The sequence below is a fragment of the Pristis pectinata genome, chromosome 2 (genome assembly GCF_009764475.1).
Source record: "Pristis pectinata isolate sPriPec2 chromosome 2, sPriPec2.1.pri, whole genome shotgun sequence".
In the NCBI taxonomy this organism is placed as follows: Eukaryota; Metazoa; Chordata; class Chondrichthyes; order Rhinopristiformes; family Pristidae; genus Pristis; species Pristis pectinata.
In genome coordinates this window covers 24,359,434-24,417,288 of record NC_067406.1, presented here as the reverse complement: position 1 = coordinate 24,417,288, position 57,855 = coordinate 24,359,434, and the positions used below count along the sequence as shown (strand labels likewise).

Here is a 57,855-nt window from a genome sequence, read left to right as displayed (position 1 = left end):
CTGTGTTGACATGGCCACCGATCAGAAGAAACGTTAGACAATGCTAATGAGTTAGTTGGTGCTACTTACTCAGCAACCACTTGGCATTTAACCGGGGATGCCTAGATTCTTCAGACCTAAAATAGTACGTGAATTTCCCAGATTCACTTGCTAGTCACTGGAGAGATCTTCACTCTTCACATTTCTTGCTATGGCAGTATTCCATTTCCAATTCTGAAATGGCAGGTGTTGGAGCCAGAGCGAAGCCACTGATTTGGTAAATTTGAAGAAACAGTTGGGGGAAGAGAATGAGAGTGAAGAAAGATAAAATGACTTACACAAAGGTGGGCAGGGTCTCAAGATCAGGAAATTAAGGATGTATGGGAAGAATGGAATTCTTCCATTGACTAGAAATTTGGGACTTGGGAGAGGAATGGGATAGGTCAGGACTAAGAGGGAGATCAGGCATTGGCATTCAAGGAGGATTAGAGATCAGATGAGAAAAGACTGAGAAGTACTGGTAGGTGTGGAACCCAACATTTTCTGCAAAGCAATACGATGAGTTCAAAGGGAAAAGACAAATTGTCAACAGAGCCATACAAATCAGAAGTTGTTGCCCACTCGCATAGCCTCTCCATATCCCCTTGAAGCATCACTCATTGAGCTTGTCTATTGCCCTTTTAATTTCTTTGGTTATAGCTTTCAACTTTCAAACTAATATTGAAAGTTAAAGCACGAAAACAACATGTTTGTTTTTGCAATTGATGACTTGTTGTGGAGCTGTGGGTATGCTATGTTGGTGCTGGAAGAGTTGCGACATCTGCGGGCTGCCTCCAGCACATTCTCAGTAATGCATAAAGACACATTTCACTGTGTGTTTCAATGTACATGTGGCTAATAAATATGTTATCTTGTTACTAAAATTCTATAAATCCAAAATATTTGAAAATTGAATTTCATCTGTGAACAGCTAATTTTGGAGAACATTAATAAATTTTCTGTTTTCAAAAATATTACCTTTGACATTATAGATTAGTTAATGATAGCTTGAGTAACTGCTAAAATTATCAGAATTTGATGAATTTATTAGAGACATTGAAAATGAAGCATGACATCAAGTCAAACAAGATGAAATCTAAGGCTATAGTATACATTCTCATAGCTTCCAGCTACTTCACAAAGGTTAAGAGCTTTGATGCTTTTTGTAATCTTACATATAATCACCCATCATGAAGAGTTGATTAAACATAACCAGCTATGAGGAGAGAACGGGTAGGCTGGGTTTGTTGTCCTTGGAATGGAAAAGGCTCAGTGTGGATCTTGTTCAGGTGTACAAAATTATGAGGTGCATAAATAATGAAAAACTGTCCCTCTTAGCGGAGGTGCCTATAACAGAGGTCATGGGTTTAAGATAAAGGGTAGACGTAGAGGTGACTTTGAAATAGCCAACCATGAAAAGCAACACCTAATGTAAATTACTGTTCCTGTCACTGTTCTCAAATGTTATTACAATTATTTCTCTTTCATATCATCACGGTGGTTTTTAGGATACTGGGAGCATAAATGTTCTCCCTTTTAATATGGACATTCATTAAGTTCTACATTTACTCCTCACAGATCAGTCTACATGGCAAAAGTTCACTAGATGCCAATGTTGTCATTGTCATCAACAACATGAACTTCTAATTATATTTGGATTGTCCAGCAATTTATTCTGAGTAATTTCAATTTAAGTATAATAATTTTGGTTTTAATTGCATATGGTGCTTCCATGTCACTCATTTGAAAGCTGATGTCATTATTATACAGAACTTCATAGGAGCACTTAAATTGGTATTGGTTTATTATTGTCACTTGAACCGAGGTACAGTAAAAAGCTTGTCTTACAAACCGATCGTACAGGTCAATTCATTACACAGTGCAGTTACATTGAGTTAGTACAGAGTGCATTGATGTAGTACAGGTAAAAAACAATAACAGTATAGAGTAAAGTGTCACAGCTACAAAGAAAGTGTAGTGCAATAAGGTGCAAGGTCACAACAAGGTAGATCATGAGGTCATAGTCCACCTCATTGTATAAGGGAACCGTTCAATAGTCTTATCATAGTAGGGTAGAAGCTGTCCTTAAGTCTGGTGGTACATGCCCTTAGGCTCCTGCATCTTCTACCCGATGGAAGAGAAGAGAGAATGTCCCAGGTGGGTGGGGTCTTTGATTATGCTGGCTGCTACACCAAGACAACAAGAGGTAAAGACAGAGTCCAAAGAGGGGAGGCTGGTGTCCGTGATGTGCTGGACTGTGTCCACAACTCTCTGCAGCTTCTTGCAGTCTTGGGCAGAGCAGTTGCCGTACCAAGCTGTGATACATCCAGATAGGATGCTTTCTATGGTGCATCTGTAAAAGTTGGTGAGAGTCAAAGGGGACAAACCAAATTTCTTTAGCCTCCTGAGGAAGTAGAAAACTGAACTGTTTTCTGAAGGATACTATGAAGGTGCTAGAGGGTCAGTTTGAAAGTAAAAACTAAAGAACAACTTTATCCAATGAACTTAAAAATATGTTTTGCATTCTCAGATCCTTCACATTTAGTAATTGGCCCACAAAGCTTTGGTTTGCCTTTGTCCTTATTTTGGGGATTGTCTTCTGTAGAACGGTGAAGCATCATAACTATAATTTACCATTTTTGTTTTTACAGATGGTATGTTTCTTGATGTGTCAACAGTCACCTGGATCCCAAATTTTATAATTCTCTCCCTAAACTTCTCATCCTGTAAGATGTTTCTTGCCCTAGTCCTTCAGTCACCAGCTCTACTCATAGAGTGATACAGCATAGAAACAGGGCATTCCACCCACCATGTGCATTACATCGATCAAGGACCCAACTATACTAATCTTACTTTCTGCCACTCTGCCCACATCCTTCTATGCCATGGTGTTTCAAGTGTTCATCAAATACTTACATGTTTAGAAAGTACGTGCCTTCACCACCTCTTCAGGAGTGAGTTCAAGACTTTAATCAGCTTCGATGTGAAAATATTCTTCCTGAAGTCCCCTATACATCTCCTGCCCTTTATCTTATAAATATGCCCTCTGGTTATAAACACCTCTGCTAAGGGGGAAAGTTTCTCACTATCTACCCTTTCTATGTCCCTCATAGTTTTGTATACCTCAATCAGATCAACCCTCAGCCTTCTCTGCTCCAAGGAAAATTAATTCATCTTATTCAGTCTCTCCTCATACTTGAACCCTATATCTTATGGTCTTATGGAAACATTTCATCCCAGGCAACATTGTAGAAAACCTCCTCTCCAAGGAAATCACACCTTCCTTACAGCACAGCAACCAGAATTGCAGAGTACTCCAGTTCTGATCTAACTCATGTTTTATATAGTTGTACCATAATCTCGTTGCTCTTATGATCAATGCCCCAGATGATGAAGCAAGTATCCCAGGAGTCCTGATGCATGGTTTCAACCCGAAACATCGACAATTCCTGTCCTCCCACAGATGCTGCTCAACCCGCTGAGTTCCTCCAGCAGATTGTTTGTGCTCCAGATTCTAGCATCTGTAGTCCCTTGTGTCTCCATGATTCAATATGCTTTTTTATACAACTTAAGTACCAATGCAACATCTTTAGGAATCATTGGACACATACATCAAGGTCCTTCTTTTCCTCAGTACTTCCCAAGGTCCTATCAATTATCATTCATACCCTAGCCTAATTAGTCACCCCAAATTAATTCACCCCATTTTTCAGGATTAAATTCCACGTGCCACTGCTGCGTCCATTTTTCCAAATGATCAATATCATTCTGTAGCCTAATTCTACCCTCCTCACTATTATCAACACCACCAATTTTCATGTTATCTGCAAGCTTACCAATCATACATCCTACATACACATCCAGATCTTTAACCTATATAACACTAATGATCCCTGCATGGTATTAATTACATATAATAGTGCTTCCATCTCATTCATTTGACAGCTGATGTCCTTATTGCACAGAATTTTAAAGAGGCACTCAAAAATCAATTGTTTTCTGAAGGATACTAATAAAGGTGCCAGTCAGTTTGACAGCAAATAGAAAAACAAGAACCTTATCCAATGAACAAAAATAATTTTGCATTCCTGGGTCCTTCAAGATAAGATCTTTATCAGTCACATGTACATCGAAACACACAGTGAAATACATCTTTTGCGTAGTGATTTTGGGGAGCAGCCTGCAAGTGTCACCATGCTTCTGGCGCCAACATAGCATGCCCACAACTTCCTAACCTGTACGTCTTTGGAATGTGGGAGGAAACTGGAGCACCTGGAGGAAACCCACACAGACACGGGGAGAACGTACAAACTCCTTACAGATAGTGGCCGGATTTGAACCCGGGTCGCTGGCACCCCCACAAAGCTTTGGTTTGTCTTTATCCTTTTTTTGGCAATTGGTCACGCACTTTCAAGTTCATGTTCAAGTTACTTTATTGTCATTCACCCATATGCTATAAAAACACATGGAGGAACGAAATGTCATTTCCCCAGTCTCACACAACAGAGGACATACATAAAACAGAAGACATACAATAAACGCAAACAAAACATTTGTGCAAGTACAAATAGTGCAAAAAAGGGTATATACAGAATACAATTTAGTGCAGAGTTAGTGCAAAACCGAGTTAGATGAAGAAAATACAGAACTCAGTGTGTTACACTAATTGTATAAACATGTTCAGCAGCAGCCAAAGTTCTTATACGCCGTTGTGCAAATCAGGGCTTTTGACGTGGCATTTGTCTGAAACTGTCTCCAGGGTATTCAGGAGCAAAAACAGTTCTCAATCATCACCCCTATCACCAAGGCAATTTTGGGTGCAATTTTCCGAACTGCCCTAGATCCTATGGATCTTACCTTTTGGATCAGTATCCTACAAGGGACCTTGTCAAAGACCTTGCTGAAGTCCACAAAGACTACATCAATAACACTACTTGTGTTCATACTTGGGTACCTCATCAAACAACTCAGTCAATTTAGTCAAGTAGGGTTTAACAAAGCCACGCTGATAATTAATCCCTGCCTCTTCAAGTGCAGATTAATTTTTGTCCCTCGGAAATTTCTTCAGGAAAATTCCCTACCATTCGAGTGTCGGTGAAAGGCTTGAGATAAACGCGTTGCTGTCGATGGGCAGATAAGGTGCCAGGTTGGACGGGGGGCAAAAAGTGTTCCATTCTCAACCTCAACACTTTGATGACCTTTATCAGATGGATGGTCATTGTTCGTGACATTGTAACGCCGGACAGTCATCACCACAGTCCCTCCTTTGTATTCACCGCAGGGAGTGGAAGCAGCCGAGTCTCAGCACCTGACACCCGGGCCAGCCCCGCGCCCCCGCGTCGACGGACGAAGAGACCTGTCTGGCGGGCACGCGCTCCACTAACAGCACCCGACCTCTCCTCCCTCGCGCGCGCTCGAGGACCTAACCGCCCCACCGGCCCCGCGCACGCTCGAGGATCCGACCGCCCCACCGGCCGCGCGCGCGCTCGGGGACCCGACCGCCCCACCGGCCGTGCGCGCGCTCGAGCAACGAGACTCTCCCTCGCGCGCCGCGCGTACGTGAAGCGCGCGCGCCCTCCCTGTCACGCGCGCGCCGGCGGAGAACGTGACTTCCCGCCGCGCAGTGCATAATGGGACGAGCCGAAAGATGGCGGATTTTGACGAGCTGAGGGTGAGTGGCTGAGGGAGGCGAGAGGGAAAATGCCGGGAGCGGCGGCCGCCCGCTCGGAAAAGGCGCGCAAACGGTGGGGGTGATGGAGAACTAGGTAGAGAGAGGAGGGAGAGAGGCGCAAAGAGGGGCTGTCGGGATCGGCGAGGCGCCTCTGGTGAAACACCGAAATTCGGTATTTTATATGAAAATACTTCACGCGGTTTACATTTGATTGAAATGTTTTCTCTCGGAGTTGGGCTTCCGGGCCGCTTGGTCTACAGCTGACGATCCCCTGTCTGTCTAGCCTGCTGCTTTGTCGGTGTTTATTAATGTCGGCTAACAAATTTACTTCCCAATCCAAGGCAATATATTTTTAACAAAAATCTCAATCTCAGATTTTTTTTATACGGAGAAAGTAAATTTTGGTGAAGTTTTTCTCGGGAGAGCCGACTGTCTGCGCGCTGTCGTGAGGAGTGGTAGAGATTTGGTATTGGCAATGACTTTGACGCTTTACTCTGAATGTGTTCTTTCCTGCAATAATATTTTGTAATATGTATTTCAGTGGAGCATTCTGCTACCTTATGTTTCAATGCAGGTTTTCTTAAAAATCGTGTATTAGGACAGATAATAAAATGTTAAGGGAAAAGCACAAACTGCAGTTGCTGGAAATCGGAAGTAAAAGCAGAAAATTAAATTTTCACTAGACCAGGCAGCACAGAAGCAGAGTTAACGTTTCAGGATAATGACCTTCCATCAACTAGGAAAATTAGAACATTTGAACATTTCCTGGTTCTGACAAAAATTCATCAACCTGCAATGTCTTTCTTCTCCTTACAAGCATTTTCTGTTTTATGTCAAGAAAAAAAAGAAAATTGTTCTGGCTTCAGATCTGACATCTGCCTGCAGATCCTTTGCTTCTTAAACTGACTTGTTAGGCCTGGCAATTTAAAAAAAATCTGGCCCTACAAGAGTTTTACAGTTGAATAGTCATACAAGCATTAACAAAACAGGAACGGGAGTAGGCTACACAATTGCCTTAAAGTTGCTTTGACTGTGGCTGAAATGATCTTGGTCCCATTTACACTCAGATTTCAAACGTCATATCTCATTGGATATTTTGAATCCAAATAGTGTCCTCTGCTAGATCAAGTTAACTGAATTAAAAAAGATTGAAGCAGCTGTGTGCAACATAAATGTGGCCACAGTAATACCATTTTTCCCCTTGAAAGACAAGGATGCCAGGAAAACTAAAAGTACCTAAGAATATAGTAGTAGTCCATTCCTTCAATATTTCTGTTGCAAGATATTTAAAAGCGAGCAGATGGAGGAAGGGGAAGGGAGTTCACAGTGGAATTAGACAGCAATTCATGATGTTTTACCAAAATTTACCAAGATGAATTTTAATTCACATTAAAAGAACAGTATTATGATAAACTGGATCATGTAACTTGATTTTCAGTGAGATGTATTTGTGGGTGTGTGAAATCAAGCTAACCTGGTGGTCAGTAGTTATTGGTAGTGGTGGGTGTGTTCGAAGTAATTTATTTGTATTGCCGATTAATTAAAAGTCTTGGTTAGGAGTATACTCACTGCAAAAAGCAAATTGTTCCTGAAGTTGTTTTGGATTGGAGAGGTGATTTAGGCTGAAACCTTCAAAATTTAACATGTTAATTAGGTTTGGGAGCATGCAGTTACTTGACTTGCTGTAAAGTGATATATGCACGGTGACAATGAAAGGTGCACTTTTATCACAATAGATTTGATACTTACAGGTAATCGAATCATAAAGCTTTTAAGTTTGTTTGTAAGTAAATCTTTTTTTAACAGCTGGTGAGTTACACTAAGTGTTGTCATTGCCCAAATGGAAATAGAGTTTTTATGATGTAGAAACAGCCTTCCCACTTTTAATAATCCAGTTATACCCAGAGAATGTCCTTAATTTCTTGACCCCACACCATTGTCTTTTATTTATCCCTGACCTTTTACTAGTTCTCATTCCCACGTTGTCCTTGAACTACATCACCTGAAGACACAAGCTTGTTCATCAACAACGAAGATGACGAGTTTTACCTTACCGTCACCTCACTCAAGGCTTTTGTTTTCAGACTACTTTTCTGATATAAGATAAGATGTTTATTTATTAGTCACATGTACATCGAAACATACAGAGAAATGCTTTCTTTTTGCGTTACTGAGAATGTGCTGGGGTTAGCCCACAAGTGTCGCCATGCTTCCGGCACCAGTGTAGTGTGCCCACAGCTCCTAATCCATACATCTTTGGAATGTGGGAGGAAACCAGAACACCCGGAGGAAACCCATGCAGACACACGGGGAGAACATACAAACTCCTTACAGACAGCGGCGGGAATTGAACCCGGGTCGCTGGTGCTGTAATAGCGTTATGCTAACTGCTAAGCTACCGTACCACTGATATTCAGACCTAAATGAGCTGCACTTTTTTCATTTAAACAAGGGGATGACAGAATGTTATTTTTGACCCTCATGACAAACACCATTACCTCTCCACCAATTCCATTTTCCTCCGTAGACAATGTTCGATTTAGGAACTAACAACCTTGGCAATTTACTTGACCCTGTATTTCCAACTCTTGTATCCTCTTCATAAAGACTGCTACCTGTATTATTTCATCCATTTCCCTTCCTGCCTCATCTCATCCCATCCCTTGCTCCAGTGTTGCCTCCAGACTCGACTACGGCCTTGCACTCATGGTCAAAGTCGAGTTTATTGTCATATGTGCAAGTACATATATGCACAGGTGACTTGCAGCAGCATCACATGCACATAGCATCATATAAGCAGCATTCACAAGGTAAACATAAATTATACACAATTTTTCCAAGAGAAACACAAAAAAAACAAAGTCCATTTTATTGCAAAGTGATCAGAGTGGTCATAGTGGAATGGTGTCATGACAACAACCTTGCCCTCAATGTCAACAAAACAAAAGAGCTGGTCATTGACTTCAGGAAAGGGGGCGGTGTACATGCACCTGTCTACATCAATGGTGCTGAGGTCGAGAGGGTTGAGAGCTTCAAGTTCCTGGGAGTGAACATTACCAACAGCCTGTCCTGGTCAAATCACGTAGATGCCACGGCCAAGAAAGCTCACCAGCGCCTCTACTTCCTCAGGAGGCTAAAGAAATTTGGTTTGTCCCCTTTGACTCTCACCAGCTTTTACCGATGCACCATAGAAAGCATCCTATCTGGATGTATCATGGCTTGGTACGGCAACTACTCTGCCCAGGACTGCAAGAAGACCAGCCTCCCCTCCTTGGACTCTGTCTTTACCTCTCATTGTCTTGGTGTAGCAGCCAGCCTGATCAAAGACCCCATCCACCCGGGACATTCTCTCTTCTCTCCTCTTCCATCGGGTAGAAGATACAGGAGCCTGAGGGCATGTACCACCAGACTTAAGGACAGCTTCTACCCCACTGTGATAAGACTATTGAATGGTTCCCTTGTACAATGAGATGGACTCTGACCTCATGATCTATCTTGTTGTGACCTTGCACCTTATTGCATTGGACTTTCTCTGTAGCTGTGACACTTTACTCTGTACTGTTATTGTTTTTACCTGTACTACCTCAATGCACTCTGTACTAACTCAATGTAACTGCACTGTGTAATGAATTGACCTGTACGATTGGTTTGTAAGACAAGCTTTTCACTGTACCTCGGTACAAGTGACAATAATAAACCCATACCAATACCAAAACTGTAGTGGTGATTTGGGTTTTGCAGGTTGGTTCAAGAACTGAATGGTTCAAGGGAAGTAGTTCTTGAACCTGGTGGTGTCTGACTTTGATGGAGATGGCATAGCACTCTCCATTAGAGGGAGTTTATCCAAAACTCTGCTGTCAATATCCTTGCTGACTTGCACTGATTCCTGATTCACCAATTCAAACTTAAAATTCTCATCCTTGTGTTTAATTATTTTTCAAGACCTTAGCTGTCCTTATTTCTGCACTCCTTTAGCCCCACTATTCTTAAAGAAATGTGTTTTCCTCCAACTTTGGCCCCTTCACTTCCTTTGCCCCGCCATTGAAGCACATGCTTTTAACTGCTAAGATCCTAAATTCTGGAATCCCATCCTGAACCTTTCTGCCTTATTCCTTCTTTAAAGTGCTCTTAACTTATTTCTGACTAATCTGTTAGTCATCCACCCCGTTTCATGTTTTTTTGTTGGGATTACAAAGTTGTGAAGTGCTTTAGGATGTTTTATTATGTTAAAAATATATAAATGTGGCTTTTTTTGTAGCAGTTGCTTATTTATTTCTGAACCTGACTTGCAGAAGTACTTATTTATAGCGTGATCTGCAGATGGATTCTCTGTTATTGGGTATTATAAGTTTGAGGTCTACAGTTTGAGATCATTACCATTGCCTGTCATTTTTAGTGAAGTGGAAATATTTTGCCAATAGACAAACATTGGTTTCTGAGTGCATCCTAAATATATATATCTTCCTTGCATACTGGTTTTAGTGCACTTCTGTAAGATGTATACTGTTTCTGCAGCCATGCTGTGAGAATGGGAATGCTATGGTAGTGTAATGAAAATGCTAGAACACTAATAATGCTGAGATTGAGAGTAATTCGTATCATAAATTTAAGAAATTGAATTAACTTTAAAATCCATAAATGTGCCCATGAAGTTGTTAGGCTCTTGTAAACTACAGCTGGTTCACTAATGTTCTTTGGGAAAGAAAACCAGATATCTTTGCCCAGTCTGTCCTCGAGTTCCATTTCCACACTAATGTGATTACTCCTCAACCATCCTTTGAAGTATCAGACTGCTGCCAGCAGTTTTAGGTGAAAGCCCAACACATTAAATACTGGCCTTGCCAAAGATGCCCATGTCATAAGATTGAATAAAAATGATATTGCATTGGAATTACTTATGACTGATGAAATAGAATTTTGCTGCTTTAGTTTCTAGTTGATGTTTGGATTAAAAGCTCTGTCTGAAAAAAGGACACACTGTACCCCTTGATGTTGAGAAATTAACTAAGGTTAACCATGTCCACTTATATGATTGGATTTATTCAGTATAACTTCAACACAACAGCTGGGAATAGCTAAGTACTGTTACAATTTGCACCCTGTTCATTGTAAGACTTCCTGTGATATTCACTGATATGTGAAAATAGGTTTTTAGCATCTGCGGAGTGGAAACAGCTTACAACTTGGGTTGCTGACCTTTCATCAGAACTGAGAAATGTTAGAAATGAAACAAGCTTCATCTTGAAAATTCAGGTTATTACCAGGCCACAAATGCATGTACTCTACCAATGGCTTTACCGGAGATTTCAGCAAATGATAATTTTGGTGATGAATTTAGCATTAACGGTCGTGTTCCAAGTTATACAGCACAAATGTTCAGAATAGTTTGTTTCTCTGTCTGCTGAGAGGAGTAATTTGTGTATCATGATTTTAAAAATTAAACACTTTTCACATTGTAGTTGGTTCCAATGTGCTAAATCAGCTGTGACAGCACTAGATAATGTATTTTTGATTGGTGTTGAGGAGGAGTCTGCAAATACCATGTATTTTTACTTCCTGTCAGTCCCTGTACATGGTGCTGCAGCCGCAAACATCTACCTAAATAGTCTTAAGAATTTTTTAAAAATTGTATTACATGTTGAGAAATAGGTTTTCTTGTAGTGGTATAGTTTAAGTCTGGCATTGACTTGATGGGTCACCTTGTGTCACAATGATTCTATGAAGCTGAATTAGCTTAGCAAATGGGAAATAGTGCAAATTAGAAGTTGGGAAACATTCTATCTTTTTATTGTGTCCATGTTATATGAAGCTTGTTAAAATACCACCTTTGAATCTTCCTATGCCCCTTGGCTCTTTTTGTAACAATTTGGTAGGTGTACCCATTTTTCTTGTATAGCATATTCACATTATCAAATTATTCTGAGTTAAGGAAGCATGGAATCATTATAGCATGGATGGAGGCTATTTGGCCCATTGAGTCTGTACTACTGCAATGTAAGAGCAATCCAGTTGGTCCCACTCCCCCACCTTCTTCCTGTAGCCCACAAATTCTTTCAAATATTTATCTAGTTCCCTCTTAAATGCTAGTGTCCACTGTCAAGCCTGGCAAAGTATTGATTCTTAACCAGTCACCGTGTATTGATTCTTAACCAGTCACCGTGTAAAAAGATTTTTCTTCATTCCTGTCTAAGTGAATTAACTTCTCAATTACAATTACTTATCCTGTTTGGTACTGACAGGAAGCTTGACCAAATTGCAGTGAGCTTTTAAATATGTTGCTAAAAGTTTAAAAATAGATGAGGTCCTTAGGGCATTCTGATTCTAATTTAGTGCTTCCCTACTTCTTCGACAAGACAAGCGTTGGCTGCTTCCTACCTCTACCTTTTTCTTATCCATTCCCAAAGTTTTTCTTGGAAGTCTACCATCTTAGCCTTTAAAAGCACATAGAATTTTTATCAAGCTACCATATTGTAGAACAAAATCAAAACACTGCAAATGCTGGAAATCTTAAATTGAAAACAAAAATACTGGAAATATTAAAAATATAAGAATCAGAAGAATAAGAATCAGATTTACTGTCACTGACATATGACGTGTCTTTTTTTGTTTTGTGGTCATAGTACAGTGCAAAAACAAAAAAATCTATAAATTACAAAAATAAATAGTGCAAAAAAAAGAATAAGGTAGTGTCATGGATAGTTCAGAAATCTGATAGAACATAGAACATTACAGCACAGTACAGGCCCTTCGGCCCACAATATTATGCTGACATTTTATCCTGCTCTAAGATCTATCCAACCCTTCCCTCCCACATATCCCCCCCATTTCTCTATCATTCATGTGTCTATCTAAGAGTCTCTTAAATGTCCCTAATGTATCTAGCCCCACAACCCCTGCAGGCAGTGCATTCCACACACCCACCACTCTCTGTGTCAAAGAAAAACATACCCCTGACATCTCCCTTATACCTTCCTCCAATCACCTTAAAATTATGCCCCTCATGTTAGCCATTGTTGCCCTGGGAAAAAGTCTGACTGTCCACTCGATCTATGCCTCTTATCATCTTGTGCACCTCTATCAAGTCACCTCTCATCCTCCTTCTCTCCAAAGAGAAAAGTCCTAATTCACTCAACCTATCCTCATAAGACATGCTCTCCAATCCAGGCAGCATCCTGGTAAATCTCCTCTGCACTCTCTCTAAAGCTTCCACATCCTTCCTATAATGAGGCAACCAGAACTGAACACAATACTTCAAGTGTGGTCTAACCAGAGTTCTTTAGAACTGTAACATTACCTCTTGGCTCTTGAACTCAATACCCCAACTAATGAAGGCTAACACACTGTATGCCTTCTTAACAATCCCATCAACCTGCGTGGCAACCTTGAGGGATCTATGGACGTGGACCCCAAGATCCCTCTGTTCCTCCACACTGCTAAGAGTCCTGCCATTAACCATGTATTCTGCCTTCAAATTTGATTTCCCAAAGTGTATCACTTCACAATTTTCTGGATTGAACTCCATCTGCCACTTTTCAGCCCAGGTCTACATTCTATCATATCCTGTTGTAATCTACAGCAAGCTTCTACGCTATCCACAACACCACCAACCTTTGTGTCATCAGCAAACTTACTCGCCCACCCTTCCACATCCTCATCCAAATCATTTATAAAAATTGCAAAGAGCAGGGTTCTCAGAACAGATCCCTGTGGAACACCACTGGTCATCGACCTCCAGGCAGAATACCCTCCATCTACAACCACCCACTGTCTTCTATGGGCAAGCCAATTCTGAATCCATACAGCCAAGTTTCCCTGGATCCCATGACTTCTGACTCTCTGAATGAGCCTTCCATGAGGAACCTTATCAAATGCCTTACTAATTTCCATGTACACCACATCCACTCCTCTACCTTCATCAGTGTGCTTTGTCACATCCTCAAAGAATTAATTTAGGCTCATGAGGCATGACCTGCCCCTCACAAAGCCATGCTGACTGTCCCTAATCAGCCTATGCTTCTCCAAATGCCCATAAATCCTATCTCTAAGAATCTTCTCCAGTAATTTGCCCACCACTGAAGTAAGACTCACTGGCCTGTAATTCCCAGGGTTATCCCTACTCCCTTTCTTAAACAAAGGAACATAGACATGCCCTAGTATATCAGCCTGTTGTACACCATCCTCTCAAGCGTCAAGGTCTCTCTGGTCAGTACTGAAGCAAAGTATTCATTAAAGATCTCCCCTACCTCTTCAGATTCTAGGCACATGTTTCCTCTTTTATCCCTGATTGGTCCTACCCTCACTCTAGTCATCCTCCTATTCTTCACATATGTGTAGAACGCCTTGAGTTTTCCATAATCCTACTTGCCAAGGTCTTCTCATGCTCCCTTCAATCTCTCCTAAGTCCATTCTTAAGCTCCTTTCTGGCAACCTTGTAACTCTCCAGAGCCCTGTCTGATCCTTGCTTTCTAAACCTTAGGTAAGCTTTCTTCCTCTTGACAAGATCACAAGACAAAGGAGCAGAAGTAGGCCATTCGGCCCATCGAGTCTGCTTCGCTACCTCACCATGAGCTAAACTATTCCCATCTAGCCTCAATTCCCGGCTTTTCCCTGTATCCCTTGATACCTTGACAAATTAGATACCTATCAATCTCCTCTTTAAACACCCCCAATGATTGGGCCTCCACAGCTGTATGTGGCAATGAATTCCATAAATCCACGACCCTCTGGCTAAAGAAATTTCTTCTCATTTCTGTTCTAAATGGGTACTCTCTAATTCTAAGACTGTGCCCTCTAGTCCTGGACTCGCCCATCTACTGTCCAGTCCTTTCAACGTTCGAAATGTTTCTATGAGGTCCCCTCTCATTCTTCTGTACTCCGAGTAGAGTCCAAGAACCGACAATTGCTCATCGTATGTAAGCCCTTTCATTCCGGGAATCACCCTCGTAAATCTTCTGAACCCTCTCCAACATCAGTACATCCTTCCTAAGATAAGGGGCCCAAAACTGCACACAGTATTCCAAATGAGATCTCACCAATGCCCCATAGAGCCTCATCAACACATACGTTATACCTCTCGAAATGAATGCCAACATCGCATTCACTTTTCTTACTGCCAATCCAACCTGATGGTTAACCTTTAGGATAGCCTGCATAAGGACCCCCCAAGTCCCTTTGCACTTCTGTATTTTGAATTTTCTCCTCATCTAGATAATAATCTGCCCATTTATTTCTTCTTCCAAAGTGTACAACTGCACATTTCTCAACATTGAATCTCATCTGCCATTTCTTTGCCCATGCTCCTTAACTGTCTAAGTCTCTCTGCAACCTTCCTGTTTCTTCAATACTCCCTACTCCTCCACCTATCTTGGTGTCATCTGCAAACTTAGCCACAAAACCATTTACCCTAATCTAAATCATCGATATACAGTGTAAAAAGAAGCGGCCCTTGTGGAACACCACTGGTAACTGGCAGCCAACCAGAACAGGATCCCTTTATTCCCACACTTTGCTTTCTGCCTATCACCCAATGTTCCACCCATTCTGATATCCTTCCTGTAATTCCATGGGCTCCCATCTTATTAAGCAGCCTCTTGTGCGGCACCTTGAAAGGCCTTTTGAAAATCCAAATACACAACATCCACAGCCTCTCCCTTATCCATCCTACTTGAGATTTCCTCAAAAAACTCCAATAGGTTGGTCAGGCAGGATCCTCCCTTCATGAAACCATGCTGGCTTGGATCTATCTTGTCATGCACCTCTAGGTATTCCATAACCTCGTCCTTGAGGATCGACTCCAATAACTTTCCAACCACCGATATCAGACTAATAGGTCTGTAATTTCCCTTATGCTGCCTCCCACCTTTCTTGTACAGCGGAATTACATTTGCAACCTCCCAGTCCTCTGGAGCCATGCCAAAGTCTATTGATGCCTGGAAAATTATCACCAATGCCTCCACAATCTCTAAAGCCACCTCCTTCAGAACCCAAGGGTGCACTTCATCCGGTCCGGGAGACTTATCTGTCCTTAGTCCATTTAGCTTCCTGAGCACCTTCTCTCTAGTAATCTTGACTGAACTCAGTTCTATCCCCTGAGAACCCTGACTATCAGGTATATTGCTCATGTCTTCCACAGTGAAGACTGATGCAAAATACTCATTTAGTTCCTCTGCTGTCTCTGTTATCCATTATAATCTCGCCCGCACAGTTTTCAATTGGTTGTATATCTACCTGCTGGTCATTGACTTCAGGAAAGGGGGCGGTGTACATGCACCTGTCTACATCAATGGTGCTGAGGTCGAGAGGGTTGAGAGCTTCAAGTTTCTGGGAGTGAACATCACCAACAGCCTGTCCTGGTCAAATCACGTAGAAACCACGGCCAAGAAAGCGCACCAGCGCCTCTCCTTCCTCAGGAGGCTAAAGAAATTTGGTTTGTCCACTTTGACCCTCACCAACTTTTACAGATGCACCATAGAAAGCATCCTATCTCGATGTATCACGGCTTGGTATGGCAACTGCTCTGCCCGGGACTGCAAGAAACTGCAGAGAGTTGTGGACACAGCCCAGTGCATTACGGACACCAGCCTCCCCTCCTTGGACTCTGTCTTTACCTCTCACTGTCTTGGTGAAGCAGCTAGCATAATCAAAGACCCCACCCACCCGGGACATTCTCTCTTCTCTCCTTTTCCATCGGGTAGAAGATACAGGAGCCTGAAGGCATGTACCACCAGACTTAAGGACAGATTCTACCCCGCTGTGATAAGACTATTGAACAGTTCCCTTATACGGTGAGATGGACTTTGACCTCACGATCTACCTTGTTGTGACCTTGCACCTTATTGCACTGCTCTTTCTCTGTAGCTGTGACACTTTACTCTGCACTGTTACTGTTTTTACCTATACTACATCAATGCACTCTGCACTGACTCAATGTAACTGCACTGTGTAATAAATTGACCTGTACGATCGGTTTGTGAGACAAGCTTTTCACTGTACCTCGGTACAAGTGACAATAATATACCAATACCCGTGTCTCTCTTTTACTCTTCATATATTTAAAAAAAACTCTTAGTATCCTTTTGTATATTATCTGCCAACTTCCTTTCATAATTCATCTTTTCTTTCCTCATGACCTTCTTAGTTTCTTTCTGTAAGTTTTTAAAAGTTTCCCAGTCTTCTGTTTTCCCACTAATTTTTGCTTCCTTGTATGCCCTCCCTTTTGCTTTTATTTTAGCCTTAACCCCTCTCGTTATCCATATTTGTACCATTTTTCCATTCATAACCTTTTTTTTTTGGAATATATCTGTCCTGCACTTTCCTTATTTCTTGTAGAAATTTCATACATTTCTGCTCTGCCGTCCCTCCAACTAGCTTACATTTCCAAGTAATTTGGGCCAGTTCCTCTCTCATGCCTCTGTAATTTCCTTTGTTCCACTGAAATATTGATACACCTGATATCAGCTTCTCCTTTTCAAATTTGAAACTGAACTCAATCATATTGTGATCACTACTTCCTAATGGTTCCTTTACCTTTAGTTTCCTAATCACCTCAGGTTCATAACACAGCACCCAATCCAAAACAGCCAATCCCTTGGTGGGCTCATCAACAAGCTGCTCCAAAAAGCCATCCTGTAGACATTCCACAAAATCTCTCTCCTGAGATCCACTACCTTCCTGGCTTTCCCAATCCACCTTCACGTTAAAATCCCCCATAATTATCTTGACATTCTCCCTGACACACTTTTTCTATTTCCAACTGTAACTTGTAGTCCACATCCTGGCTGCTGTTAGGGGGCCTATATATAACTGTTATTAGGGTCCATTTACCCTTGCCATTTCTTAACTCAACCCATAAGGATTCTACTTCTGATCCTATGTCCCTTCTTTCTATTGATTTTATATCATTGCTACCCATTCAGGGCCACACCACCCCCTCTGCCTACCTGTCTATCTTTCCTGTACACTGTGTACCCTTGGACATTCAGCTCCCAATCACATCCATCATTAAGCCATGGCTCGGTGATTGCCACAATGTCATATTTTTTTAATCTGTAGCTGTACTGCTAGGTCATTCACTTTATTTCTAATGCTACATGCATTTAAATACAGTACATTTAGACCAGCATCTGCTACTGATTTCACTGTATTTCTACTGCTCAGCAAATTATCCTGTCTTTTCACCTGCCTGTCCCTCTTACCATCTTTGCTGCACACTATCTTGGGAGTTGTTTCTATATACCGCTTCCTCTATCCTAACATCCTAGTTTCCTCCCCCTTGCCAAATTAGTTTAAACCCTCCCTTTTAAACCCTCCCTAACAGCTATATTAAACATTCCCGCCAGGATATTGGTCCCCTTTCAGTTCAGGTGTAACCCATCCTTTTTGAATAGGTCATACCTCCCCAAAATAGGTCCCAATGATCCAAGAATTTGGACCCCCTGCACCAGTTACTCAGCCACGGATTCATCTACCTGATCCTGCTATTCTTACTTTCATTAGCACGTAGCACAGGCAGTAATCCTGAGATTACTACCCTGGAGGTCTTGCTTCTCAATCTTTCCTAACTCCCTGTAATCTTCCTTCAGGACCTCCTCTCTTTTTCTATCTATGCCATTGGTACCAACGTATCTCTTGTCAAAGATATTCTACATCACTTGTCAGCCATAATTCCTTCACTCTACCATCCTTACCCTGCCTCACTGGGACACACCTATCCGGAACCCCATGCAAGTACTCTATAAACAACCTCCACATTTCCGTTGTGCACTTTCCCAAGAACATCTTTTCCCAATTTATGCTCCCAAGTTTCTGCCTAATAGCATCATAATTCCCCCTCCACCAGTTAAATACTTTCCCATATCGTTTGCTCCTATCCCTCTCCAAGGCTATGGTAAAGGTCAAGGAGTTATGGTCACTATCTCCAAAATGCTCTCCCACCGAGTGATCTGACACCTGATAAGGCTCATTAGCTAGTACCAGGTCCAGAATGGCCTCTCCTGTAGTCGGCCTGTCCACATACTGTGTCAGGAATCCTTCCTGGACACTCTAAACAAACTCTGCTCCATCTGTCCCCTTTACACTAAGGAGGTGCCAATCAATATTAGGGAAGTTGAAATCATCCATGACAACAACCTGTGATAGAACTAGCTGAGTCCATCACTCTCTGCAGCCTCTTGCATTCCCGTGCATTGAAGTTTCCATACCAGGCCGTGATGCAACCAGTCAGAATGCTTTTCACTGTACATCTGTAGACGTTTGTCAGCGTCTTCAATGACATGCCATATCTCCTTAAACTTGGAAGAAAGTAGAGATGCTGATGTGCTGCATTCGTGGTTGCATCTAAGTTCTGTGCCCAGGATAGGTCCTCTGAGATGTTGACACTCAGGACTTTGAAGCTATTTGCCCTTTCCACCACAGACCCTTCAGTGAGGACTGGTGCACGTTTGCCTGACCTCCTAAAGTCCACAATCAGGTCCTTGGTCTTGCTGACATTGAGCGCAAGGTTGTTGTTACAACGCCACTCAACCGGCTGAATGAGTAAGAGTAGTTATCTGAAGTTATTAAAATCATTATTCAGCCCCAAAGGCTGCAACTTTCTCTCTCCAAGGGTGTGGCTATTTGTCTGTTTCAATTTGTTTCTTTTTTTCTATCTCCAGCAACCAGTTTTCTTGGCAACCCTATCACAGACATTCCCAATATTTAAAAAAAAGTTGTGCTGGTGAATTAGTGAGTTCTGTACTGATTATATTGTTTTATGTAAGCCAAGATCATATAGACAAAGATTTTATTGAAAAGCGGAGCAGGTTTGAGGGGCCATAACACTCCTGCTTCAACTTTTGTTCTTTTATTATTTTTATTATTAATCTTCTGATTAATTTATTAATAAACTTGAAATAATATTTGTCATGCACTTTGTAATCTAGTGTAATATTACATCAGTAATGTACCCTTAAGGTTCTTTTTTGCAATTCTTAGAACTGCTGTTGATATTGATTTTATTCACTCCTGTAAATGGTCTTCAGCACACGATGCTAAACAATAAGATCTTGTCTTCTTGACAAGTGTGCATAGTTAATTTGTGTAACAAAAACCCTTTATGATTTCAACATGATGTCATATCTTTTGCTGTTGGCATGGACTTTCCTAATTAAATCTGAAGGCAAAGTGAGACTTTCAGTGAGCTAAATCCAGGTCGGAATCACGGGCAAAAACCACACATCTTGCAGCTCCTTCCCGTGCAACCACAAAAAATGCCACACCTGACCTTTTTTTCTTCTCTCTCCTCATTGTGCAGGGACCCAAGCGCTCCTTCCAGGTGAAGCCAAAATTTACTACTACTATCACCAACAATTTGGTATACTGCATTTGATGCTCATGATGTAGGTTCCTCACTATCAGGGAAGCTAAATGAAGATGGTGTAGGTGCTGTGTGGAAAACCTACTTTCAGTCAGCAAGTGTGACCTTGAGCTTTCCAGTTGCCTATCACTTTAATTTTCCATCTTCTACTTACATCCACTTACACTGTTCTCAGGAAGCTCATTGTAAACTCAGCTGAACACAACTTCTGACTTGGCACACTTTGGCCTTCAGTACTTGATTGAAGTTGACTGAAGTTCAGCAATTTTAGTTTATTACTCTTTCCAGTCTTCAGTCTTACAGCTCCACAGTTAGATATTTTTCTTTTCTACTCTTATTTCTTTCCACTCTTTCTATTTGTACTTCCTCCAGACAAATCTTTACACCCTCTTTTAAACCAGTATCATTTATGATCTCTCTGCTCTGTCCCCTAGGAAAGCCTCGTCCTTTTGTACTCCCCAATCCAACCCCTCCTTTCTCCACAACTTAAAACTTGTTTCTTTTCCAGCTATTCCAGTAATGCTGAAAGATTGACAACCTGTTTCACTCTCCACAGATACTCCCTAACCTGTTGAATATTTCCAGCATTTTTATTTCCAGCATCTACTACATTCTGTTTCCAGAAAGGCATTACTGAATTGCTTTAGTTTACTAATAGGCAATGATAAAGCAAGTTTTATTTGCTTGATCTTGGTTCCATCCTGAAAGTACGAGGATAAGTCACATGAAGCAGTCTCTCTGTGGAGACAGTGAAAGCAATAACTTATATATTCAATGACAGTCTTCCATTTCAGAAAGCAGAGCTTTGAAATGCAATATAGGACTGATTTGCAACATGGCATGGTAAGGTTAAGATGCTTAGGAGTAGAAAACAAAGTGACTTTGGACCAGGTGTATTGCATGCTAATTGACAGAGCTGGATTATGGAATTGTTGACTCTAGGACTCGCTGTTTCATGCAACTGCCAGAAAACCAAAAGGTGACCAAGATAATTGGTGATATTTTCTCATCCAGCAGTTCTTATGCCATTTATTCAACATTAGCTTTGTTGTATTATTGTCAACCCTTCTCTAGGATGCGAGTTTCAGGAGAAACTTTAATTTTTAGGATAATGTGGAAGTAATCATATCTCAGTAGTGTTAAATGCTGAAATAGCAATTTGAATGATAATAAATTGCTACAGTTCAACACAGCAAATTTGCATATGTGCTAAAATTTGTCTAACACTGAAAAAGAATGTAAATAGTTACCTGTATAACATAACTATGGTGAAACTAAGATTCTAGCTCCCACATCATTTTCCTAGCTCAAGGTAATGGTTTCTGTATGGGCTATATGACAAAAGTACTTGATGAGTAAGCTAGTATATTTCTGTCTTAATGTTAATATTAAGCAGCTTGACCATCTTATTCTTTATCTTTCAGAATATGGTTTCCAGTTTTCGAGTCTCAGAACTTCAAGTGCTATTAGGTTTTGCTGGACGTAACAAAAGTGGTCGTAAACATGAACTTCTTGTAAGAGCACTACACTTATTAAAGAGTGGCTGTAGTCCAGCTGTTCAGATCAAGATTAAGGAACTGTACAGACGACGCTTTCCTAGAACAATTGAAAGCCTTGCTGACTTGTCAGCTATAAAATCTTCTGTTTTCTCTTTGGACAATAATCTCTCAACTGACTCTGAGTTGGGGTCAGGTATTGCACAGTCTTCGTCATCCACATCAGCTCCTGCTCAGCCCTCTTCTCCACTAGTTAGCTCAGTGTTACTGCATGAGACTAAACCCAATATAGAAATGCAAGAGGCTTCTCCCTCCATCCATCCTGTCCATCCAGATGTCCAGTTGAAAAGCATACCCTTTTATGATGTCCTGGATGTGCTTATTAAACCGACAAGTCTAGGTGAGTTCTAATATTCATACATTACTGTAATAAATATTTTAGCTAAGCCAAAAAAAATCCAGTCTTAAGTTCTTATTTCCTGAATGTAATTTGTACTGTATCCAACACTTTGGTTGCTGAGAGCTTCAACACTTGGCTCATATGAATGCAGTACACCAAATTAGGAAAAGTACCAATAAATCACTGCTTTACCTTGAAGTTCTTGGTCCCTGGATAGCAAGGGAGAAAGTTTTTTAAAAAAAGAAGGTATTGCGTGAGATGGTGCTGTAAGAAGGGGAGTGGGTATTGGTGCAAGATGGAAGGGTAAGCCAGTGCATCAGAGGGAGTAACTCCTTCAGAATGCTGAAAAGTGAGGGGAGAACCATGTACTACTTGTGGCATCACTTTGGTGATGTCAGAAATTATGGAGAATGCTCCACTGTATGTGGTAATTGATGTGGTAGAAGGCAAGGACCAGGGGAAACCTGACTTTGTTCTAGTTTGGAGGTGTGGTATTGGTTTATTATTGTCACTTGTACCGAGGTACAGTGAAAAACTTGTCCTTCATACTGTTTGTACAGATTCATATTGCATTGAGGTAGTACAGGGTAAAAAGAATAACAGAATACAGAGTTAAGTGTCACAGCTACAGGAAAGTGCATTGCAGGTAGACAATAAGTGCAAGGTCATAACAAGGTAGATCGTGAGGTCAAGAGTCCATCTCATCGTACAAGGGAACTGTTCAACAGTATTATCACAGTGGGATAGAAGCTGTCCTTGAGACTGGTGGTATGTGCCCTCAGGCTCCTGCATCTTCTGTCTGATGGGAGACGGAAGAAGAGAGATTGACCCAGGTGGGTGGGGTCTATGGTTATGCTGGCTGCTTCACCAAGGCAGCAAGATGTATAGACAGAGTCCATGGAGGGAGGCTGGTTTCCATGATGTGCTGGCCTGTGTCCACAACTCTACGGTTTCTTGTGGTTCTGGGTAGTTACTATACCAAGCTGTGATGCATCCAGATAGGATGCTTTCTATGGTGCATCGATAAGTTTTGAGGTGTGGGTGTGGAACAGATGCAGTTAAAAGTTCTGTCAACTCTGATTAAAAAAAGGAAGACATGTCAGAAGTACTGATATGAAAGTGTTGTTGGGACTGATGCAATGAAAACAGAAAATGGAACGGAGATGTATGTAACAGTTGATAATTCAATTCGTATAATGCTTTTCATGGCCTTGTTGTACACTAAATGTTTCACAAGTTAAAGAATTATAGAGTTGTACTGCGCAGAAACAGGCCCTTCAATCCAACTGTAACTACCTCACAAAGATTTCATAAAAGGCATTCATGGAATGAGAAGAAATTTCTTCTTGCTGGTGTATTAAACCTTGGATTTAAAATTTAATTCAAAAGTAAATTTTGGACACTAGAGACTTATCCACTGCATTGTATTATTGGCTAAGAATATGCGCTGAAGTCAAGGACTGAATCCTGAATCCACATCTTCTAACCTATAGTGAAATAAGTTGCCAGTTTTATTTTAATGAACCTGTTACCTTTTTTTATCTAGTGCCGTCAAATATTCAACGATTCCAGGAAAAATACTTTATCTTTGCATTGACGCCTCAGCAAGTAAAAGAAATATGCATTTCTAGGTAAGAATGATAAATGGGTTTCTGTGTTAATGATTTACTAGAAATCATCTCAGTAAGTTGATTTCTAGATAAAATAATTTTGTCCCAATGGCTACTTAAACCAATTTTCTGGGCAGGTTTTGGATTATTTTAAAACTGATCTAACCAGTTTAGGTTATACATTGCTAAAACAGCGGCACTCAGACTGATGATGTCTTCAGCTGTACAGGAATAATCTAGATACAGTGAAGGCTTCTTGAATTGATAGACTACAAGAAAATTTGTGTGTGTTTTTAGATTTCTCTCATATGGGCTGTCAAGAAACTGGAGTTTCTATATGAAGTTGTTGATGAAAAACTGTTGTTGATGAAAAATCTATTTAGATCTCTGACATGGGTGGGGTGTGGAGGAAGGAGTTGTGAAAAGAGGCATCAACAAAGGCTTCAGTTGTTGCTGTGGTTTGACAGATTACTGTTTCACCTGTTATTTACAGTTAATGTAAATACCTTACAAGTTGTCTCCAAGTAGTTATTAAAAGAAGCTTGGATGAATAAGCACCGAAAATCCTGATTTGGTTAGGTTAGGTGATTTTGGCTTGTGCTTTAGTTGGGACATTTCATTTGGCATCAACACCCCTTAGTGGGGGGAGAACACTACTTCCGATTTACCATGCGCTGACTCCTATTAGAAAGAATGCATATCGACTGGCTTTGAGATTCAAATTTGAGTATGATGCCTTTATGATTGAAAAGCTTTCTAGTGATAACTGTCTTGCCACTTCCAAATAGCATAGTTGGAACAAGGAAGAAGGCAGAATTTATGAAATCCTACTCTGGAATAAATGAGTTGATGACCTCAAGAATGAGTACAGGAACAAAATAAAATTTCCAGGAGTTGCACGATCTCATCAATAGTCAGGGATTCGTGGCTATGCTTTTTAAGGTTTTTGGTACTTGATCTTTGGCATGAAAATATAATTTTTCTTCTTTTGGTTAGAAAATAATTAAATGTCTCAAAATAAAATTGGTGGAATATTGTTTGCTTCTAAGTAACTTGATCTATTGCATTCTTTATAGGGATTTTCTGCCAGGTGGAAGAAGAGACTATATTGTGCAGGTTCAGTTGAGGTGAGTTAAACCATTGAATTGATCCGATGAAAGGAGTTACCCGCTTGGCAGAGCCTTCTATCGTATTTTGTTCAATCTTAGGGAACTTGCTGCATTTTGATAATTCTGTTGGAAATGCATACTGTTTCATGCACTTGCCTAGATTTCCGGTGTATTGGCATTTAAACTTGCTGCCCCTCCTCCACAATTTATTAAAATTTCAAACTTTGTTGTAAGGAGAAAGGCAGGTACACTTTACCCCAACCCCTGACTAGAGAAATCAGACATCAGAACAGTTCAAAAGCAAGTTACCTACTCTTGGCTCAGCAATAATGTGTTTGTGACATAAAGAAACCTATGAAATATATAATATTTGGGGAGGAAAATGACTTGAACCATGAAAATCAATATGATATCAGCAATAACTCAATCCCCACCCCCATCATAAGTGGGGCATTCATTTGCTGCAGCTTTTGTTTCTGTGTACAGTTCTTTGTATAATGAAGTGAAGCTGGCATATATGCAGCAAGACTGAATAACATGCAGTCACAATATGTTCATTTAAGTACCAGTGAACAAACATTTCCCAAAAGAGAGAGCCAGAGCACTACCTTTTGACATTACCACCACAAAATTTCCTGCTATCAATGTCCTGGAGGTCGTCATTGATCAGAATCTAAACTGGACTTGGCATCATACATTGTGACTACAGGAGTGGGTCTTGAAGCCTGCATATCCTATAGCAAGTGACTCACCTCCTTGCACCCCAGTCTTTCCATCATCATCTATAAGTGAAACAGGATGGAATACTGTCCCCTTACCTGAATGAGTGCAGTTCTGACAACACACAATTTCAAAGTGGCTCACTTGATTAGCAGTCCGGGCACCACCCTAAATGTTCATTCCCTGCATTCTGTCATGGCACCATGGCTCTGGTGTGTGCCATTTTCAATATACAGTGCTGTTACTCATCCAGGCTACTTCAATGGCAAGTCCTAACCCTGCAATCTAAACTGTTAAGAAAATTGAGAGGCAGCATAGAAGATGGAAGCAATACCATCTTCTGGTCTCCCTCCAATTCGCTCACCAGTCTGACTTGGAAGTATGTTAAAAACTATCCTTCATATGAAGCTATATGTGATTTGCTGAGTGTTTGGATGTGTTGAATTGACTACTTATATAATTTATAACCTATTCCGATATTTACAGCTCCATTTTAATGGGTGTTTAAGGCTGTTATGGTATATATAAGAAATGTTTTGATTTGATTATTTTCCCAAATGCACATTGGTGCATTTCAGAAGCAGCTTAGGCTTTTCTCCATTGAAGGCATAATGTTCTGTAAATTTAAATGTTTAATACTTCTGAAGTATGGTTTGAGAACAAAGCCGTCAGTCCAATAAGTGGAGTAGGCTAAACTGCCATTGGCTCCTCCTCCCATTAAGAGGACTGATGTTTCTTGCAGTGTCTTTTGCATATCTATTATTAATCTATTTCTACTATTCAATCGTTTTTAGGTTTTGTCTTGCAGAGACGAGCTGTCCCCAGGAAGACAATTATCCTAATAATTTATGTATAAAAGTAAATGGAAAACTATATCCATTGCCAGTAAGTTCATTAAATAAAATTACTGAGAAAGAGCAAAACTATCTTTTCAGGTAGAAGGGATAAGTGAATGCTGTGTTGTTGGTGCTGGAAGAATGGAATTCTTTTTACTTGGGCACCTACAAGCTCTCATTATGCACTCCCAGACAAGGTAATGAATGAGTGAAATACATGGAAAAGTCTTCTAGAGAGAATTTTTTAAATTGCACACCATTGATTATTTTCAGATCTAAGGAAGTACTTTTAAATATTGCTATAAATCATTTAATGTTTTAAACAAACAAACATGCAAATTAGGAACAGAAATAGTACAGCACTTAGCTCTTCAAGCTAGCTCCATCATTCAAGAAGATGATAACTGAATTTGATGGTAACCTCAATTCTACATTCCTTCCTATCCATGGTAACTTATCAGCCTCTTGCTTATCAAGAATCTGTCTTGTCTCTGCCTTAAAAAAAAATTCAAGACAGTGTATCTATAACGCTCTGAGGAAGTGAGTTCCATAAGATGAGAAGGAAAAAAAAACCTCATCAGTCTTAAATGGGTGACTCCTTATTTTTAAACAGTAACCCTTGGTTCTAGATGCTTTCACAAGAGTAAACATCCTTCCTTTATCCATCTTGTATGTTTTAGTTGTGACCTCTCACTCTTCTAAACTCCAGCAGATAAAGCCTAGCTTGTTCAACCTTTCCTCACAAAACAATCCAACAATTCCAGGAATTAGTCCAGTAAGATGTCTGCTTCCAATACATTAAGTTCCTTCCCTAAATAAGACGACAAATGCTATGCACAGGATTCTAGGTGAGATTTTGTATTCAAGAAACAATAACATTCTGTTAGCCTGAATAAGTGAATGCAAAATGTATTTCATTTCTATTTGGAATCGGTTTATTATTATTGTCACTTGTACCGAGGTACAGTGAAAAACTTGTCTTGCAAACTGTTCATGAAGACCAATTCATTACACAGTGCATTGAGGTAGTACAAGATAAATGGCAGGGAAGTGAACTTCTACACCCAATAGGAGAAAGATGTCCATGTTCTCAAAATACCAAAATTCTCAAGATGCTGAAATCTGAAAGGGTGACTTTCACACACTTCTATTTGTAGGAAAGCTCCTTTGTATCAGATAATTGTAAAAAACAACTGTTTATAGTTAGTTTTATAACTGTATCCTTGTCCCATCAAGTAACAAATGCAAGAATAAATTATTCAAATATTCATGAAGTTTTCCAGAATGCTAGTAAGTGAATGATAGTAGAATGAATGAACAGATGTGAGGGGTACGTTTTTTACTGAGAGAGTGGTGGATGCCTGGAATATGTTGCCTGATAGGGTGGTCAAGGCAAATTCATTTGGGGGCTTTTAAGAGGGGCATGGATGGGCACATGAATGAGAGGAAAATAGAGGGATATAGGCATTCTGTAGGTAGGAGGGATTAGTCATGTCAGCACAACATTGTGGGCCGAAAGGCCTGTTCTGTGCTGTACTGTACTGTGTTCTTAATAAGTACTTGGATCTGCATACTAGCCTTTTGCAAATCACGTTCTAAGACATTCAGATCCTTCTGTATTCTGTCATCATTTAAACAATACAGTAAAGTTCTGATAATTTGCTATCCATCTGCCCTCCCACCAGAATGGACAATTTTGCATTTTCCAATATTCTATCCCATTTGCCTATATTATCCTATGTTGTACTCCATTTGCCAGATCTTTCACCACTCTCCTAACCTGTCTATATCCATTTGTAGTCTTTTTTTTCATTAACCTTTCTACCTCTCCTTGTATCTTCAGCAATTTAGCAACTGTAACTTCAGTGCTTTCATCGATTCATTTATATAAATTGTACAAAGTTGAGGCCCCAGCACTGATTCTTGTAACACATCACTCTTTACATCCTGTCAACCAAAGACCCATATATGCCTACTCTGTTTCCTTTTAGCCAGCCAATCTTCTAGTCATGTCAGTATGGTACCTCTTATACCAAGAGCTTTCACTTTAAGCAATAATCATAGTGGTACCTTATCAATTGCTTTCTGGAAATCTAAATATAGAGCATTCCCTTTATCCACAGCACAAATAACTTTTCCAAAGAACTCCAATAAATTGGTCAATAATGATTTTCTTTCACAATACGATTTTAAATATTTCTTGGTTTCCTGTTGTAATGTCTCCAATAATAACTTGTAAGATTTTTCTTATGACTGAGATTAAGCTGACTGTCCTGTAGTTTCCTGCTTTCTGTCTCTCCTTTTGAATAAAGGAGTTAGGAGTTGCATTGAGGCCAAGTTATGAGTTGAAATTGCACCCAGAGCATTGTAACTTCAGCTGGGCTTGCCAACTTGGCATGGTCTAAGTATGGGACCTAACAGCCTCATTGTGACATAATTCCTGATTGTGTTCATGAACCATCAGAGGAGTTTGGATGCTACTTTTGCAAAGACGTACAAAACACCATCTGCTTTGTCAGTCCTTAGATTTGCTGCGGGGGTGGGGTTGGGAGTGGTTTATAAAATTGAACTTTTATTAAATTTCATTCTTTTTGGTCTATTAATACTTTATATCAGTAATTCAGATCATCGCTCTTTGCTTACAGGGGTTTACACCGCCAGTTAAAAATGGCGTTGAACAGAAGCGGCCTGGTCGGCCTTTAAACATCACATCGCAAGTTAGACTCTCATCAGCTGTACCCAATCAGATTTCTGTTTCTTGGGCACCAGAAATGGGAAGAGTAAGTGCCTTAATTGCTAAAAAGAATTTAGGAGAAAAGGTGGCTGACTTTTTCTTCTGTTTTTAGGAGTTTTTTGCAATAATTTCATGGAAGGTGTACTGGGGAAGGAATTCGTCTTTGTTTCCTTGTGCCAAAAATGTGTGCATGTTTGCATGACCCTCTGCACATTCAGTGAAATAAAGGCGAGTTGTGTTGTAGAAACAGTGCCAAGATTCTTGAAACTTTGTTAATACTACAATATATGCTTTGTAATAATGTCCTTCTTTCCGAATCCAAGCCCTGAATATGAAGCATTTTATCTTGCTTGATATTTGTATCTATGTAGCAGTCTTTCAGATGAGAATTTAAATTGAGTCCCTAGTTAGCTGGTTATTCAGGTGGCTGCAAGGAGTGGAATTATCCTATACAAGCCTGCACTATTAGAGACCTTTATTTATCTCATTGCTGCTTGAACATTGATATGTACAGTATATTTTAAATGGTGTTATTGCTGATATAATGGTGACTTCAAATTAAATTGGCTTTGAAGTATCTTTGGACACCCTAAGGTCATGGAAGGTGCTATATAAACATAAGGCTTTTTTCACTCTTTCCTTGGTAAATGCTTCTTTAAATTGGAGAATGAGAATTACTTCTTTATTAAAAGGGTTGTATCTTTAGAGGAATAGTAAAGGGGACCAGGAGGCCAATTCATATATCACAACTGTGACGTGTTTGAGATCAGCTAATTTAGCATGGGGCAGTGTACATTGTTTTCTGCCATTTAGAATTTGCAGGCCCTCCTCAGGTTACGAATGCCAAACTTATGGACACCTCTAGATGCAAATGAATTCCCATAAATGTTATTAAATTCAAATAAGAACCAGTCTTGGAAAGAAAAATCTTATTACCTGTATCCTCACCACAGTAATCAGAGACCATTGTCTCTTGACAACACAAGCTGTCAAGTTGCTTTGGAAATTGACCAGCAATTGCTTCTATTGATACTTGTTCCATTATAATCTATTCAACAATGTAACACCCACTCGTACTTCAAGCCCATCGAAATCAGCCATTTGAACGTGGGACATCCTGATTCTGTACCATGGGCAGGAGAAGACAATAAATAAATGTTCATGTTAATTGGCCCTCATCAACATCATTCATTACAATACTGAGGAGGCATGGTTACCACATCAAGAGATTTTGTATATTTTCCGACTTGTGGACAGAATCGACTTGTGTGCATCTGTAAAAATGGATCCCCTTCGTAATCCAAGAGTGGCCTGCATTTTCCAAGGTTTATGGGAATTACTTTTGAGGAGTGAAGAAACTTGGTCTTGATAATAGTTAAATAAAATCTGGTCAAATCCTTTGAACTTTCTAATATTACTTTGCCCAGACTGCTTCAGTGGAGAATTTTATCCTGATACAACAAATATGCATGTTGAATAAAATCTCCAGTTTCTCTGTTGTCCCCTCATGGCTTTGGCTCTGGAGTTCCATGCCTGAACCACTCTACTTGTCCTCCTTTGAAGATGTTCATTTAAGCCTGCTACTTTGACCAAACTTTTGGTTATCTTACCGAATGGTCTTTGTCAAATTTTATTGGGTAACCTTACTGTGAAGCACCTGAGGATACTACTACATGAAAAGTGCTGCAATGTTATTGATCCCAATCTTGATGAAAATAAAATTCACTCAACACTTGTTGAGTTCAGCTAATAGAAGAAAACATGCATGTCAATTTACAATTGATTATTCTATGTTTGAACTCTGTTTGGAAAGAGTGATCTGTCCTTTTATTTAAATCTGACTGTTTCTAAGTATAACGCAGCTGTCTTTTGGCATTGATTATTTAAAACTGCAGTGCCCTAAATTGCTCATTGACTATTAATGTGTGTTTTCTGTGTGCATGTGCACATGCATGTAGTCACTAATGTCCCATCACATATTTTCAAGCAGTATCAGTATGCCGTAAAGTTAAAACTGTCTGGAGCATTTTATAATGAACATATAGCTGTAATGCATCCCCTTTGTAGACAAAGTACTAGTTATGTAACCAAATTGCAATTCGAATCTTCCTTTCTCTACTTCTTGATGCTTCCATTTAATTATGTTACAACATAATTAGGATTATTTATTTAAGCAAAGCAAAAAAAAACACATTGTTTTTATCGCATAATGCTCATTGCTTTTCTGGGGATATAGCTAAGTAATTTAACAGAACACAACAGCCTGGATTTATGTAGCTCTTTTAAAATAGCAGGATCATCCTACTGCAATTTAACAAACAGGAAACAATTGGCCTCAAGCAATATAGGAAGCTACAGAATAAATGAACAAAGGTGTGATCAGGGATGAGTTTTAAGGAATATCTTAGAGGTTTCAAGATGAGCAGGTTTTTGAGAGAGAATTTTGAGCTGAGGACCTTGACAGCTTAAAGACATGCCTTCCAATGGTGATGTTTTGATTCTGAAATGTATGTTTGAAACTTAAGTGAAATGTGGAATTACCATGCTAATGTTTATACCGATATACAGTAAAAAGGGACTAAAACTACACTGCAAACAAGTTAGCATCTGTAAAGAAAGGATAGGTGTGAGGCAGGTGCAGCAAGTAATTCGGAAGACTAATGGAATGTTGACCTTTATTGAAAGGGGTATGGATTATGAAAGTAGGCAGGTTTTGATGCAATTTCACTAGTGAGAAAGGACCTGAAGTTTTGGTCTTCATATTTAAGGAATAATTTTCTTGTATTGGGCACAGTGCAGAGAAGATTCACCAGGTTGATTCTTGGGATTAAGTGGTTGACACAGGAGGAGTTTGAGCAGGTTGGATCTATACTCATTGGAATTTAAATGATTGAAATATGATGTTGTTCAAGCATAAAGATTTTGAGAGGGATTGACAGAGTGCATGCTGAGAGGATGTTTTTCCCGAGCAAGGGCATAGTTTCATGATGATGAGTTGCCCATTTCAAGCAGATTAGGAATTTGAACATTGTGAATCTTTGGAATTCTCTAGCCTAGAGAGCTGTGAGGCAGTGTCACTGAATATATTTTATGCAGAAATTATTGGACGTTGAACTTAAAGGAGCCAAGGAGTATGGAGAGTTGAAGAATGTAGTGTTGAGGCCAAAATTGGATCTTATAGAATGGCAGAGCAAGCTCGAGTGACTGATAGGCCTACTTTTGTTTTATATTATGTTTTAGGTATGTATCTGAGGTTTATATATCTGGTTTATCACTTGATTTCCAAAACACTGCTACAACTGCATTATGTATTTTAATACAGGTAAAAAGCAATATAACAGATATTTGTGGAAATGTTGTAGCAGGGTGACACATTTTAGTTGTAATCTTTCTTCTGTCCAAAGTTCTCTTTCACTAACCTATGAATTATGTTCCCAGCCATAGAAAAAGTAACAATAAATTAAAGGTGTCTGTTGTCTTTTTCTTCTCAGAATATGGTGGAGCTACAAATTCAGATCTTTTTTAAAAAAAAAAGAAAATCTGTGCTGTTTTTCAGAATTATTCTGTGTCTGTATTTCTGGTAAAGCAACTGACATCGGCTGTGTTGCTGCAGAGGCTGAGAAACAAAGGCATCAGGAATTCTGACCATTCCAGAGCACTTAGTAAGTTGGATACTAATGTCGCATTTGAACTGTCTTGATGCATTAGTTTTAGGAATGAGTGAGAGCCCATTTTGTTCATTCCCTTTTGAGTCAGTGTTTGCTCTGTAATCTAGGCAATGGTCTTGAAGTCTATTCCAGTTGATGGATTAGATGTGTTTAAAAGTTTTTCTAATGGAAATACATATTTCTGTTTCAATTACACATTTTAAATAATCATGATAAGCTTGTAATATCTCTGATTAGTTATAGACAACTATTGAAAATGATTTCTATCCACCCTGTCCCAATACTTCATTACAAAAAGTGTGTAATTCTACTTGTTCTGATAAAACTACTTTAATTCTAAACTTGTTTCATTTATTTTTACTTATTCCAAGTTTGCCATGACTTATTGCCAGGAGACCCACATCTGTGGTTTTGGGAAGGCTTGGCATTTCATCTTTTACATTGTTTTCTTAAGTCATAGTATTCTGTTAATTTTTCTCTTTATTTCTTGTGATGTACATAAATGACCTAGATGAGTATGTTGATGGATGGGTTGGTAAGTTTACAGACAATACCAAGATTGATGGAGTTGTGAATAGTGCAGAAGACTGGCGACGGATGCAGCGTGATATAGATCAGTTGTAGATGTGGGCAGAGAAATGGCAGATGGAGCTTAACCCAGATAAATGAGGTGTTGCACCTTGGTAGGACTAATGTCAAGGGGCAGTACACTCTTAAGAGCAAGACCCTTAACAGTGTTGAAGAGCAGAGAAACCTTGGGGTGCAAGTCCATGAATCATTGAAAGTGACCACAGAGGTAGATAGGGTGGTTAAGAAGGCTTATGGAATGTTTGTGTTTATTAATCGAGGTATTGAGTATAGGAGTCAAGAAGTTATGATGCATCTCTATAGAACTCTGGTTAGGCTGCATTTAGAGTATTGCGTGGAATTCTGGTCACCTCGCTATAGGAAGGATGTTGAGGCTTTAGAGAGGATGCAGAGGAGGTTTACTAGCATGCTGCCTGGATTAGAGGGCATGTGCTATCAGGAGAGGCTGGACAAACTTGGGCTCTTTGGAGCGGCGGAGGCTGAGGGGTGATCTGTTGGAAGTGTATAAAATTATGAGGGGCATAGATAGGATGGACAAGCAATATCTTTTTCCCATTATGGAGTGGTCCAATACCAGAGGGCATGCATTTAAGGTGAGAGGGGGTAGGTTCACATCAAATGTGAGGGTTTTTTTTGTACTGAGAGTGGTGGATGCCTGGAATGTGTTGCCTGATAGGGTGGTGGGGGCAAATTCATTGGGGGCTTTTAAGAGGGGCTTGGATAGGCACATGAATGAGAGGGAAATAGAGGGATATGGGCATCCTGTAGGTAGGAGCGATTAGCTATGTCGGCACAATGTTGTGAGCTGAGGGGCCTGTTCTGTGCTGTACTGTTCTATGTTCTTGGAAATTGAATTTCTGAATCTCTGCTGTTCCAGATCACCCAACTGTCCACATTCAAAGTATGATTACTGTTGCTTTTATTATCAACTTATTTTTTTCATTTTGGGATTATTTATTCTTCCTTCTGTAGTTAATGATTGTCATTCACTAGCCTAAAATACAAATGATATAACAATGACCAAATGCAATTTCAATCCAGTTGGATGCTACTACCCATTTCCAACCACTTTGCAAAACAACTCCTATTTCCTATTGTTTCCTCCCTTTGAACCATTTTTTAAATCCCCTTTGCTAACCTCGCTGTAAACTTGTGCATTTTAATTAGTATTATCTCATCAAAGACTTTCAAAGTCTCTATTTCAACTGCAATATTTCCCCGGCTACCATTTGAAGTCTCAGCAGTTGTTCCCTTGACAGTGCTGTCTTCCATATTGGATCACTAAATGATTTGAGTGTTACAGAATTTCTTCCTTCATTTTATTATAATGGGATCTAAGTTTGGCACTTTGTGTAGATTGCTCTAAGCTTCAAGGATTCAACTGACAATAACCAGAGAGTCCCCTCATCTATATATTGTGGTGAGAATCAAGGCAACCAATTCCAATACACCCAAATTCTATCAACATTCTGGTGAGAGATATGGATGGCACTCTTACTCTTCTAGTTAATATATTCAGGAAGTCGTACCGATTTCGCCCCACCAAGTCCATGCTGACCATCAGGTATCGATTCATACTAATCTTACACAAATCCTATTATATTCTCCCCACATTCCTGCCAACCCTCTGCAGATTCTACCATGCATCTATAAACTAGGATCAATTTTAGCAGCCAATTAACCTATCAAACCACACATCTTTAGGATATGGGAGGACACCCATATGGTCACAGGAAGAACGTGCAAACTCCAAACAGCACCAGAAGTCAGGATTGAATCCAGGTTGCTGGAGCTTTGAGGCCGCAGTGCCACTCTACTGGACTGTTATGGATTTGAGAATGATTGATTGTCTGAAGTAAAATGTTTTTGAATAGTTTTGTTCTGATTAGGTGTAGAAAACAGTTGTTTCATTAGGATACTGGATTCACAAAAGCATCAGGAGACAAATAGAAACATGATACTTCTGGCCCTCTTGCCTTTCCTAATACACTGAGTTCTAAACCATTGAAAACACCTAATTTCCGCTTGAAATGAAGAAAATCATTTTCAAATTCTCTGACATCAGTCTGTTCTCCTGTGGAGAAAATTGTCCATGGCCAATTGATGTACATTTTTTTCATCCTTTCACTGCACCCGCCACTCCTTGTGCCTGTTCCACCATCCAACAAACTCATGGCTGATCATTTACGTCAATGCTATCTTTTACTGACTTCATATTCCTCAATTCACTTAATATTCAAAAATCTCTTGTCTTGAATATGTTCAGCAAATCTTCCAAAGCCCTTAAAGGGTAATGAATTCTAAAGATTCACTACCCCTTGAGTGAAGGAATTTCTTTTGATCTCGGTCCTGCATTGGCGGCCACTTAGAGTCATACAGCATGGAAACAGGCCCTTCGACCCAACTGGTCGATGTTAACCATGATTCCCATCTAAGCTACTCCCATTCGACAATGCTTAGCCCATATCCTTCTAAACGTTTTTATCCATGTACCTGTCCAAGTACCTTTTCAATGTTGTTAATGTACCTGCCTCAGCCACTTCCTCTGGTAGCTCATTCCATATACTGATCACTCTCTGGGTGGAAAAACTTGCTGCTTGGGTTTCTATTAAATCTCTCCCCTCTCACAAACCTATGCCCTTTTAGTCCTTAAGGTTCCAGACATCCCAGCCAGGAGAAACATCATTCCTGCATCTACCCCCTTAAGCCTTTGATAAGGTCACCCCCTCTTGTAAACTCTGGAGAGTATAGACCCAATTTGCTTAATTTCTCCTCAAAATGCAACTTCTCTACCCCTGAAAATAAAATCTGGGGAATCAATCTGGTGAACCTTCATTGCATCCTCAATTGCAATTATATCTTGGCTAGGGAGACCAGACCTATACACTGTTCCAGGTATGGTCTCATCAGGACCCTATATAATTTCAGTAAGGCATTTTTGGTGTAGTACTACAAACCAGGGTAGGTCTTGTACAGTGAATGGTCAGGCCCTGGGAGTGTTATGGAACAGAGGGACCTTGGAGTGCAAGTGCGTAGTTCACCGAAAGCGGTGTCACGGATAGAGAGGGTGGTGAAGAAGGCTTTTGGCACACTGGCCTTCATCAGTCTGGGCATTGAGTATAGGAGTTGGGAAGTTATGTTACAGTGATATAAGACATTGGTGAGGCTTCACTTGGAGTATTGTGTACAGTTTTGGTCACCCTGTTATAGGAAAGATGTTATTAAACTAGAAAGAGTAGAAAAGATTTACCCAGATGTTGCCTGGATTTGGTGGCCTGAGTTTCAAGGAGCAGTTGTGTAGACTAGCAGTTTATTGCTTGGAATGTAGGAGATTGAGGGGTAGCCTGATAGAGGTATATGAGATCATGAGGGGCATAGACAGGGTGAAAGCACAGAGTCTTATTTTCAGGGAGGGGGGTGTTAAAAATATTGGTTTAAGATCAGAGGCAAAAGACTTAAAAGGGTCACCAGGGTAGCTCCTTATGCAAAGGGTGGTGCGTATTTGGAATGAGCTACCAGAAATAGTGGTTGAGTTGGGCACGTTAGCAAAATTTAAAAGCCATCTATACAAGTATATGGATAGGAGAGGGTTAGAAGGTTATGGGCCAAATGCAGGCAGATGGGACTAGCTCACTGGGCAATGCAGTCAGCATGGACTAGTTGGGCCAAAGGACTTGTTTCCATGTTCTATGACTCTATGATCCACTTGTAATAAAGGCCAATGTACCTAATGCCATTGCAATAACCTGTGAATAAAGAAATGTGGGTCCCTGTGAAAGGCAACACTTTTCAATCTCTCCTCATTTTTAAAAAAATACTTTTTTTCTATTTTTCCACCAAGGTGGATGACTTCCCAATTTTCCACATTATTCTGTTTGCTATTCCTTCAAGCTTGCACTTTGCCTGTCTATACACTCTTGAAGCCTCTCTTCTTCCTCTTGACAACCAGCACTGCCACCCTTGCATAATCAGCAAGCGTATTTGTTACATTACGTGTGTCCTCATCCATGTCATTGATATAGATTGAGCAGTTAAGACCTCTGCCTTCCAACCCAAAAAGACTCTCATATTCCTTTCTATTTTCTCTCGACCAATCCTGATTTCTTTCCAATGTTACCCCTCTTTCATCTGCTCTAATTTGTTTAAAAATGTCTTGTTGAAGACTGTCTAAATACACCATATCCACTAGTTTGTCCCTTATCTGTTCTGCTAGTTACAACTACCAAATTTATCAAACTTAATTTCCTAAAAGCCTTTTCTGAAAGCTTCCTCTTTTTCAAAATGTGTTTGCAACTGTCAGTTTCTATTTCCAATTATATATTCAGGTTGTTTGCCTTTGAGTGTTATGCTTAACTTCAAATAACAGGGTGATTCATTGAACTGGATTGTGCTCATTCTGGCCCGTGCTCTGTACTTGCTGTCATCCTTTTTACCACAGCTGCACCTGTGAAACAAAGCAAGAAGTGGCATATCTGAGACCCTGTCTCTGAATGGCCTTGATGGCTTTTTAAAAGGTCACTGTTGATCAGAAACATTTGAAAAAAATTCAAAAGAATTAAAGGAATTTTATTTTTTTAAATTAACTTAAGTTTAAGTATTTTTAATTAATTAAAGACATTTGAAGGTTAAATAAACTATAGCGGGGGATAAAACCACTTATTTCTGACTGTTTATGGGTGCAGATTTAAACCACATAGGTTCAATATTTTTGGTAAGGAAAATGTTACACAGTTTTCGTTCTTGTTTTCAGGAGGTTTTTTTTAAATCAAAATGAATCTGAGAATTTGTGGTGTTAATCGTTTTAAATTTGATTTTGATTTGTCTTCCCATCATATGCATAATTTTGTATGAGCAGGTCTTCTGCAAAATATTAAAAATTCAGCTACAATTGTGACTGTTGTTCATCTGTCTTTTTTTAAGTTAAAGAAAAGCTGACTGCAGATCCTGATAGTGAAATTGCAACCACAAGTCTAAGAGTTTCATTGATGTGTCCAGTAAGTTGCTTGTTTATCAACATTCATCAGGGTATGGGAATTATTATACTTTTCCTCTCTATGTCCTCGGTGAGTACCCCCTTGGAATGAATCATACATTCTTGTTTGTGACATGCAGTCTAAATGATATCTGAAAGTAATCCAATATTTTTTTAAATCCTGAGATATTATTCTGCAACATGTGAAATTTAAATGGAGATAGAAGGCCGCATATGCTGTAATCTGGAGCAAAAACGAGCTGCTAGAGGAATTCAGCAGGTTAGGCAGCACCTATAGAGGAAAATGGACAGTTGACGTTTCAGCTTGAGACCTTTCATCTAGACTAAAAGAGTAGAGGGGAGATGGCCAGCTCTTATATTGGCTATCTCCCCTCTACTCTTTCAGTCCAGATGAAGGCTCTTGATCCAAAACATAGACTGTCCATTTCCCTCTACAGATGCTGCCTGACCTGCTGAGCTCCTCCAGCATCTTGTTTTTTGCTTGTGACACTCAGATGTTATGTTCTGTTACAAGCACTTAGGATGGAATCTCCAGAGGGGTGTTTCCTATTCAGACGTAACATTTCTCTTGGGATTTGCCAAGCTTATACCCACTGATATTGTTAATTCAGAGCTTGAAAAGATGAACGATCTTTTCAAAATACTTGAATCTTGTCATTAATTTTCAAGATTTGTTGGTAGTTTAGCTATATAAAAGATTTTTTTCTTGGATTTTGTTGGGTCTGCCAATGACATAATGTTAATGCAGACTTGCTGAAACGCCCTGCATTGAATTCTCTGAAAGTTTCTTTAACATGCTTTTACTCTATTCTACTTTGCTCAACTTATTTTCAAAAATGGAGTGCACAAGTTTTACTTTAATGTTGAAATGGGCTTGTGATTTTCATTCCTCGAATAAAATTTGTGTGCATGTTGATTAAGAGGGCAGGCATGGTAGTGTAGCAGTTAGTGTAATGCTATTACAGCACCAGCAACCCGGGTTCAATTCCAGCCACTGTAAGGAGTTTGTACGTTCTCTCCGTTCCTGCGTGGGTTTCCTCCGGGTGCTTGGGTTTCCTCCCACATTCCAAAGACGTACGGGTTAGGAAATTGTGGGCATGCTATGTTGGTGCTGGAAGCGTGGCAACAATTGCGGGCTGCCCCCAGAACAGGCTACGCAAAAGATGTGTTTCGCTGTGTGTTTCGATGTACGTGTGACTAAAGATATCTTATCTTGGGTAGTTCTATTCTTAAGCTTAATCATTGGTTTTTGATTTTATAGTTGGGGAAGATGCGTCTGACAGTTCCTTGCCGTGCGGTCACCTGCACACATCTACAGTGCTTCGATGCTGCCCTCTACCTTCAAATGAATGAAAAGAAGCCCACATGGATTTGTCCAGTGTGTGATAAAAAGGCATCCTATGATAGTTTAATAATAGATGGGTACGTTGTAAACATTGGCAACGATATAGCTTTAGCATCAGACTGTGTGTTTAATAAATATTGTCCTTGAGTTTTTTTTTCTTTGAGTAACCAGGGAACAGAAAACTGAAACATTAGAATTTTAGAGAGATCACATAATATTTTGTGCCCAATAGTTTCTGAGACTCAGAAGTAATTGTATTTATGGCTGGATTGGAGTGGGGCACTTCCTATCTTATTTAGGCTGCGATGGCGAGGTATTGGTCACCTAACATCACTTTTAAACATCTCTTTGTAGACAGTATAGAGTTCTTGTCTTAAAATAATGTGTGAGAATTAAAGGAGATGGTGAGAAACTATTTAATACAAAATGTGAGAATTCAGATAGTTTAATGAATATAACAATGGGCTACACAAAATCCTTTGACAAAACTTGTAGAAGAGTAGGGTTGTTCTTCCCAGTGCCATACATCCATTGTAACTAATACCTCCAAACCATATTGTCAGTGCTTTACTGCATTGCTATGGCCAAAAAGGGCTGCAATATTCCCCATTTTAGAACAATAGCTGTATTTCAAAAGGACCTGTATTGAGCTAAGTACTTCCTTCTGGAGATAAGAACATAAATAGTAGTTGGAGTAGGAGTTGTCCTTCAGTCACTCAGATCTTTTGTGTCTGTGCTACTTTCCTCCAGTAATCCCATGTTCCATGATTCCCTTAATATCTAAAAATCTATCAGTCTGTATCTTGAATCTGCTTAGTGACTGAGCTTCCACTGTCCTGGATAGAGAATTCTAAAGACTCAACATCCTCTGGGTGAAAAAAAGTTCTTAACAATCATGAAATGTTGTTTTATCACAGTCTATTTTTCTTTCACTTGTTATCTAATATAATCCGGATATCTAATTAGATATCTAATCTAATAATCTAATCTTTGACCCTTCCTCATTACTTCTACCATTTTCCACCCCCTAACAAAAAATTCTGTTTCTTGTAACAGTGAAGTATGCAATTTCCAGCTCACTGGTATCTTTGTTACTATTCTTTCATTACTACATTGAAAAAGCTCAGCAGGAAAATAATCGATTCTTGCCACTCAGAAATTCAATCAGTGCACTGATACTCTAAACTTTCAAGTGTACCTGAGTCATTACAGCCCAGTCATCTATACATCTCGAGGAATTTGCTACATTTCACTTCACAACCTATTCTTACTCCCATTGAAAGACTGATAAAACCGATCATATCCTCCTCAAAGAATCTTCCTCTAACCCTCACTCTGTCCTGATCCATCAGTCCGTTCCTCAAATGTCAATTGCAGAAAGCTGGTAGACCCTTTCCAAAAGTGAGACGAAACATGTGTCCATCCCAGCTGCCATCTTTTAGACTTTTAGCTCCCAGCACCCCAAGATCAGAATCCTTTTGATCTACCCATGACTGTGCCGCACTGTACTTCTGTGAGCTAGTCCAGATTTACTTTGCAGCACATATCCAATTGTCCTCCAGTGGCACTGCAGGTAGCGCAGCTGTCACACATCTCCAGCAACCTGGGTTTGATTCTGACCTCTGGTGCTGTCTGGAGTTTGTATTTTCTCCCTGTGACTGTGTGGGATTTCCTTCCACATCCCAAAGACCTGCTAGTCATTTGGTTAATTAGCTGCTGTAAATTACTCCTGGTGTGGTTGGGAAATCAGTGGATGTTAATGGGCATGTGTGAAAGAATAGCTTACACAGAAATAAGTGAGGAAATGGGATTATTCTGAGATCTGGCATAGACTCAAAAGACTGATTTGCCTGCTTCATGTCATGAGGAATTATGAAGACATCTCTGGACATCTGTATGTCTGTCAGAAACTTCTAGCTTTATAGCAGAAATTTCAGTAATCTTGATTGTATTTCTTGTGTGCCCTCCGTTAAATTCGTGAGTACATTAGTTTTCAAACTTGGGAACTTCATAATATTAGGAGCTTTGCACAGAATGATATGAATGATTAACTACTATTAACAACTAGTATGATAGTGGGACAAGGGAAATCCCAAAGAGAACAAATCTTCCTGAAGTAGGACTCAGAATACCACTGCTGTATTATTTCCCATCCCTGCCTTTTTAAAAATAATACTCGTGTGATCATGATAATTGTTCTGTTCCTTAGTCCTCCACAGTTTGGTCAGCCAGTCACTCTCCTATATGACGTGTTGTCGCAGTATATTTTGTTAATGGTGGTGCTCAAGTATTAGTGGTGTCATTTGCTGTCAGTGTTAAATTTTGGGTGTTTTCCTACTACTATCGTTCCCATGTTAAGATTTATCTGTGCTACATACAGCACCCCAACACTGTGGTGCTGCTGGTCCCAATAGTCAGCTTTAGGGACCAATGGGAACAACTGTAGTTTTTTTTATTTTATTCCTTCCACTTCCAGGATTAAGGGCTCATCACATCAAGCAATCACATTATTTCCATAGAAGTTTATATTTAAAAACTTTGGTTGATATTACTTGGGTTTCAACCTTTTGCCATTAAAATAACCTTGTATATTCTTTCAGATTGTTTATGGAAATCCTGAATTCTTGCACTGATGTAGATGAGATTAAGTTCCAAGAAGATGGCTCTTGGTATCCAATGAGGCCCAAGAAGGAATCTTTGAAACTCTCCAATTCACAGTGTACAAAAGTTGAACTTGCATGTAAGTATAATAAGTTCAAGAATTTATGGATGCTTTCTTTGTTTACAATTTTTCCATAATTTGGTAGTTTATAAAACTGACGAAAAAATGTAAGGTTTTATCAGGTTATTTGTGAATATTTGCGTATGTTAGTTTTGTGAGCACTAGTTATAAGCTGATGGTTTCAGTAGATGGGCTGAGGCAATATATTGCAGGTGGGCTTGCTTTGCCCATTTTTCTTCCTTTATAGTTTTTCTCTCTTTCCAATCTATCCATTTGGTGCCATTTGGGATCCTGTCAGAAGCTAAAGATCATGTTGTAATGGGCCAGTCAATACTGTTAACCAATAATGGTCTTATTTGAAATATGATGGAAGCTGTAATTTGTCAGGTATAAGCTAGAAGATAAATTTTTCATACTATGTGTGATCAAGTGTGCTTGAATAGGGCTATTTTCTATCAATTATTTTTCCAGGTTACTTCTCCAAATTAGCATGTACTCTCTAAGTCAAACCGTCAACCTTCTCTTTAAATTAGATTTTCTCCAATGGTAGAAAGTTATTAAGCTCTTCAAAGAATCAAAAGGAAACCAGGCACTGGGTCAATGCAAAAGCAGTTGTAGGAGGAGGAATGCACAGAAAAGGCCAGTGTCAGAGGAACAGCTTGTGGGCTTTGTCAGATTTGAGCTGGAGAGAAACCAAAGCATATGGGATTTAAACAGCAGAGTTTTTATATTTGAGGCCCTTAGTAGACCAGCAACTGTGATGACGATAAGGGAAGAATTGAAAAATCTATTCTACATCACTGGCTTCAAAGTCATTGTCATTTCTGTTGCCACATTTTATGTCTTTGCCATTATTTCATTCTCCAATCCTGTGCGCTCTCCCAGCTGATTATTTTGCACCTTTTGTTTCTGGTTTAATATCAAGCTTGGGTTCTATTTTTTCATCACAAAGATCATGTTCTTCCACCTCCAATGCATTGCCTCAGCCCATCTACTGAAATCCTTCTTTGTCTCGTTTTCAACTCTGGAGTTAACTATTCTGATACTTTGGTGCAAACTTACCATCACCTAACCATTACTACTTTAGTTTTGACCCTACTCTTTTCAACCATGGAGTTATCCTGCAGCATTGAGAGGATAAATTGGTGCACGATTGGTGTGTACTGCCTAATGCCACCCACAGATCAGGGAATCAATTTGCCTAATTTATTGATTAGGGAAATGTATATAATGTGATTAAAATTTTAATTTTAGATTTGCAGCATTTTCAGTTTTTTCTTTATTTTCCTTGTAGCAATACAAATTTTTAACTTCCAGCAGGTTCAACTGTCACCAACAAGACTGGTTCTGCTGTGCCAACCAGTGAACCAAGTAGCAATAAAAAGGTTGAGGTCATAGATCTTACAATTGATAGTTCCTCCTCAGATGGGGAGGAAGAACCTCCACTAAAAAAAAGGTGCATATATCCTTCAGACACTGAAGATACTGCCAATAAAAGGTTAGTGGAATTTGTATTGCACTTGTTGCTTGTATTCTTAACAGCAGTTTGTCATTGTTTACAAAACGCTGCAGCTTTTTCCACTTAACTGTTTCATTTGCACAAAGCTGAATAGGGTTGTTTCCCCAGGACCCTACTTTGTCTTTGTCATCACTGCTGCTGAATATGATAACCACAAGTGCTTTCCACGTGTTCTATGCGCATTTTTCAGCCGTGAGTGTTGGCGAGGAATAGAATCATCATTCAGTGGTGGGAAGGCAGCACTGCAGCTGATCCTGTGCCTACCCTCATAAAATGTCTCCACATAGGACCAAGTCCACTGCATACCCTACCTTACAAGTCCATGCTCTATGATTATTTTGGAAATATCAAGGCTTGTAATTTCCTGACAAGTAGCAAGACTTGTAATTTCCTGAACTGATGTGAGGTTAACTAGTTTATACTTCACTGGTTTCCCCCTTCACCTTAAAAATCAAGTGACTTGCTCAATTTTTTCATGCAAAGGAGCAGTTCCTAAACTCTGCCAATCACCTTCCACTGTTTAAAACCATGTTCTGGAAGCTGTCTAATGTTGAAGGTCTGTGACTCTTTAGTGCCATTATTTTATTCATTATTATAATTTTGCTGTAGTTAACGGCTGAGTCACTGATTTCCTCAAGATAGCTGGATTGCTATCAACTTCCTGTAATGAGAATACCAGAGTAAAATATTTAATCTGAATGTCCACCATTTCCTTTTTTTTATTTACAGTATCAAAATTATCAGTGTTTAATGGGCTCACGTTGTTGAACATTTTTTCAAGTATAATTGTAATATTGTAAATTTTGTAGGAGGGGCTATTGAACAGTGAATGGGACTGTACCTTCTAAAGATCAAACCTGAAAATTCCTTTACACATGCAAACAATGTATTTACCCACTGGGCTAGCTGATTGGAAAATATTTTTAAGACATCATTATTTGTGGAACAGCTGACAGTTTAAAAAATTTTTCTCTATTGCAGTGTTCTGGCATATCAGCCATCTTCTGTACGATTGCCAAACGTTACAACAGTGGATACAAGTTTCCTGCCTCAGTTAGCAGATTATCCAGCCACATTCCATCACTCAACAATGGCAGCTCTCCCCCCTGAGATTCAAAGTAAGAACAACATATAATGACGATCTGTCATTTTTCTCCTGTTTCTCTCCCCTACTCAATTTTTTATTGAAGAAGAGCCATGTGGGGGAATATTTGTGTGGTTGTTTGCAGTGTTTTGGGAATTCATAGGACCCAAGTGTGGGTTCAGAAGTAAACATACTTTATTTGTCTGTACCCAATCATGTATGGTATTAACTTGTTTTCATGTATCCTAACACGGTTTTACCTTCTTCTCTATGTGCCTATAGTTTTAATACCTCCAAAACATTGATGGGTGGAATTGTGAGCTTAGAATTTCTGTAGCTTATTGGTTGAATTTGAACTTCAAAGCAATATGGGGAGTATTAATGTAGTGATTAAACTACTGGGCTAGCAGTCAGAGTTCTGGCCCTTTGATCCAGAGGCATGAATCTTACCAGGCAGCTAAGCAATTTAAATTCAAGTAACAAAATGAAATGTGGAATTTCTTTTTTATAATTCTAGTCCCAGTAACAATGACCATGAAACTTGGGGATTGTCATTAACATAAATGCAAGCAGGAGTATGCTATCGGACTTTGGTGCCTTCTGTGGCTTTCAGTGAGATAATGGTTGATCTTTTACCTCATACTTGTATAAAGTAAATTCCATTTGCCATTCTCTGGTCCTGTTTTTTTCCTGCTGGATGTGCAATACTACATAGTTTTTCTTTTCTGTGCTTAATGTTTGCTTTTAAGTAAGTCAAAATTAGAAAATTTAAGTCACGTCTCAGTTTTAGAGGTATCTACTGATGTACTCATCTGCAACTCACCTCTATTAAATTTGTGATTTTTTAAAAATGTGGCTGGAGGCAATCTGAAACTAACTAACTGACCACCAGATGGTGCAAGATGGTCATGGTGGATGTTTAACATTAAGCTTGGTAAAATTTATATCCACGTTAGTGACAATTGTGACCACTGAATTCCAATTTGTGATGTAATTTATAAGTATTCCTTTGTATTTTTTGTGCCTGTGCTCACTTTGTGTCAATCACTGTAAAACAGTTTTAATTCAGCTTCATTTTCTCTCCACCTTCTCCATCCACTGCCTTCCATCTGAATATGAGAAAGATGTGTGTGTGTATTATGCATGCTTCTATTTTCAAATGGAATAACTTCCCAAGAATTGTTTCCACATTGGCTACATTAAAAAATAGGATATATTGATCTGATTATGCGTTTCAAGTCTTACAGTGCTTCATCTGATTGGAAATGCAATTTCTCTTTCAGATTTGGACTTCTTCTCATTGTTTCAGAGTGATCCCCAGGTTTGTATGGAATGTAGCTTTTCTGGTAGAGTTAAAAAAAAATGTTTGTGCTCTCCATTGAAGCTTTCTGTAGTAACTGAGTCATTTATCAGCTGCAGTGTGACATTGCAAGAGGTTTTCTATTTTGACGTTTGAGAGTGCAGTTCTGATGACGTCCTGATGCATTCCACTGTGCTTTTCCCTGTCCACCACTGACCGATGTTTTTTTTTCCCCCTTCCCCCCCCCCCCCCCCACCCACCCCCAGCAGTTTCTGACACTATTATTCATGAAATATTAAGCAGATCCATCAGTGGCAATTGCTGCTACAAATCCTATCAGCCTTGCAGCTCGGTGGTCTTTTGCATACTGATGGTCAGACATCTTTGGGGGAAATAAGAGGTAGTTGGTGCCAATTTGGAGGAAAGCTTTGTACTAAATGGTTTATCCTGGTGTCTAGTGTGTTCCCAACAGTTGTAGAAATGTGCTGGTATTCCATTCCCCTAACCAATAAATCTACAACAGTAGGCCCTGAATCCAAACTAACATCTGGAGCAGGAAGACGCGGCAGGACAGTTTCCGCATATTCATCCATTTCTTCTGCTTTAGGAATACAGAAGAATGAAACTTCCTCCCATTTAAAGTATTTGTTGTCAATCTCCAGCAGAACAAAGCTCCCTCTACATTCTTTGATCCTAAATTCAAAACGGCAACCTGATGTCACTGGTAGAACGTTTTGTTTCCCACAGCAACCCCTTATGGCCTCAAATAAAACTGGAATTCGGGGATAAATTTGTGTTGCGAGAACTTGGTTAACATAGGATCCTTGCATGAGTCTGAGTTGGATTGGATTTGAATTTGTGCTTCAAAGACGTAAAGCTTATGTTCAATCCACTTGTTTTTCCTTAACTAAATTGTTGTGTTTATATCTGCAGTCTTTTGCTCCAAACAATTCATTTATTCAAGTTGGAGATGCAAGAGATTCTGCAGATATTGGCATCTGGAGCAACACACACAAAAAGTGCTGGAGGAACTCAGCAGGTCAGGGAGCATCTATGGAGAGAAAGGAAGATGGCAGAAGCCAGAATAAGAAGGTCGGGGAGGGGAAGGAGCACACGCAGGCAGGTGATAGGTGAGTTCAGCTGAGAGGGGGAAGGTAGGTGGAGGGGGGAGATATAAGAAGCTGAGAGGTGATAAGTAGAAGAGGCAAAGGGCTGAAGACGGAATCCAGGAGGAGAGGGCAATGGACAGTGGAATAAAGGGAAGGAACTGGGAAATAGATGGGCAGGTCAGGAGGGTGAGGGAGGGGGCCACAGGAATGAGGGAAGACAAAGTGGGGAGAAGAGGGGAGGGATTACCAGAAGTTAGAGAAATCGATGTTGAGGCCGTCAGGTTGGATACCACCAAGGCGGAAGATGAGGTGTTGTTCCTCCAACCTGCATCTGGCCTCAACGTGGCAGTAGAGGCAGCCATGGATAGACATGTCAGTATGGGAGTGGGATGTGAATTGTAGCGGCTGGCCACCAGGAGATCCTTGCTTTTGCGGCGGATGGAATGAAGGCGCTCGACAAAGCGGTCACCCAATCTGTGTTGGGTCTCACCGATGTAGTGGAGACTGCAATGGGAATACTGGATGTCGTAAGTGTCGCCCTCAGATTCAAAGGTGAAGTGCCTCACCTAGAAGGACTGTCTAGGACCCTGAATGGTGGTGTACAGACAGGTCTAGCACTTAGTGTGGTTGCAAGGATAAGTGCCGGGAGGGTCATCAGTGGTGAGGGACGAGTGGAGAAGGGAGTCGCTGAGAGAGCGATCCCTGCGAAAAGTGGAGAGGGGCAGATGTGCCTTGTGGTGGGATCCCATTGGAGGTGGCGTGTGGTGGAGAATGATGTGTTGGATGCAGAGGCTTGTAGGGTGGTAGATGAGGTCAGACATGCGGGAAATGGAGGAGATGAGGGTGAGGTCAGCCTTGATGCTGGTGGAAGGAAACCTTGTTTACTGAAAAAGGAGGATGTCTCAGATGTCCTGGAGTGGAAAGCCTCATCATTGGAACAGATGCCGTGGAGGCAGAGGAACTGGGAGAAGGGGATGGCATCCTTACAAGTGACAGGGTGGGAAGAGGTGTAGTCAAGGTGACTGTGGGAGTCAGTGGGTTTGTAAAACATGTTTGTGGTTAACCTGTCTACAGAGATGGAGATGGATCCAGAAGGGGGGGTAGAGGTGTCAGAGATGGGCCAAGTTAATTTGAGGGCAGCATGGAAGTTGGAGGCAAAGTTGATGAATTGACGAGCTCCGCATGGGTGCAGGGAGCAGCTCCAATGCAGTTGACGAGCTCAGCATGGGTGCACGATCCTCTTTCGGCTCCTTTCACTTTCTCCAAACTAAAGGTGCAGCCATGGGCACTCACGTGGGCCCCAGCTATGCCTGCCTTTTCGTTAGCTCCATAGAACAGTCCATGTTCCAAGCCTACACCGTTGAGGCTCCCCAACTCTTTCTCTGCTACATTGGTGCCTGTATTGGGGCTGCTTCCTGTGCCCATGCTGAGCTCGTCAGTTTCATCAACTTTGCCTCCAACTTCCACCCTGCTCTTAAATTTACTTGGTTCATCTCCGACACCTCTGTCCCCTTTCTGGATCTCTCTGTCTCCATCTCCGGAGACAGATTAACCACAGACATCTTTTACAAACCCACTGACTCCCAAAGTTACCTTGACTACACCTCTTCCCACCCAATCACTTGCAAGGATGCTATTCCCTTCTCCCAGTTCCTCGGCCTCCTCCGCCTCTGATCCCATGATGAGGCTTTCCACTTCAGGTCATCTGAGATATTCACCTTTTGTTCAGTAAATGGAGTTTCCCTTCCACCATCACCAATGCTGGCCTCACCTGCGTCTGCTTCATTTCCCTCACATCTGCCCTCATCCTATTCTCCTATTCTTTCCCACCACCTCCTCCCCCCCCCCCCCGCCATGACATAACAGGGACAGAATTCCCCTTGTCCTTACCTACCACCCCATGAGCCTCCACATCCAACACATCATTCTCCACAACTTCTGCCACCTCCAATGGAATCCCACCACCAGGCACATCTTACCCCCCCACCCCTGCTTTCCGCAGGGATTGGTCTCTCTGCGACTCCATTGTCCACTCGTTCCTCCCTACTGATGACCCTCCCGGCACTTATCCTTGCAACTGCACTAAGTGCTACACCTGTCCCTACACCACCTCCCTCGCCACATTCAGGGCTCTAGACAGTCCTATCAGGTGAAGCAAGAGTCTTTTTTATTGCATGCAGTGCACCCAGTGTGGCCTTCTCTACATCGGTGAGACCTGACGCAGATTGGGTGACCGCTTCGTCGAGCACTTTCATTCCGTCTAGAATCTCCCAGTGGCCAGCCACTGCAATTCCACATCCCACTCCCATACTGACATGTCTATCCACTGCCTCCTCTACTGCCATGTTGAGGCCCGACATGGGTTGGAGGAACAGCACCTCATCTTCTGCCTTGGTAGTCTCCAACCTGACGGCCTCAACATCGATTTCTCTAACTTCTGGTAACCCCTCCCCTCTTCTCCCCCCTTTGTCTTCCCTCATTCCTGTGGCCCCCTCCCCCTTTCCCCTGCCCATCTATTCCCCACCTCATTCCCTTTATTCCATGGTCCACTGCCCTCTCCTACTGGATTCCTCCTCTTTTAGTCTTTTGGCTCTTCCATCTATCACCTCTCAGTTTCTTACATCTACCCCCCCCCCCCCCACACCAACCTGGGCTCACCTATCACCTGCCTGCGTGTGCTTCTCCCCCGATGACCTCCTCCTGGCTTCTGCCCTCTTCCTTTCCAGTCCCGATGAAGGGTTACGACCCAAAAGGTCGACTGTTTATTTCCCTCCAAAGATGCTGCCTGATCTGCTGAGTTCCTCCAGCACTTCTTGTGTGTGTTGCATTTATTCAAGATGTTTGTTTCTGGTGTCTTCATCAATTAAGTTTCATAAAACGAACTGTGGGTACTAGAAATCTGAGATTAAAAACAAAATTTTCTACAAATGCTCGGCAGATCCAGCAGCAACTGTGGGGAGAAAATCCAAATTATTAATTCAAATTGACCCCCAAGCATTAGTTCCATTCCTCTCTCCATAGATGTCGCGTGAATTGCTGAGCATTTACAGCTGTCTGTTTTAACTTTTATCTGTTTCATCTTCTGATTATGCACCCATCTGCAAAATCTGGCATGACAGGGGCAACTGATGCATTCTTCTTCACAAATTATGGAACTATCAAGTGCAAGGCCAGAAGTATGATGGTTAAGATGAATATTTTTCAAATAATATTGATGCATAGATTAAGGCAATTTTGGAATTCAGAATTGTCCCACATTTGGAGAACATACTTGCATGCTTTTACTCAGCTGAACTGTCTCTTCATTTTATTAACACCCACTTATGCTCCATCGATTTTCCTTCCAGTGGTCAGTTGATTAATTCTTGATTATAACTGGACAATGAGCAAATTTCCATCTTATAAACATTACTCTAACAACTGTTTTACAATTTGGATTTTAACAGAACTGCTATCTGTATTGTAAATTTAGAAACAAATCTTAAGCTCTGGGCAATTTAATATCTAAAGTTATGTATTTTTTTTCTTTATTTCACTTCCATATCCCCTTCCATGCTGTGCATAATTTTGCAGCGCATACCATTTGATAACAAATAAGATAAGTGGCCAGCATGCTGTTTTGTCTTTAGGGACTAAATAACATTTTAAAGTGAACAGAACTAATTGTAACTCAAACAGGATTTTAAAAATCATGATGAGACTGATAAACCCTGACTTCACATCTATATTTATCAATGCATTGGAAGGTCCACGTGCTGGGGCAAAGACTAGTTTTATGCAGCTATTTGCCTCTAGCATGGAACCTTCTCAGAAACTGTAGGGTTGTCCTTGTGGCTGACAAGTTATGTTGGTAAGTTATTTGAGAGCCTTCAACTATGGGAAGGTGTTCACCTTTTTATTTCCTCAAATGCAGTACTGTCAATCTATATTTCTGGACAATCTCTCCTCTGCCGTTGGACCACCGACAATGACACCCACTACTGTTGGCGGAAGCATCATCTCATCAACCCAGCACCATGAAAGCAACAGCAGCAGCCGAACAGAAACCGGGGTGATAGCAGGAGGCGGGGGAACAGCCAGCAGCATCCCAGACATTATTTCTTTAGACTGACAGATTTCACAGACTTAATTTTTTTTTAATCCATGTGCTGCAACAGGAGGGGTGGGATTGGAGGAAGAAAGAGTGGAACAGCAATCATACTGCAGCCAAGGACCTAGACTAAGCATTTTGTGCATTCTCCACAAGGCTGCCACTTTATTTTTGTTTTTAAATACCAAGAGCCTTGTTGACTGTCAGCATTCACTGAGACTTGCTCAGTGCAACGCTTCTTTGGATGGGTATGAAAACAAGAATGGATGGCAAGAACTGAGAATTTAAACCTGAAATCTTGCCTGAAGTACCTGACCAGAGTGAACTTGAGGTACAGTGAAAGCAGAAGACAAAACTGTAATTTGTTCTTTTGCAATTAATGTAATGTTTTATTAACGGCCACCAATGAAATTAGCAGTGATTTCTTTTTCTTCTGCCAGTTGACTGGATATCCACAGCTCTCTTTTCAAAAATATGCTTTGTCTCTGTAAAAGTTTGAATTATTGGTGCTTTATTGTGAAAAACATTATAGCCTCAACCACTGTTGAAGAATCCTATTCTGTCTGTTGTTGAGGTTAAATGCTGTAATCCTGACTCAAATGCAATAACTGAGCCAGAAGTTAACATCTTTTGGATAAGGCATTGTATTAATCAGTTCTGAAATTTAACTCTTTAATGATTAAATTTCGTATAAACTTGTACCATGTTTCCAGGATGGCAAAAAAATACATTTTTCTTTATATGGTTTCCATTCCTTTTTCAACTTAAATGCAGATTTCTGATCCTTAAAAAGATGCATAGTTACTTAAGGTTGATAAGCGAACAAATGATTTTCAAACATCCTTTCCATCAGTAAGTATATGGTTTAATGCCAACATGACCTGCAGGAGAGCTGATACCTTAAGTTTATCTCTATCTTTGACTTAATTGTACAGGTATAGTCATTTTTAGTGTTAGTGATTATTATTATTTGCTTCTTGACAGTAAGGCACATTTAAATAGAGTTAGTAGTTGCCATAAGTTAAGATTCAGTTTTCCAATCGACTTTTGCTTCTAAGAAGACTTTTGACTCTGAGATTATTTTTTAACTTTGTTATATCACAGAACCTTTAATTAGTTTTGTTTTATTTTTCTATTGTTATTTAATGCTTGGTTAGCAGATTGTAGGCCAAGTTGCATCCAACAAAATGAGGACTAATATGCTTCTCAGTTTGACTTTTGGATCTATTTCCCTACGAACTACCTAATTATCACCTTCGTATTTGAGCTTTATAAAGCCATGCTTTTGACAGGACTACCCAAATCACACTTTCCTGCCCCTGCATCCCAACCTGCAGCAAATGAGAAGCTAATGGATTTATTTGTGACTAAGATTAAGACCATTCTTTCAGTTCCATCCCTTCCTAGTGTGCCAAGCAAATTTCCAAAAGAATCCTTCTGCCCACCTCTGAACTCATGTCTCTCCAGTTTCTTTATTCTCCTCTTGTGTCCTCTTCAGGATTCATCAATTGCCCTCTTGATCCTACACGCATTAAACTAATCACATGGCTTCCCTTCCTGGGCCCTGAGATGGCTGATAATATCTATCCCTCTGCCTTTTAAATCTGTCCTGGATATAAGGACATGGCTCCTGTGGAGTTTGTGAAGCACATGTACTCTATTGAATGGCAACAAGGAGCCCAGGTAAAACAAGCAGTGGGCATCAAGGGGAAAACAAGTAATAATGTGAGTCATATATCATACAAAGGAAGATGATTGTGATAGTTGGAAGTTAATTGACCTAGCTGCAGGACATCACTGCAGGATTTCCTCAGGGCAGTGTTTAAAGCCCAATGCTTCTTCAACAGCCTCGCATTGTAAAGTCAGAAATGGGAATGTTTGATTGTTCCATTTGCAACTCCTCAGCGAATCAAGCAGTCTTTGTTCACAATGCAACAAGACCTAGAAAGCACTGTCAGGCTGATGAGTAGCAAGTAATGTTTGTGCCACACAATTGCCAGACATTAACCATCTTCAACGAAAGAGCATCTGACCACCTAACCTTCTCATTCAATGGCATTTCCCTCGCCATTACTATCCTGGGGGGCCACCATTGACGAGAAACTCAACTGGACCAACTGCAATAAATACTGTGCCTCCAAGAGCAAGTCAGAGGCTGGATGGCCATTACTGAGTTACTCATCCCAAAGCCTTTCCACCATCTACAAGACACAAGTCAGGAATGTGATGGAATAGTCTCCACTCACTTGGATAACTGCAGGCCCAAAGGCACTCAACACTGTCCAGGATAAAACAGCCCACTTGATGAACACCTCATGAGCTACCTGAAAATTTCACTTCCTCTACCAGGACACAGTCCAAGAAACTTTGTTGGAAGGTAGGTCTGAGATGAAGAGAATCAGATTTATTATCACTGACATATGATGTGAAGTTTGTTTTGTAGCAGTACAAAGACACAAAATTACCATTAATTACAAAAATAAATAGTACACAAAACAAAGGAATAACAAAGTAGTGTTCATAGGTTCATGGACCGTTCAGAAATCCGATGGCAGAGGGGAAGAAGCTATTTCTGAATTGTTGAGTGTGGGTCTTCAGGCTCCTGTACCTCCTCCCTGATGGTAGTAACAAGAAGAGGGCATCCCCCAGATGGTGAGTCCTTAGTGATGGATGCTACATTCTTGAGGCATTGCCTCTGGAAGATGTCCTTGATGGTGGGGTGGGGAGGGTTGTGCCTATGATGGAGCTGGCTGAGTCCACAGCCCTCTGCAGCCTCTTGCAGTCCTGTGCATTGGAGCCTCTAAACAAGGCTGTGATGCAACCAGTCAGAATGCTCTCCACCACACATCTATAGAATTTGCAAGAGTCTTTGGTGACATACCAAATTTCCAGTGTGTTCGGCTGAGAATAGATCTTCTGAGATGTTGACATCCAGGAACTTGATGCTGCTCACCCCTTAATGAGGACTGTTGTGTGTTCTCCTGACTTCCCGTTCCTGAAGTCCACAATCAATTCATTGCTCTTGCTGACATTGAGTGCAAGGTTGTTGTTGCAATTCCACTCAACCAGTCAATCTATCTCACTCTTGTACACTGAATATCGCCATCTGAGATTCTATCAACATGATGTCATCGGCGAATTTATAGATGGCATTAGAACTGTACTTAGCCACGCAGTCATGAGTGTAAAGAGAGTAGAGCAGTGGGCTAAGCATGCATCCTTGAGGTGTGCCTGTGTTGACTGTCAGCGAGGAGGAGATGTTATTACCAATCTGCACTGACTGGGCTCCCGATAAGGAAGTTGAGACGGAGGTACAGAGGTCCAAGATTTGAAGCTTGGTGATTAGTATTGAGGGGATGATGGTGTTGAATGCTAATCTGTAATCAATAAACAGCAGCCTGACTTATGTTTTGCGGTTATCTAGGTGCTCCAAAGCAGAGTAGAGAGCCAGTAAAATTTCGCCTGCTGTGGACCTGTTGTGGTAGGCAAATTGCAGCGGGTCCAGGTCCTTGCTCAGGCAGAAGTTAATTCTAGTCATGACCAACCTCTTGAAGCACTTCAATACATAGATGTGAGTACTACCAGGCAATGGTTGTTGAGGCAGCTCACCTTGCTCTTGGGCACCGGTATGATTGCTGCCCTTTTGAAGCGGGTGGGAACCTCAGACTGCAGCAGTGAGATGTTGAAGATATCCTTGAACACTCCAGTCAGTTGGTCGGCACATACTTTCAGTACTGGGCCAGGTACACCATTGGGTCCTGACGCCTTGCGAGGGTTCACCTCTTGATGAATGTTCTGACATCAGCCTTTAAGACAGATCACAGGGTCACCAAAGGCTAGGGATTTGCACAGGTGTATGTTCTCCCTTTCAAAGCATGCATAAAAGGCGTTGAGCTCATTGGGGAGTGAAGCATTACTGCCAATTATGCTGTTAGGTTTTGCCTTATAGGAAGTAATGGCATGCAAACCCTGCCACAGCTGTCGTGTCTCTGGCTTCACTCGGAATTGCCTTTTCACTCTCACGATGGCCTTCCATAGGTCGTATCTACTTGTAGGATTCTGGATCGCCAGTCTTAAATGCCACAGATCTAGCCCTCAGCAAGCTGAATCTGGCTCATCCAGCGCTTCTGATTTGGGAAGACTTGGTATGTTCTTGAAGGCACACACTTGACCTCACAGGTGTTGATGAAGTTGGTGAAGACCGTTGCATATTCATTCAGATCCAAAGAAGAATATGGTCCAGTCCATCGATTCAAAGCAGTCCTGCAAATGCTGCTCTGCCTCCCTTGACCATACCTTCGAGGTCCTCACCACTGCTGCTGTGGTTCTCAGGTTCTGCCTGTATACCAGGAGTAGAAGTACAGCTAGGTGGTTGGACTTTCCAAAGTGCGGGCGCGGTATGGCACGGTAAGTGTTCTTGATGGTGGTGTAACAATGATCGAGTGTGTTAGCTCCTCGGGTTCTGCAGGTGACTTGTTGGTGGTAGTTGGTTAGAGATTTCTTCAAGCTGGCCTGGTTGAAGTCCCCCACAATGATCAAGAAGGGATCAGGGTGTGCTGTCTCATGAATGTTGATCACTGCACTCAGCTGTGCCAACTTGACATCTGCCAGAGGTGGAATGTACACTACTATCAGGATGATGGTGGAGAACTCCTCCCTCAGCTGGTAGAACAGATGACACTTGACCGCCAGATTTTCAGGTCAGCGGAGCAGGAATGAGATGGAACCACCACATCTGTGCACCACAATGAGTTAATCTTGAATCAAACGCCATTGTCGGTCCATATGGTGGATGGTCCAGTCCTCTGGAGTGCTGGGGGTGAGCCATGTCTCCGTGAAGAAGAGTACACAACAGTCCCTGCTGCCCCTCTGGTACTGTAGTTTTGCTCTGAGGTCTTCAATTTTATTTTCTAGAGACTGTACGTTAGCCAGGAGGATGGTAGGAAGGGATGGCCTTAGGGCTCTGCACTTCAGTTTTACCTGGAGTCCTCCCCAGCAGCCATGTTTTCTGAGACGACGGAGACTTCCCCAGCTCCTGCACTCGCTCCTTGGGTGGTCCTGATTCCCAAGTGTCAGTTTTTAAGATAGCTTGTTTACTTAAATAAGTTGAAACAATGTTACTTACTGCAGTCTCTGTGGCTGCATAGGATAGTAAACTTGTGAAATTCTCTATCACAGGTCAAATTGCTAAACATATTTAAGGAAATAGTTCTGTATGCAAGATATTGACAACGTGTATATGATATTGAGAGGATCAACCATTATCATATTGAGCAGGTTTGAAGGGCCAAATGGCCTACTCCTATTTAAACCAATGTCCAGCTTCCCTTGACGTTGACTTCTATTTCTGCAATTATTTAATCTGAATTGGGCCTCTTGCAACCTAAACTTTCAATTTGACCTTGAGCTGAGTTTCTGAATCCATGCCACCTACCACCAAGACCGTCCCCTTCCAATCCCATAACATTGCCCCTCTCCAATCTTTCCTCTGTTCATGCTATGCCCTTGCTTTTTGTTATCCTCAGACACAGCTATTCCAAAGCTTTTTGGACTGACCTGTCTTCCACCCCCTACCCCCCTTGGACAGAAAGTCATTAAAAAAAACTGTCACTATCTAACACCAAGTTCTCTTGAGCCATCAATCTTGAGCCCATTAACCAACATTGACTCCTCATTGTACTCCTGTATTCAGCTACCTAGGCTTAACTTCTGGAATTCTCTTCCTTAATCTTTCTGCTTCTCACTCACCCTGGGATACTCAAAACTTTTCTTACCAAGCTCTATAGTAACATGACTTGGTGTCAAGCTTTATTTGATAATCCTCCTGTAAAGTGTCTTGAACATTTTACTGTTAATGGCCCTACATAAATGCAAACTAACCATTTTGTCAAGGTAGTTAGTGTCAGTATGCTCCAAACATCAGTGTATTAGATTTTTCTTAAAAATAATTCTCTCTCCCACCATGGTACCAATGAGGAAAGAAGAAATGTTTTGTTAACTTATACACTGTAGCTCAGTGGTAAATATTAAAACATCATATTGATCCAGTTTAGGAACACAAACTGGTCCTTTTGGAGAATAACGAAGAAATCTTCAAATACTGGAAATCTGAAATAAAAAGTACTGGAAATATTCAGTAGGTCAGGCAATATCTGTGGGGTGAGAAACAATTATCATATCACATCAATGATTTCTATCAGTACTCCCTTCAGATGCATTTTGATCTGAAACGTTAACTCTGCTTTTCTCTCCACACCTGATGAGCATTTCCTGTTCCTTTTGAACTAAACCATAGAACAATACAGCACAATACAGGCCCTTCGGCCCACCATGTTGTGCCGACCTTTAAACCACGCCTGAGACTATCTAACCCCTTCCTCCCACATATCCCTCTATTTTAAATTCCTCCATATGCTTATCTAACAGTCTCTTGAACTTTACCAATGCATCAGCCTCCACCACCACCCCAGGCAGCGCATTCCATGCACCA

The 57,855-nt window shown here is 40.6% G+C and overlaps 1 protein-coding gene across 3 annotated transcripts; it reads left to right on the top strand.

Moving 5' to 3' along the window:
- The first annotated feature begins 5,656 nt into the window (after positions 1-5,656).
- Positions 5,657-52,095, top strand: pias2 (protein inhibitor of activated STAT, 2). 3 transcript variants are annotated; one of them, XM_052035755.1, is made up of 14 exons: positions 5,657-5,689; positions 21,467-21,938; positions 23,485-23,569; positions 24,625-24,675; positions 26,172-26,262; positions 28,859-28,993; positions 32,504-32,609; positions 38,124-38,197; positions 39,458-39,618; positions 42,142-42,281; positions 43,581-43,761; positions 44,764-44,900; positions 46,150-46,187; positions 51,189-52,095. In XM_052035755.1, the coding sequence occupies exons 1-14, from the start codon at positions 5,666-5,668 to the stop codon at positions 51,384-51,386; spliced, it is 1,893 nt and encodes a 630-aa protein (XP_051891715.1). In that variant the 5' UTR covers positions 5,657-5,665; the 3' UTR covers positions 51,387-52,095. The 3 variants fall into 3 exon arrangements, with proteins under 3 accessions (XP_051891715.1, XP_051891719.1, XP_051891728.1); XM_052035759.1 differs by having other exon boundaries at positions 5,659-5,689; positions 43,584-43,761; XM_052035768.1 differs by lacking the exon at positions 5,657-5,689 and adding an exon at positions 5,722-5,861.
- Positions 52,096-57,855: the final 5,760 nt, after the last annotated feature.

What these genes read in the sequence shown, in the direction of transcription:
- pias2 (XM_052035755.1), top strand. Translation starts at nt 5,666, where the DNA reads ATGGCGGATTTTGACGAGCTGAGG. An exon ending in GGGCACCAGAAATGGGAAGA is followed by an intron (nt 28,994 to 32,503) that starts GTAAGTGCCTTA and finishes GCTGTTTTTCAG; the next exon opens with AATTATTCTGTGTCTGTATT. An exon ending in GAGTTTCATTGATGTGTCCA is followed by an intron (nt 38,198 to 39,457) that starts GTAAGTTGCTTG and finishes TTGATTTTATAG; the next exon opens with TTGGGGAAGATGCGTCTGAC.